General features: G+C 46.5%; 2 protein-coding genes across 6 annotated transcripts in view; one reads left to right on the forward strand and one right to left on the reverse strand.

The window, feature by feature from the left end:
- Trim45 (tripartite motif containing 45) overlaps positions 1–8,109 on the forward strand; it is a 9,850-nt gene extending 1,741 nt beyond the window's left edge. The window contains exons 2-7 of one of the 2 annotated variants that reach the window (XM_050157527.1): positions 1,478–1,970; positions 2,121–2,211; positions 3,785–3,914; positions 4,701–4,815; positions 6,572–6,698; positions 7,584–8,109. In XM_050157527.1, the coding sequence (XP_050013484.1) occupies positions 1,478–1,970; positions 2,121–2,211; positions 3,785–3,914; positions 4,701–4,815; positions 6,572–6,698; positions 7,584–7,732 (1,105 nt within the window). In that variant the 3' untranslated portion in view covers positions 7,733–8,109. Of the gene's footprint in view, positions 1–1,477; positions 2,212–3,784; positions 3,915–4,700; positions 4,816–6,571; positions 6,699–7,583 lie in introns of both variants that reach the window. The other variant, XM_050157525.1, reaches the window with a different exon arrangement.
- Positions 8,110–13,611: 5,502 nt separating this feature from the next.
- On the reverse strand, positions 13,612–45,740 carry Ttf2 (transcription termination factor 2). Of its 4 annotated transcripts, XM_050157522.1 has the most exons (23): positions 45,679–45,734; positions 45,483–45,585; positions 43,507–43,593; positions 40,215–40,281; positions 38,655–39,530; positions 37,827–37,941; positions 37,396–37,578; positions 35,350–35,477; positions 34,297–34,378; positions 32,609–32,728; positions 31,206–31,356; positions 29,111–29,216; positions 27,464–27,645; positions 26,700–26,853; positions 26,356–26,447; positions 25,558–25,640; positions 24,884–25,017; positions 23,908–24,078; positions 21,274–21,332; positions 20,002–20,152; positions 18,873–18,955; positions 17,033–17,107; positions 13,612–14,902 (listed from the first exon to the last, which is right to left on the reverse strand). In XM_050157522.1, exons 1-23 carry the CDS (start codon positions 45,704–45,706, stop codon positions 14,758–14,760), a joined length of 3,375 nt encoding a protein of 1,124 aa, XP_050013479.1. In that variant the 5' UTR covers positions 45,707–45,734; the 3' UTR covers positions 13,612–14,757. The 4 variants fall into 4 exon arrangements, 3 of the variants coding, with proteins under 3 accessions (XP_050013479.1, XP_050013481.1, XP_050013480.1); XM_050157524.1 differs by lacking the exon at positions 43,507–43,593 and having other exon boundaries at positions 38,655–39,456; positions 45,679–45,740; XM_050157523.1 differs by lacking the exon at positions 43,507–43,593.
- Between the last annotated feature and the right edge of the window lie 25,134 nt (positions 45,741–70,874).

Below are 70,874 nucleotides of genomic sequence, written 5' to 3' on the forward strand. Positions count from 1 at the left end.
AGCTTCTCTAAGTGTTCCTCTTATTGGGTCTGGCTTACCTCAGGATAGTGTTTTCTATTTCCATCCATTTGCCTGCAAACTTCAAGAAGTCCTTGTTTTTTTTTCAACCCTATTTATTAAAACAGAAACTCAGCAATATTTTGTGCTTTGCCAAGTTCCCATAGCTGGTAAGAGTGTAAGTGAACTGAGTCCTCAATTCAGACCTGGCTCTTCTGTGCTATTTTTCCCAAATGCATGCCACCTTCTAGCCATAGGTATTGACCGGCTGTGCCTTACCTCATACCTCTGTACCCAGAGAGTAGTCTGGTAGATGCTAATTGGGGTATTTTGTCGTTTATCACACGCAGTGAATTTTGCTAGGTCATTTACTTTCTGTCCCCTTTTCTCCATCCCACTCTAGTGCATCAGAATAGAAAAACAAAACAAAAACCCTAAACAGGGTTTTCAGATTAACCTAGCGCAGTTTTGTTTTCCGGCCTTACCAACACAACAGCTGTCTTTGCTCCCTATTTTGAACTTGTGCGATCATCCCCACAACTGTCGCGTTGCCAGCTCAGCAGCTGACACCTTTTCTCTGCAGCCACACTGGGACCAGAATAGGCATGGACGCTTGAAGTTGACGGGAATGTCACCAAGGAACTAGACAAGCAGTCAGTGCGCGGTCCTAGGGATTTCCCTGCGTCCCCTAGGAGGCTATAGAAAAGAGGAATTAAAGAGCGCTTTGATTTTAGTGCCCATTGATTTCACTTTCTCCTAATGCTCATGACTCTGGAGGGAACGTCTGGCCTGCCAGTGTATGTGATGTAGGCTCTGGAAGTGCTTTACTGAAATGTTACTTAAACATAAGGCAAGGCCTTGTCAGAGCCAGCTGCCTGCTTTCGTTGCGACATAGATCCATCTGGTGTGGTTGTCACTTGGTGCTAGCCTTCCACTGTGCTTTAGGAAGTGGGCTGTGGCTCTTCAGACTAAGCACCAAATTAACTTTTTTTCTTATTATTTTTTTAAATATTTATCTATTTATTATTTATTTACTTATTATGTATACAATATTCTGTCTGTGTGTATGCCTGCAGGCCAGAAGAGGGCACCAGACCTCATTACAGATGGTTGTGAGCCACCATGTGGTTGCTGGGAATTGAACTCAGGACCTCTGGAAGAGCAAGCAATGCTCTTAACCTCTGAGCCATCTCTCCAGCCCCCCGAATTAACTCGTGAGAGTTTCTCAGAACGTGGTCTCAGCATTGTACCTTTTGAATATTTATCCCAAGCTAAGTCCAAGTATGCATGTCTTGTGTTCTAAACGGCAGCCCGAAGATAGGCACGGGGCTCAGGATGAAAAAATAATGAAGCAAAGAGGATCCTATAGTTTGATATTAGACGTTCTAAGGGATATGACTCAGATCTATTTAACTCCTAGAACCTCTTTGCCAAACTGTCTCCGTCTAGAGTTATTCGCTCATGTTCCACTTCTTCCCAGGCGGCAGAAGAAGACGATGTATCATACCGTGGTGGACCTGAAAGACCTGAAAGGCTACAGTCGGGTTGGAAAGCCCATCCTGTGTCCTGCCCACCCTGCTGAGGAGCTGAGGCTGTTCTGTGAACTCTGTGACCAGCCGGTGTGTCGGGACTGTGTGGTTGGGGAGCACCGAGAGCACCCCTATGACTTCACCAGCAACGTCATCCACAAGCATGGAGATTCCGTGCGGGAGCTCCTGAGAGGCACGCAGCCCCACGTGGAGGCCCTGGAGGAAGCCCTGGCTCAGATCGAAAGCATGAACAGTGGCCTCCAGGAGCGAGTGGAGGCCGTGGCGGGCGACGTCCGAACATTCTCTGAGGGCTACATCAAAGCCATCGAGGAACACCGGGACAGACTGCTCAAGCAGCTGGATGACATACGGGTCCAGAAGGAAAACTCTTTGCAGTTGCAGAAGGCCCAGCTGGAACAGCTGCTGGCTGATATGCGGACTGGGGTAGAGTTCACCGAGCACCTGCTGACCAGCGGCTCGGACCTAGAAATCCTCATCACCAAGGGGGTGGTGGTCGAACGGCTCCGGAAGCTGAACAAAGTTGAGTACAGCACCCGCCCGGGAGTGAAAGATAAGATCTGCTTCTCTCCCCAGGAGAAGGCTGGCCAGTGCCGGGGCTATGAAGTCTACGGAGCCATTAACACCAAAGAAGTTGATCCAGCTAAATGTGTTCTTCAGGGAGAAGGTAGGGACGTGTTGCCCACTGACTTTGAGAGGACAGTGCCCAGGGATATGATCCTTAGAGGTTGGTGAAGTGTGGCTTGCTGTCTGGGGGTGTAGCTCAGATGGCAGAATGCTTGCCTGCCTGGCACACAGCCTGGGTTTGATCACCAGCACCGCATAAAACTGGGTGTGACTACACGGCCCTCTAATCCCAGCTCTCGGCAGGTGGAAGCAGGAGCGTCAGAAGGTTGAGGACATCTTTGGATGCATAGCCAGTTTGTAGCCTGCCTGGGCTGTATGAGACTATGTGTCATAAAGAAAAAACAATGAGGCTTGTTGCGCTAGAGGCACTCTGTTTCTGACCCCTGACCAAAGGGAGAGGTGTACTCATTTGAAAGGCAGCAGTTCCTGCCTTGCTTTTCCCCCTGGCTTGGTCTGGGGTGGGCTGCGGTTAATACTGGGGTGAGGTTTGAGCCTGTTTCATTCCAAAAAAGCAGAAGCTCCCAAGAACCATAAGGACCATGCTTTGGGGTGGTAGAGCCTGACCACACCCACAGGAGATAGCAGCACCGACCAGGCCAAGGAAAAATCAGCCTGGGCAGAGACACACACTGGGCGGCTCCTGGTGCCTGGGTGCAATGTTGAGGGTCACAGAGCAAGGAGGAAAACAAAATCACGCCGTCCTTTCTTCCTTACCATTTTAGATCACACAAACTTTTTAATCATTGGTATGTCAAAGAATTTGATAGGTTGAGGTCTTTTGTTTTGTTTTGTTTGTTTGAGACAGGGTGTTACTGGGTAGCTCTGACTAACAGGCTGCCTCACAGAAATCTACCTGCCTCTGAGTGCTGGCTTTAGAGGGTGCATCACTAGGCCCAGCTAGAAATGGTTCCTTTCTACCAGTGTTCTGTTCCTAAGGGAAGTGTGTTATTTAGACATATTCCACAGATCAATCCTGACGGGATATTTGTATTCAAGAGTTGCCTTTACTTTAGCAAGGAATTTCTAGCTCTTTAGAAGTCACAGATCCCCCTGAGAATGGCCTTTCCCAGAAGGACCCACTAAGAAGGCACACATACAAGTTCAGGAGTTTCCTAGACCCTCCATGGCCCCTCCACAGAGCCTGGTAGTTCACAACCTGGGACTGAGAAACCTGTTTCCTCTGCATGCCGACCTTCAGACCGTAGCCAGTGGGTGGCCCCCGACGCCTTGGCAGTAGCTTCTGAGTTGCAGGGGCTCGCACAGCAGGGAAGCAGCAAGCTAGACTGCAGCATCCTCTTCCTCTCCTAGTAGGACCTGGGGCTTGCAGAAGGTAGTTTTGAGGATACCGGTCTACAGAACTAAAGGCTTTATTTGGATTCTTAGATTAATCCTAGGTATTCGCAGTTTCCTTAGGGGTAGCGTTAAGATGCAAACTCCCGGAGTGTGACTCAAGAGTGGCTGCACGAAGCATGTACCCAGGCCTCCAGGAGGGTGCCCATCAGTATGGCCTAGAAGGTCGGAGGTAGTTACTAGGAAGCACAAGCTTTGTTGTCTGACTGGGGGCAATGGCGCCTCCATTTGCCTGAGCGGTGAGCACTGCTTGTCTTTTGCAGATCTCCACAGAGCTCGGGAGAAGCAGACAGCATCTTTTACCCTGCTTTGTAAGGATGCCATGGGAGAGAGCATGGGCCGGGGAGGAGACAACGTCCAGGTCGCGGTCGTCCCCAAAGATAAGAAAGACAGGTGAGTGTTAAACTTACCATGTGTAGTAGGCAGTGAGGAAGAAAGCAGGGCCTTTGAGTTACTGGAGATGTAACTGGGCTCCTTCATCATATGATTCGTAATGCCATGAGAAAATGATTAGCCGAATGTGTCCCCTTTGTGGGTTTTATGGCTTAGCTCAGTTTTCTCCCTCAACATAGCTGCCCACTGCCCCCAGACTGTCCTCACTCCAAACTTTGAAATGGACAGAATTTTTTTTTGATGTGTAACACAATTGTACCCTTACTTTTTCTTTTTAAAAGATTTATTTATTTATTATGTATACAGTATTCTTCGTATTCTGCATGTGTGCCTGCAGGCCAGAAGAGGGCACCAAATCTTATTACAGATGGTTTTGTGAGCCACCATGTGGTTGCTGGGAATTGAACTCAGGACCTTTGGAAGAGCAAGCAGTGCTCTTAACCACTGAGCCATCTCTCCAGCCCCTGTACCCTTTCTTAAACCTAGTATGTTCCCATTAAATTGTCCTAGGAGTGTGTTTATATTTTTCCCTCTGCATTTGGTGTAAGGAGACGGGCCACAAGGCAGGGAGTACAGCAGAGACCCGCAAAAAAGAGACAGGAGCACTCTAGGTTCTCAGGATGTCGGGCCAGGCTGGAACTGACGCTGCTTGCCTGCACCTTGAGGGGCATTTACAGTTTATAGTCGGTGTAGGAAATGTAATGCCACAGAAGTCCAGCTTCAGGTGGGGGCATCTGGAGCAGCCTCATGAGAGGGGACGCCCTTTGAACTCTTACTCTCCTTCAGCCCCGTCAGAACGGTGGTCCAGGACAACAAGGATGGATCATACAATGTTTCCTTCACCCCCAAGGAACCTGGAGTCTACACCGTGTGGGTGTGCATCAGAGAGCAGCACGTGCAGGTGAGGAAGGCCCCACGCTGCCTGTCAGCCCAGGAGCTCTCATGGATCTCTCACGGGACCAGCTGCGTGGGGGATGACATAAACTGTCCCTTGCTCGACTCTGTAGTCGAGGGTGCTCATGGCCCTACCCCCCCCCCTGTTTCGCCCGCTGGTGGTACTCTGCACTTCATTCTCCTGGTTAGTCTGTGGGGAGTCTTAATCCAGAGAAGATGTCTTGACCACAGGGGAGTCCCTTAGCAGACACACACACACACACACACACTCAATAGTTTTCAATCTTTCCACACTGTGAGTGGCCATATTAGGCAGGGTTATGGTTCCTGCTGTCGTCTGCCCAGTCATTTATCTACCGAACCATCAGTACACAGAACTTATGTGTGCCTGTACCATGACTCCAATCTCCCCACAAGTAGGTATAACACTTCTTGGTTTAGGAAGTTTTCAAATCTCTGCTGATATTGGAGCAACTGTTCCCTCAGCCAGAAAGCAGTGGTGATGGCCATTGGCATCACTGTGGCCACGTTAACCATGTGACCTGTGCAGTAGGACGACATTCAGCGCCATTACTGCTGATCTAATCGTGTCGGGAATGGGCTGGATGTTTTTGTGTACTTCACTTCAGTTTTCTCCAAAGCCTACTCAGACAGACCAGTCTTGCCCCGATAGTCAGTAGTTCTGTATCCAAAATGGGAATTTGAGCCTATTCCTTAAACTCCGGGTTGTTTTGTTTCATTTTGTTGCTGTAGAGATGGGGCACAGAATATTGTTTAATCTGCAGGCTGATCTACAATTCACTGTGTAGCCAGGCTGGCCTTGAACTCTTGACCCTCTCGCTCTCACCTCAGGAATTACAGGATGTGCCAGTCCTATTTGACACCAGGTTCTTTTTTTAGAAAAATCGTGTTTTCCAGCCTCCCATGACTGAGACAAAATACCAGAGCTATAAACTTAGCAAAAAGAAAGGTTTGTTTTGGCTCATAATTTCATAGGTTCAGGCTATGGATCTTCCCTCAGAAGAGGGCGACTTTGACATTGGGAAGTCTCCTAGGATACCAGGCTTCCACAGATGATGTGGCTCTTACATGGGTACAGGAAAATTACAACACTTAATAGGCATTTGTGTTTAACGTAAGAGAGAAATTAAAATTCAAGTTATCCTTGAAGAAAAAGAGGATAGTTCCTAACTCGAGACTCATTAGTCACACATCCTTAACCATTCTCTCTCCCATGTACTCTCGCAGTCCACCAATACCTGGCTGGACAGACAGATTTGTGGTGTCCAGGGTCTAGAGGTGGGAAGGAAGGGGCTCTGGGGGACCCGTGGCTGAGAAGGTGCAGAAAGCGCTGCGCGCGCCCTAGCTTGTGGCTGTGGGGGGGGGGTTCCCCTCCCACTTCACTCAGGACTGAAGGGAGGCAGAACCCATCCAGCTTGAGCCAGACACGAGCTAATTAAGATGTCACTGAAAATGAGGCTATGGAACTGTCTTCAGTGCCCAGAAGCTTAGGCGATGCGATCAGTGCCCTGGTGTAATGTCGTGACTCTGCGGCATGGCAGAAGGCGACACACATCCGAGTCAAGTCTCACTGCACTTGGATTTGTCCCATTCAGCCGAGAAGTCCCTCGCCAGATACCTTTCTGTCCTGCATCCTTGTCCCTCCTGTGACTCAGAGCCTGCTTGTCATGCACAGATTGGCACTCAGCGCACCCCGCTGATACCTGAGGTGCCATTCTCTGCTCTTGGCCTGCACCCTTCAGGGCTCACCCTTCACCATGACTGTGAGGAGAAAGCACCGCACGCATCCAGGGGTGTTTCACTGCTGCACCTTCTGCTCCAGCGGAGGCCAGAAAACTGCACGCTGCGCCTGCGGAGGCACCATGCCAGGTAAGCCCGCCTCCCTGTGCAGCTGCAAGGGTCCTTCCCGTCTCTGCCTCACAGCTACTGGGCAGGGTGTTCTAGAAGTCCAGCCTCACGTGTGGAGGCAGGACAAGGAGCTTGCACAGTAAGCTTCTTGCTCTGAATTGAAATGACAGGGTTCAAAGTTCTGCCATCTTTCTGGATACAGTTCACAGTACACAAGCCTTGTGACCAATCCACAGGCCTCTCGCTTCTCTGTGGGATTCTCCGATTCAGTCTGCACCTGTTCTAGCAGTCTGAGCACTGTGGAATGCAGTGGAGCACTGTGGAATGCAGACCCACCCCAAATCATGAAGAAACCTTAAATGGGGAGGGCTAGGGGAAGGGATGATTGAGCAGCTTCTGACTCTCGGGGAGGCAGGATCTCCAGGCAAGAGATCCAAATATTTTTTAAAAAGTTATTTTCTAAGCCGGGCAATGGTGGCGCACGCCTTTAATCCCAGCACTCGGGAGGCAGAGGCAGGCAGATCTCTGTGAGTTCGAGACCAGCCTGGTCTACAAGAGCTAGCTCCAGGACAGGCTCCAAAGCTACAGGGAAACCCTGTCTTGAAAAACTAAAAAAAAAAAAAAAGTTATTTTCTCCTGGAGCCGGGGCGAGACAATCATGTAGGGAAGATCCAGATAGCTCATTTAACAGTTCAAATGCAAACTAGATCATCTTCAGCCTGCACATTGGACAGTTCTGAGAGCCTGGCCAGCCACGATGCCTCGATAGTTCTTCTCCAGTGGACGAAACAGGTAGTTCCTTCGGAGAACTAGTCACTGCTTAGGTCTGAGCACTGCCAGGTTTCACCTGTGTAGCAAGAGCTGGGGCTCTACTTTCAGGTGTTTCCCTCCCTCTGTATCATGCAGGCGGATACCTCGGCTGTGGCCATGGACACAAAGGACACCCAGGTCGTCCGCACTGGTCTTGCTGTGGGAAGTTCATGGAGAAGTCTGAGTGCACATACACAGGTGGGCAGAGCGCACCGAGGAGTCTGCTTAGGACCGTGGCCCTCTGACGGCGTACTGGGTACAAGTTCAGCTCGGTAAACCTGAAGCCAGCATTACTCAGATGTGCGGAGGACCGAAGAGCTTGAGTAGTTCCAAAGAGACTGACAGAATTAAAGACAAAGTGCTTTCTCTAACCTAAGAGTTAAGTGGGTTTTTGAGTATGTGAGCTTCTCGTCTATACTGTGTGGCTGAGTGTGGGCCACCACTGCACTGCTCTTCAAGGCGGGCTGATGATCTGCTCCACAGGAGGCTCCTTTCTGTTTCATACAGGTATCAAGGTGGGAACATAACGATCCCGGAGCAGGAAGGATGTTCTCTCCTTACCTTCCATTGTATTACAACCTCTTCGGTTTATCCCTGAGCTAGAATTTAAGTGCTTCTCGCAGAGAATGAAAACCCTTTGTCCCAATCACTTGTTAGTATCTGTTCAGTGGTTTTTCCATGGTTTGTGACAATTATAACGTGATTCTGTTGTTTAGCTAAGAGCCTAGGTGCTGATCTGTAGGGCACACAGTAGCCAGTTACTAAGGAGGATGGTGTGAAAGATCTCACCCATCTGTAGAGTTCTTCTTACACCAGATGCTGGAGAGTCCTCCGTCCTCACAGCTCTGACAGTGGAGAGTTTCTGCTGTGTCTCTATATCCAGCCGAAAGCACTGACTCTGCAGGTCCACCCTAGCAGCTAAGAATTCTGGGAAAAAGACTTAGCATGGCCTTAGCCCCGCCAAGGTCTTCCATGCATACACTTTGTGTGTTCTGAGATCCTTGGCTTCTTTTACAGCAGCAAACTCGGCACATATTAAATATAATTACCGAAAGATTTCTTAGCAAGTGGTGACTCATTGGAGTGGTCACTTGGGTAATGCAAAGGAGGTGACATGTTTAGCTGACAGCTGTGAGGTCACCACACAATACATTTCCTTTTTGGAGCTGCTACACTGTAGTTACAGACATGAAGATACTAAGTTTCTTCCTTTAGCCCCTTTCTGTAAGCCAAATCTGATTTTTCCAGAAAACATGGCCGCCCATCACCTTCAAGGTTGTTGACTGTTCTTCACGCTTTATGTCTCTTGAGTGGAACCAGTGCTGCTTTGAGATACTGGTTTTGCTGCACTCCTACCTCCCCGGGGAATGCCTGGAAGAATCTTGGGGATACAGGGGCTAGTAGCACCTAGTGTGGTTACGGGTCAGACTGTTCAGTGCTTAGGACAGCTTTCCACAGCAAATGGGACATGGGACGCCTCCCGGAAGTGTCCTCTTCACGTCTGATGAGGCATCACTCCTGCCCTCTGCTCAACTTCCTTTCCCGTCTCCTCTGCTCATCCTTGCCTTTCCCTGTCCTCTGTTCCCCCAGGAGAGCTGAAGAGCAGTTCTTCCATTTCCCTCCTGTTCCCCAGACCTCATTCTGTCACTTAAACACCGTTCATACACAGTGACTCCTCGGTGCCCCTGGTCTGCTCTCTAGATAACTGTGTCCAATGTCTCACACCACATCTCCTCTGTGTGTGCGGTAAGCATCACATTTAAATGACGCCCAGTGTCTAGTCACTTCCTCCTGCCTGCCATCACCAAACTGCTTCTCCTGTGGTCCTGCCCTGCACTTCAAATGCACCACTCTGTCCTTAGGTTGGGAGGCCTGGAAACATTCTGCATGCACACACCGCATCCAAGCCACAGGAACGGCCACCAGCTTTCCCTTAACGCACCCACTGCTCTCTAAGTCCACTGCTGCTGTCCAGGTCTGAAATACCAAGGCTTCCCAACTAAAAGGTTTGTCATTGTCTTCTAACCACCCGGCTTCTGCCTTCCCCACTTCCCCCAGGAGAGAGCCTCTCAAAATGTCCCGTCATTCCGCTCAGTACCCTCCGGTGGCCTCCCATCTGACTCAGAACAAAGCCAGCATGCAATGCTTCATTCCCGTTACCATGTATGACCATCATGGTCTGATCCATGCTCTCTTTCTGGTCAGCACCTTCTGTCCCCTGTCCAGCCATGGTGACCCTGGCAGGTGTTCCTCAGACTCAGGCAGTCTTATCTTGGAGCTCTTACAGTCACTGGTCCTGTCTGACGTGCCCTTCTCAAAGATGCAAGCCTTCATGATTCACTCTGATTTCTCCAAGTTTCCGCTCTACTCTAGCGTCAGCTCCATCCTATTAGTGAGCTCGCCACCTGCCCTGTATAAAACAGCAGCACCCTACCCTGCACAGCTTCATCACTGTCTGCCATGTATAATATAACTCCTGGAGACTTTGAGCTCCCTGAGGGCAGGAACTTGACTTAGTAACTGTACTATTCCCATAAGGGGCAGATATATTGGCTCAAAGTAGAGACAATAGCTTATCAAATGAATAACAACAAAAACCTGTAGAATTTTCCGTTTGGCTCTACTTAGTATGTTTTCATGACTTAACCATATACCACTTGGGAAAATGTCTTAACCTTCTATCAAACTTGCTGGATAAATTCTGTGCACCCAAGGGACCAACCTTGAATTTTCCAATTACCTCAGACATTAGGGAGTCTTGGGCCATGAAGGCTCTCGGATTACATCATCTTTCCCAGGTGTCTCTGAGGCAGCACAGAACGTTGCAGCAAAGCTCACGAGCCTCCCTTGGCGAGGCTGCAACAACCGGACTACCTTCTGTGGTGAAGCTGCATCACTAGAGGAAATTTTGATCCCAGGGGCCCATCTAGGCCCTGGCCAATACCTAGGTCACTCAGCAGTATTGCTGGCAACAATTCTGTTAACAATATTGAAAGCTCCAGGGGTGGCAGGAGGGCGGCTCTTCCTTGGGTTGGCTTGTACACTAGGGTCTTAGCTCGATGGAATCCAACTACTCAGACAACCATGGACAGTCAGAGTGGTCTGAAAAAGCCCAAACTCCTTGGCAAGGAGAGAGGAAGTGGAGGCTCTAGGGACTGCCCTACGGTACAGTGTGCTTCAGAGCTTTGAGCTATGCTGAAACATCAAGACGCAGCTCTATGATATCAGTGATGCAGCTGCTGTTAGAGCTGAGGGCAAAGGCCGTCCTCTGGGATACTGTCATCTTGGAAAATAAACACCCCTATATGCGCCAGCCCACCATCCTCTAACCTCCCTGCAGCCACTGTTCAACATGACACCAGGGGATGTGTCCCTGCGTCAGGAGTGGCTGAAGAGTATATCAAATTAGATCAGAGGAAGAGGGGTCCCACTGTGAGCCAGTTCCTACATACTGAGAAGACATTCGTCACTTCCTCAAAGTCTCACAGGCCAGTTTCTCTGATGATCCCTTCCTGCTACAAGGTCCTCTACCACAGCTCTTGACACCAGGTGACAAGACCTTCTTAGCCTCAGGGAAGTAGGCTTCTCTTTGACTTTGCTTCCTTTTACAAATGGAGTACTTAGTAAAGCCTTGCATAGTAGGTGCTTGGTATGTATTTCAATTAATGTACAAGTAATTGTGAAACAGAAGTATTTCCCATCTGTCTCAGTTGGACTTTCTATTGCTGTGAAGAGACACCATGACCATGGCAACTCTCATAAAACAAACATTTCATTGGGGTGGCTTACCGTTTCAGAGCTTCAGCCCATTATCATGGTGGGGCACAGTGGCATCCAGGCCAATGTGGTGCTGGAGAAGTAGCTGAGAGTCCTATAGCTTACAAACTGAAGAGTGATCTCCGTGTTACACTGAGCGAAGCTTGAGCGAAGGAACCCCAATGCCTGTCCCCTCATGACACACTTCCTTTGATAAGGCCACACCTCCCACAGTGCCACTCATGAACTTACAGGGGTGGGGGCAATTACATTCAAACTGCCTCAGCATCCTTTCTTTCTTACACATCTCCATCTATACTCCCATGATTACCCTCTTGGTGTAGGAGAATCTGGCTACACCTTGGAGCCATTTCTCTGTACCGGATACTCAGGAGGAAATACCATTGTGTCTAAGGGGCCACAATAAAGCATTAGAGGAAGAGATGGTGGTATATGCCTATACTCCTGGCACTTGGGAAACAGAGGCAGCCTGGGTTGCAGGGTGTACAGCAAGACCCTGAAAAAAAAAAACTAACACATATGATCGCTAAAGAAAGAAGTCACACCCCATAAAGGTAGCATTCTGCCTATTGCTGTTCCCAATTGCATATCAAGAGGAGTCTTGGAGTTTGACAGGGCCTAGAATGTCACTCTGCTGTGGTGTGTTGCATGCTCTTTTTGATCGACATTTAAGAGAAAAGTCAAACATAAACCTCCATGAAGGAAACACCTTGTAATTGTGATGTTTGAGAACACTGTGCGTTGGTGACAACTGTTGAGACTGTTTGGCCAGCTACCACTGGGGAAGGGCAGGGCAGGTACTGAATCCGAGGCCATGGACGAGCGCTGCTTCCTCGCTTGCTCTCCAGGGCTTGCTGAACTTGCTTCTTCTAGAACCCAGGACCGCAAACTCAGGCGGCGGCACCCGCAGAAACCATTAGTCAAGGAAAGAGGCCCCACAGGCCAATCTGATGGAAGCGTTTTCCAAGATGGCCCTGGTTTCTATCAAGCTGGCAAAGTAAGCAGCGCACAGCTTCAAGCCCTAGAAAGATACAGGAAGACAAAGAAAGCCGATCTGCAAGCACAAAGAAGTTAACAGGCAATCTGAATTCTTAGGCATATAATCCATATTCAAGTGTTCTCATCAGTAAAAATGGAATTAGGGCTAATTAGGAACAATGTACCACGGAGTCCACAACTGTGAGGGGCGGGACGGAAATGCAATATGCCTGCCATTGGGAGGGAACAACCATGGGATTGTTGAATCCTTTCCGCCCAGGTTCCGTGGCTGCGCCCATGTTCTGTATGCTAGCGCTTTTAGCTCCGTCCCGGAGCGCTGCCAAGGGTTCAGTATGGCACTTCAGGATGTGGAAAGGGTTTTTACCTCCGACTGTTCACGGCCAGCTCCGAAGTGGGCCGGCATATATGAAAAGAAAACTGGAAGTTCCTGCACAGGCTTGGTGAGCCTGGCAGGGCTTAGCATGGCCCCTCAGCTGGCCACTACAATGTGAGGTGATGCCCTTGATTAGGGTGCAAAGGCACCATCTTACCAAGAAATTGGTTAGTGAACCACTCATGGTGACTAATTAAAGAATCTAGCACTCAGATGGCTGAGGCAGGAGGATTACAAGTTGAAGATCAGCCTGGGTTAAAAGAGACCTTATCTAAAAAAAAATATGAAACAATAATAGCTTGATTCATATAAACTAAAATGAACATACAGACTGAGGCACAGCCCAGTGATAACAGTGCTTGCCTAGTATGCTTGAAGCCTGGACTTGACTGTCAGTGCCCAAAATATAAACATTTAAAAACAAACAAAATGGGCTGAGAAAGTAGCCTAGCAATAAGAGTTCTCAGTAGCTAGGACCCCTAGATTCAGCCCCCCCAGACCACAGAACAACAAAGTAAATGAACCTAAAGCTGAAGTGGACACCAGAAGGCCACTTACAGAGTTAACTAGGATTTAAGAACACCATTGGCGAACCCCGTTCCATCAGGTGGTTCCACATTTCCTGCACCCACAGACATCACTAGCATCTCATTTTGGTAGGAACACTTACCTACCTCAGGCAATTCGGAAGCTTTGCTGGCTTGCCATCAGAACAGGAGAAATGAAGGGAAGTCTCTAAGATACCAGGAAAAGTCTACTTAGAGGCATTTGCTGATGGGCTTTGAATATAGCTTAGAATCTCTGTATTCTCCAAATAAAGACTCGGAAGTTTGAAGGCTAGGACTCTGTCTCAGCGGTGCTTGAAGTGGGCATTCAGTGTCCACCCCACTACTACTCAGTAATGTGGCTCCCACCTACAGCAGGCAGTCTCTGGATGCTCTGAGAAAAGATGGCTTGGGGACACAGCATTACCTCTGTGACATTGTTGAACACATTTATTAGATGATACCCATGATCATACAATGTGGTAGAATGGTATAAACCAAATAATACAATAGTAAATGCTAGCGGTAACATAAGTTGATATCAACATTAAATAATACAAATACTACATGATAGAAATCCTGATACCAACGGGAACAAATACTAAATGATTCAGCGATGGCCCTGGGTGACAGTCACACTGATGTTGATAGACTCCTAAATGAAACAATGACGCACAGGCTAAATGACAGAGGCTAGATGATACATGATAAATACTCAGCATCTGTTTATGTGCAAAATATCCTGACCCCAAGCCCGAGGAGATGACTGGCTGCAGGCTCTTCCCTCTTTCCTGCTCACAGAGAGGCTTATGAGGAGAAGCCTGCCAGCAAGAAGACAGCACAGAGCCTACATAGAGAAGGTAATGAAGATCAGGTCTCCTATCAGCTGAGATGGCAACACAGGGCTCTGGGGCTGTTTGACAGACAGGGTCTCACCATGTAATTAAGGCTGCCAAAGAACCTCAGACTCAAGAGCTGCTTGCCTTTGCCTCCAAAGTGCTGGGATTATAAGCACTTGTCACCAGGCCTGTGATGACCTGTTGAGCTTTACCAACGCGTTCGTACAGTTCTTCCAGACTTATCTTCCCAGACCAGCTAACGCCAAAGCTTTCATGGGTTTGGTTTGGTTTTTTTAGAGACTTGGTCTCACTCTGTAGCCCAGGTAGGCCTGGAATTTACCCTGTAGCATAAGCTGGCCTCGAACTCACAATCCTGCCACAGCCTCTTGAGTGCTGGAAATATTGACTAGGATTGGCTTCCACAGCACTTCTGTGCTTTGAGAGTCTCTAACTCAGGCTGGCCTGGAACTCTCCATCCGCTTGCTTCACAAGGGCTGGGATTATAGGCATATGCCAACATGCTAGGCTCAAATCTGAAATAACCAACTGGTTTCTATAGCACACGTTAAACAAGCAGAGTGATAAACATGATGGACTAACCAGCTTAACATGGTGGCCTCCCCCTCGATCTCTGGCATAGGAATATGCCTCAGTTTAGGTAAAATGAGATCTAAGGCTCCAGGACCATGAAAAAGCTCCACCCAGAGCCTAGTGCATAGCAGCACCAGCAGAGGGAGCTAGATGCCAAAGAGGATCTTGAGGTCAGCCAGTGTGAGCTTGGTGACAGATGCTCCAGATCCCGATAGGACTTGTTTGGCCAAATCTTTCTTTTTTTCTTGGAGCTGTAAGATCTTCTCTTCCACTGTGTCCTCACAGACGAACCTAAGAACAGATGATAACAGACCTGAGTCCAAGCGGCGAACCCACGCACACATTCGGAGTTCTCTCTCCTTTAGCTGTAAAGGAGATGATTTCCTGGCACTTGGTGAGAGCCGAGAATCCAAGCACCTTCAAGTGTGTCCATTTAAAGCGATGCGCCTCAGACTAACTTTCTGAAGTGAGGGTCTCTGCATTTCTATCTAAAATGTAGAGGCCTGGTTTCACTCAAACACTATTTTGACAAGGTCAGACGGGCCTCAAAGGTCAAGATCCTGACAAGTGTGTGTGTGTGTGTGTTTAAGTGCAGTGTCTAATTTCTTAGCTAGTCCATACCATAGCCAGGCCTCATTCAAGTGCCCACTAAGTATGAATTTATATATACATACACCATGTCCTATGAGAAGTGACAAAAAAGGGTGTAGGTTTTTTTTCCTTTGTAGGAGAAAACAAAGATATGAACATCCAATAATAATAATAAAAATAATAAGACAGAGGAAGTGGTACAGTGGCGATGTGTCCAGGGTACGAAAGGCAATCTGTGTAGGTCAGTCAAGAAAAGCTCCATTGGAGTTAACTCTTAATGTGTGGCATGCAGGATGACCAGGGGTTTGCTAGATGACATGGTGGCATAGGCACAGCATCCCAGGGAATGAGAACAGGGGCAAACTGTGGCTGAGCTTCAGAACACGGTATGTTTAGTTAAAGAGCATACTCTCCAGGCAAGTCTGCTGGTAGCAAAAGTTCAAGAGCTCTAGGCCAGGTCCTCAATTATCCCCATCACACCAAGACACTGAGAGTAAACGTACAGGAAGCGAGCCATTGAAGGTGTGCCGTGTCTCAACAGACATCAGTTAAAAGAGCCCTCTGCTGGCAATGCAGAGGACAGGAACCAGCGAGCTGCATAGGGAGCGGGTGGTGAGGGTGGGAAAGAAAGGATGGTTAGCAGTTTAGAAAATATAACTGAAGGCCTGGGCATGGGAAGAGGGACAGGAAGGAGTTTAGTTTCTGGCTGTACGGCTAGATAAACAAGCACCATCCATGCAGATAATGCAAATGTCTGTCCTGAGGCAGCAGGACGCAAACATTTCAGACTGGCATTTTTATCCTGGAGGGTGTAATTATACTTGTAGCATTCACTTTGGTGTCTGAACGCACAGGATGAATGCAGACAGATGAGTGCCTGCCTGCTTAGGTTCAGATGGCTCGAGGGATCTGGATACCCAGGTTGGAAGTTTGGAAGACAGTGGAACTAAAAATACAGATTTTAGACTTAGTGGAGGAAAATATGGAATGAGAATAAGACAGGAAAATTAATATTCACTGCATGTGGCAAATTTTGGAGGTCACTAGTGACCCTCAACAGGGACAACTCATATGAAATGGGTGAAAGGCACCTCATATAAGACTGAGGAAGGGTGGAGGCAGGCAGCACTGACTGTGACCTCTGAACTCTTCACTAGACCCCTCATGCAAAGAAACCAAAAGAAGGGCCATGAGAGTGGACTGCAGCAGTGGGGCGCGCTCTGATGTTCCCAAAGCCATGTGGGCCCCAAAGAGGAGCGCTCTGCAAACAGGCTGTGTGTGCCTTCAAAGGCAATGTCAAAATCAGAGAGGGGAGCATTGTGCCTGATTAAAGCATACAAAGTCACGATAACCAAATGCTACACAGGATGTGGGAAGGACAGCATTGGGAGAGATGAAACCGAATATGGATTGATCAGGCTTTAGTATTACACTGACGTTAACATTCTAATGTTGACCACCCCCCCCCTCTCTCTCTCTCTCTCTCTCTCTCACACACACACACACACACACACACACAAGCTTTCTGTATGACTGAGACTATGCCACACTGAAAGGTAAAAATGACAAGGGGCAGGGGTGGGCAGGAGCAATCCCTCCACAGCTGCCTCCTTGGTGAGCTGTGGCTTGTCACCATACTTGCTTCCTTTTTGGGCCTGACCAACAAGATTACCTCAGATTGCTTCTTCCCTTCCTGACCAGTGTCCCTGAGGTGTGCCCGCAGAACATCATTAGTGCAGGGGTTGCCATACTTCCTAGTCTATGAAAATACTCCCCAGAGAAGGCTTTCACAAAGGAAGACGCTGAGAAGGGCCTGGTGCCTCTGCTTACCTGTGTATGACGACATCTTTCTCCTGTCCTACTCTGTAGATTCGGTCACATGCTTGGTCTTCAAGTGAGGGGTTCCTGTTAGAGAGGTGTAACTCAGAAACACCAATATTGCACACAGGGCTGACAAACTACCGCCAAGGCCAAATCACAGTCCATTTCTGTACGCTTCTTTAGCTAACAATAGTCATTACGTTTTCAAAGGGGATTAAGAAGACAACATGAATATGCAATAGAACTGAGAGGTGGGGGTGCACACCTTTAACCGCAGCACTAAGGAGACAGAGGCAGGAAAATCTCTGAGTTTGGGGCCAGCCTGCTCTACAGAGCAAGTTCCAGAACAGCCAGGGCTACAAAGAGAAACCCGTCTCAAAAAACAACAAATATGCAACAGAAAACTATGTGCCTCGAGAAGCTGAAATGCTTACAGAAGTCTGTCAACGCCATTCTAGAAGGAACTGACCTAAAAGTTACCCTCTGCTGAGGAACTGGGAACAGGCTTCCAATGTTCTTAGCACTGACATGGGTCAGTCCCTGTAAGAGACGGATGTGAACAGGACTCCTATCCAGTCTTTACCAGCTGATGACCACAGACAGAGCTAACAACACCCTCAACACTTCAGAACCTACTTGGAAACAAGAGCGGGTTAATATTCCCAAATATTTCTTTCAACTTTAGTGTTCAGTGACATCAACTAAAGAGGGAGAACTTGTTCTCCGCCTTATAGATTCTCATTATCAACTCTAACTGGACCTCATCCTTCCTCTTTAGAATCTGAGTACTGTCTCTCCATCTCAAAACTGGTGTCATTCCTAGCATGTTTTTCTCACTTCTGTGTATGTGAAAAGCCCAAGTAAACCTACATACATTCTCCACAGAACAGCATCGCTTGAGGCTGAGTGGAGAATTAGACATATCCCAGAAACAGCAGCGCCTGGAAGAAAGTATGAAGGTGTAGGCCTGAAATCGGAGCTACACTAAGGCAGAAGAGCATAAATACCAGGCCTGCCTGGACTACAGACCAAGTTCAAGGCAAGTTTGCACAACTAGTGAAACCCCACTCTATCTCAAAGTGAAAAGTGAGCTGGGATCAGTATGTGCAAGGCCCCGGGCTCAGTTCCCAGCACTACAGAACAAAAACAAAGCCCGCCACAGCAACCTGGTCTGCATAAGTAGAAAGTCAAAAACTGGCAATGTGAGTCCACTTAGCAACACATGATTTCGTTTGTCTTGTGCCAAGCAGAGCACGCACCAAGGCGCTGGCACCACACACAGTGAAGCCCAAGGCTGGACATAAGTATTTCTATCAGTTAGAAAACCCCTCTTCTTCTTTCTGGTGTAACAAAAGTTGAGACTTCCTTGGCTCCTCAACTATGTCTGGAAAATAATATTCTAGGGACATCAAACTGAGCAATGTAGCTCTTAGTCATGAGAAAAACCTGTGCTCCTCTCTTGTTTTGTAAATCAAGGTTTCTCTGTGTAGCCCTGGCTGTCCTGGAACTGAAACTTGTTCTGTAGACCAGGATGGCCTTGAACTCACAGAGATCCACCAGTCTCTGCCTCCCCAAGTGCTGGAACTAATGGCATGTGCCACCATATCCGGTTTCTTATTTTTTCCTGTGTTCCTCATTTTTATGGGAAAAAAAGATGTTAGATTTTATAAGAAGTTAGTGAACAATAAAATTCATGAACTACTTGGAAGTAGTTATGAAATGCCCCAGCAGGCCTTACAGGTCACTTAGACGGCTATATAGAATGTGTCTACGACTCCCTAAAAGGACACATAACCTATGAGGTCAGACAGCATAGCAGGAAGAGCAACTCAAGGAAAACCCTGGTTACCAGTGCATGTCCAAGAGGAAGAGGTGGTTCCCTCCGGTCAGATTGAGTCCCACACCGCCAGCCAAGAGGGAGATTAGCATGACCTGCAGAAGGAAACACTCTATCAACTTCCACACACTTGGTCTTATAATCATCTGCCATCGGCTGGGTCTTCAGTGCTCCAAAAGCCAGGTGCCAAAGGCTTGGTCCCCATAATGGTGCTAGACCAGAGGCGGTGGAATTTTATGGGATTGGTACTACTCATCTTCAGGACATTGGGAACTTTCTTTGGAGGTTGACCAACCATGCACTATGAAACCTCCAAAAACACAAACCAAAAGCAGCCCCTTCCCTCTACGCCAGGTATTTGTAGGGACTGAAAGAGCTAACTAGCGTCTTTCCATCTCTAGCTCAAGAAGATCAAAACACAAGAAACACGTTCTTTTCAATTCCCCCTGTGTGATGTTTTCAAACATTAAGATGCCATTTCTTTCCTTTTTTTTTTGGTCTTTTTGAGACAGAAAGAGTTTCTCTGTAGCTTTGGAGCCTGTCCTGGAAGTAGCCCCTGCAGACCAAGCTGTCCTTGAACTCACAAAGATCTGCTGGCCTCTGCCTCCCCAGTGCTGGGATTAAAGGCGTGCGCTAAGATGCTATTTCTTACATTCATCTTTGAAAAAATGCTCACATTCCCACAGAGAGTCGACCTCACAAAGCAGTCTGCCAAAAAACATGGACACTATAATTCAGTTCCTTGGGGGGGGGGGGTCAACTTTGCATTAACCAAACTGTGACTAGTCTTAAGACCATGCCCCCCCACACACACTAAGTCACCCTTCCTTCCTTCCTCTCGACTAGTGCTTCTTGAATACCTGTTACACAGCCCTGTTCTGCATCTCAATCAAAAGCCCACAGACCCGCCAAGGCTTCCTCCTCTACAGAGATTCCCCTGATCACAACCAGGCCTGCTGACTCTTCAGTTTAGTCCTCGTAGGTTATTCCTTTTAGAGTACTCTAGTGAGGACCCCAGTAAATGTCTAATAAATGATAAACATCTGGAAGGATCAAGACAATATTTTTGAAGTTGAGTTGCTACATTACGCTGCTTTATAACCGAGACCAACTGTACGGGCCTGTGGGGCCTAGTTCATACCTGAGGCTCCTGGGAGTGGTTGAATGCCTCCACCAGGTCCATTCTCTGTTTGGGGTTGACGGAGCCGTCAATAGTGGCGTAAGTCAGTCTGTGCTTCTTGAGGTGCAGAGCTACCACTTGCAGCATGCTGGTCCACTGAGAGACAATAACACTAGGGGAAGAAAACACAAGCCACCAAGACTATGCAGTCTCCTCTGCAGGCTGTAACACCACTAGTCTCAAGGTTAGTTCCAAAAGGCACACGAGGAGAATCCCTGTTGTTAACGGGCAAGGTCATGCTGGGCTTGTTTCCCAAAGACCTGCGTGTAAAGGCTTGGTCCCGGGTGGCAGTGCTGGGGTACTGGGAATGGTTACGAGGTGGAGCCTAGGGAGGCAGTCCTCTAAGCGGACTGCAGAACTCACCTCTTCCTCCCTGCTTCCTGATTGACATGCGACTACTTGTTCTGACGTGTGCCCCTGGTAATGCCATTTGCTCCGTCACCAACAGCATAAGCCAACGGGAGCATCTACTAGTAACTAAAGCTTCCAGAGCCATACAATCTGTCCGCTTTCTAAGTGTCTCCTGTGAGACCTTTCATGGTAGTGGCATGAGCTAACATGGGCACACATTTAAGGTCACACTGTAAGGTCAGAATCCTTCCATCTATTTCTGAGCTCCACTCTCACTTGGTGTTAGTCAGAAGAACAGGACTGCCTGGGCTAAAGTGAAGATGCCTCCAGCTGACTTCTGTTTGGGGCCCGAGTGCTCATCCAAAAACCTGTTGTCCTGCAGAAAAGGGCCACGAGCTACTTGTTCTGTGGCCACCAGAACAGCTGCTAGGTTGCTCACCCCAAGCATGTCTTAACCAGAGCTTTAAATTTTCATAGAGAACTACTTCATACATGTACATGCAATCATGTAATACAGATGCATCTGTGTGTGTAAAATATACATGTGAAGGCACAGCAAATGACACATGAACCCACTTGACTGTAAGCCCAGCGTACGCAGCTCAGTAGCTGCCCACTATGCTCCTCCCTGTTGGATGTCCGAGCTCTGGCTTCCTGCTCCCCCTCCCACGCTTCTGTTCCTTTACTCTTTCAGATTCCTACCTTACCCCGATCCTCAGGGGTGCGGTAAGCCTCAATCAATGCACATCACAATATTTCAGATAGAAATTACAGGAATTCATACCATAACCTCAGTGATTTCTGCAAGGCATGACTTAAGCTAAGACTCGAGAGCATCACAAACTTAAGCCTTCCTTGTATTCTTAGTGAAATGGCGCTCACCTCTTTTGGAGCCCTGGGCCTTTTTGGATTGCCTCCAGTTCTGCCAGCAGAGAAGACACCTGGGAAAGGTCACACAACACTGCAGTTTAAGCCATTCACTTCTGTCTCTTCTCTCCTGAATTAGAGGCACTTTCCTGGGCGGCTTCTGTGCTTCTGGCCTGGCTGTCCATCACTAGGCTGCGGACAGAAGCTATTTCTAAATGTAAGCAGGCTGCCCTCCTCTCCATGACTTCCCACTGAGGATAAAGCCCAAGCCCCCTCTGACCTGCCGGGTCCATCTTCTCTGACCTCTGCTCATTCTTCACTAAGCCCTCCTCAAAGGATATGTCAATCAAACTGCAATTCTTTACTCAATAGGCCATACCTGGTTCCTCTATTTCAGAATATCATTTTCCATGCCAGCCTAAATGTCATTTTTTTTTGTATAAAAAAATTTCCTTTTTCTGACTTTAGTTAAAATATAATTACATCACCTCCCCTCAACCTTTCCCATGCATTCCCCAACTCCCTCTCAAACTGATGGCCTCTTTTTAGTTATTATTGTTATACACACACATAAATATACCAGTGTAACCTATGTGGTCCATTTAGTAGAGCTTGTGTATATGATTTTAGGGCTTGGTAGGATTCAGGCATTACGCTGGCCTGCCCTGTCATCTAGCAGGATGCACCCAGGCAGTACCTTGGTCAGTCCAGGGTCCTAGTCTATACGCAGGCACAAAAGGTCCCTTTAAGAGACAAGCTTCATCTATTCCCGCTCTTTCTTTCTGCCATTTATTTCTCTAAGGAGGCAGCTTTCTTTCCCTGTCTCTCCCTTTTCTTTCTCTTCTCTCTCTCTGCATCTCTGTCTCCCGTTCTCTCTTTCTTCCCCCATTCTCTTTATCTCAGTAAACTCTACCCTCCAGCTCTGTCTGCATGGTGTATTTGTCTCCCACCTGGGGTCCTAATCCACCAAGGTCCCAGCTCATGCAGTACTCATGACAGGGCTGACTCACAACAGGACTGGATAACTAAGTAGGGGCCGCATCGCTGGGAGAGACTGCTCCATCTCTCAGCAGCTGCCCTTGGCTGCCTATCGTTCTGTGCTGGGACAGGACCCTGCGAGACCTCTCTGCCACATTAGTATGTCTATTTGGTACTGTCACTGTTCAGGGCTTGTTTGGGTATGTGGGTGTCACCTTTTGAAAGCCTCCCCAACTTAAGCGTGGGTCAGGTGTCTACCACATATGTTCCGCTTTTGTCTCTACTGTCCTGGTTCTGATCACACATCACAGTCATTGCTTAGCCATCATCATTTGCCCCCAGTTCATCAGCTGCTCTGAGGAGCTGAACACCACACATCTGGCCCACTCTTGTGTTGTTGGCCTCTAGAACATGGCTGGAAGAGGGAAGGCTCTAGCTAAAAGACACAGAAGAAAACACAAGAGCTCTGCTGCCTTTGTGCTGCTTCCTGCCCACACGAAGCCCAACACGATTAGAATCTACCAATGGGCTCGCGTTAAGAAGCTGAGTACAGGCAAGGCCATAGCAGCTAACTCTAATGATGCCAGAATATACAATCTGGTCACATTGAGAGCTCTTACTATTCTTCAGTTATTTATGGTAAATACCTAGGTCCATGTTCTAAAATTTTAGCTAAGGGAAAGCAAGATGCCTCAGCAGGTAAGGGTGCTTGCTGCCATGCCTGACAACTTAAGTTCAATCCCTGGGCCTCACCTAATTAAAAAAAAGAGCGAGAGAGAGAGAGAGAACAGAGAGAGAGAGAGAGAGAGAGAGAGAGAGAGAGAGAGAGAGAGAGAGAGAGATCTAGCTCCCACAGGCTATCCTCTGATTGCTACAACTGACAAGGAATGCACACAAAAATAACACATGCAAACAAACAAACAAAACATTTTAGATTTTAGTTAAGAGGCAGCATTTCTCTTTTGGTATGATTCTGTTTCATCAGTGACTTCCTTTCTAGTTCACATCTTTAGAAAAGCTTTGGTAAGAGTGGCTGAAGTTGGGAAAGGAGCTTAAGGTTGGAACAGAGAAAAGCAAGCCCTACTTTAGGGTACGTGGAGAAAGCAGCCCTACTTTAGGTAGCGGGCTAATAAAACACACTGTCAGCCAACAGAGAGGCAGGCCTCTGGTTGCAGCACAGCTTTGTCTTCATGTAATAAAGCCCTTTAGCCCTAAAAATCTTTTATGAACTAGAGCTGAATGACTAACCAAGTCGGCACTCTGAGAGAACAAGACTCCCAGATGGAAGCCATCCAACAAGTCGGTGCCACTGTCGCTGGCACGCTATAGTCTCCAGGGCCATGTCTCTGCAGTTTGCCTTCCAAGCTTTCCCTACACAAACTGCTCATTCAGCCCCCCGCTCCTAGCATAAAGTAGCAGCCCTTCCCAGTATTCTGTGACAGAGACTCTTCCTTGATGAGAGCTGTCCCAAATCACTCTCCGAAAGCCCACCGTGAAGGAAGGCTTTAGAGTTCTCTGACAAGTGCAGCCTAAAGCCCAGAGCGGGCTCTAGAAGCCGAGAGGCCTCACTTCGCTCTCACCTGCTCTTCCCACGTGCGCAAGTGAGCTACTCCAACACAGGCAAGAAAGGTAATTCCATCTTTCTGGAAAGCACAGAGGTGACGAACGTACCTTGGTGCTCCTTCGTGTGTTGTCAAAAAGCTCCACCTTGAAGGATGCGCCATTAAGACACACGATGGCTGACGGCTCTGAGACCTCGACTTGGGACAGGGTCAGAGCGCTGAGCTGCTCTTCCAGGGACAGGCTGAGGCCTTCACTCTCCAGTTCTGTCGGGTCCAGGGCCTTGGAAGAACAGAGAGAGGGGTGGGAATGGGACAGAAGGTAGCAGCTTTCTTTCCAGCTGATTTCTAACACTCAAGAGCAATATATCTTTTTTATCTCTGATACTATGGAAAAGGCCTTGCCTGAAGCATGACCCTGAAGGGTTTCAACAAGCTGTCAGCCAGGTTACATAGTCATTCTGCTTTCATAGTTACTGCAGCTGACAGTCAAAGGAGTAATGCCATAGTGAGGATTCTAGATACGCTTCTGTCTAGAGTAAATAAAGCTCCCTTCTGGTTTGTGCTTGAGTTTTCATAAGCCTCGGGACTGACCAACAGTCACCACATAGGCTTATGACATTCTGAGACACCAAAGCACTCAAAAATGGATTCCTTAACACAACGTCACTCCCTGGTCTAAAACAGTGTGTTCCTAAAACAAACAAACAAAAAATGATTAAAAAAAAAAAGTAAATCTGTTGCCATGAAAATCATGAGAATTAACAAACATTTATATAAAGTATAAGAAATGAGTCTCTTCTCAACCCATTAAAGTCCTGCAGATCAGCGTTTTCCTTCACTTGAGAGCCCGGGCCCCGGTTATGGAGGACTCCAGAGGTGACAGCAGACTGGAGCAGTGGTTCTCAACTGTCCTCATACTGTGACCTTTAATATAGTGCCTCACGTTGTGGTGACCCCAATCATAAAATTATTTTCATTGCTACTTCAAAACTGAAATTTTCTACTGTTATGAGCCATAATGTAAACATCTGTATTTACTGATGACCCCTAAGTTGGAAACCACGGACCAGCGTGTGTTCTCTCACCGACTTCAGCAGAGAGAGGTGGCAGCAGCACTGGCGGAGTCGCAGAAGCTGGGACAGGACGTGCACGGTGCTGGGTCTCAGTGAGTCTGCTGGAGTGGAGCACTGGGGCACACTGGACTCAAACTCCTGCGCCACTTCCAAGAGAGACAGGGCAGGATTTAAAATAGGGAAATCTTGGAAGAATTGGGAACTGAGTGAGGCTGGTTAGCCTGTTTTTGATCTGAGATTCAATAATTTAGCTGTGATACTTTTTAAAGAAAAAGTTTTTGGGGTGCTATATGCGCCATGGTATGCACGTGGAGGTTAGAAGACAACCCCAAGGACTCAGCTCCACCCTCCTTCCACTACATGGGCCCCAGGGATTGAACTCGGGTTGTCGGGCCTGGTGCCCAGCACCTTCATCAGCTGAGCCTTAACAGCTCTGTGACATACGCTTATCGAGTCAGATGAAGTACTGGGGTTTTCTGTCGCCTTGCCTATATTTTAAATAATGCAGATTTAAAAAAGAGAAAGAAGTCCTTACGTTTTAATGTCAGTGTACTTTCTTCCGGCTTAATGAGCTTTGCTAACATGTAGTAGTCTCTCTGGTACCTGGGGCCCATAAGCTGTTTCTGCTATTTTAACGGCTAGTAGTCCCCTTTCAGTGGCTACATGTTTGAATGTCCCTGGCTTACCTCTACTGAATGGATTATCAGGGCTTCTTCCAGGGTGGCTGCCTCTTCCTTCATGTCTCTTTAGATAGGACTGCAGAGCTGACCTATCTCAGAACAAGAAAGGAAATACACATATTACGGTCACTAAAGCCAGACTGCTTACAGCGGCTGCTACTTAAATTGGAGCAGGGTCTGGGCAGGTTATAGGATGCACTGGTTAAACAATGCTCACTCAGCTCACAGCAAGCAGGAGCCACAGACAAAGCAATAATCGATTATTATCATTATTTCTAAAACAAAACTTTTGAAATTGGTAGTAAGTATAAAGTATAAGAAGACAAAAACCATTCTTGGAAACGGAAAGTACCACGCAGAAGGGAGCAAACGGAGACTCCGGGAATGACAAGAGTTCTGGAGAAAGTGCAGAGAACAAACAATAACAAAGATTACAAAGCTGCTTTTGATTTGAGCTCCAGTGAGATGCTGGGTGGTAGGTTAAAGGTCAAAGAGAGTCATTATCCAAAACAGCCCCAAAAGAGCGAAGATTCTGCAGCTTGATTTCTATGTAAACAAGCCAATTAAAAGTCGGGTCAAGAATCTGCCTTCAGTGTGTATGAGAGACAGAGAAAAATCAAGGAGAAGGGAGGGAGGAGAAAAGGCAGTAAGAAAAAATGCAGAGCTTGGAGGCTTTCTGGAATATAAAGATGTAACATGTTAGGATCATACATGAAACTGAAGGAAACCTAAGTCCAGACTTCTCCCTAAGCCAAGAAAGGGAAAACCAAAGCACCAGAGAAAGTGCTTCTTTACGGCACCCACCTGGACCTTGCAAGAAAGACGTCATAAACATCCCGTTCGTCCTCAGAAAGCTTTAAACGGTGCAGCTGAAATCTACGCTGGGGCAGCGGCACCTGCAATGGGAGGAGGAAGCTCTGTAAGCCAACGGAATCTTCAGAGCAGACGCCTAGCACACTGGCCCTCTCATGCCAACCTCTGGACAGCAGCTCCCTTCCCTGGAAAGGACTGTGCCAACACAGCATCGGGGACTGCTCTAAGGACGGTCTCCTTAGAAGGGACAGGCTCCTGACACAAAGCTGGTCTACCTGAGGTCCTGGTCACCTTCCTTCCCTGGCCTCACTGGGGATAGGCAGAAATCTGTTTACCAAAGGTTTACCGGTGGAGTCCAGTTGGTCTTTTGTTCTCCTTAGCAAAAGGCTCCTGGTTAAAATGCTTAACCGTTCTCCTCCTTTCACTGAACCATTGTCAACCTGACTCTTCCAAAGACTGAACTCATCAAACGGGGAACAGCGGAGAAACCTTTTGTAGAGCCAGGAAGAGCAGGGAGAAGATGGAATTGGTGTTCAAAGTAAGGCACAATGAAAACAAACCAGAACTGCTACCCCTGCCACCCCATCCCACCTGAAAATGAATTCCATAGCAATGTCTAAGGCCAAACGGACACATGCCAATCAGGAGGACATTGTAAAGATGTGCATTCGACATGCACACTGCAAACAGTCACCACAGGACATACACGGCTAGAATTTATTGCTAAAGCATCAGTGTTAGCAAAGAAATGCCAAAGCCTTTTATGGGCACATTTGAAAAGATAAGCATTTTGAAATCGGCATTCTTTTCTGTTTGCAATCCTGCCCTTACTCCAAGTATTTTAAAGCAAAGTAGCCTAAAACAGTCACTAGACTGAAGAACGGTAGCTCAAGCTGCTCTGTACTTTTACATAAATATAAAATACTGGTATCAGCCTGCGAATTGACAATACTTTCTCATGCGTACCCATCCTTTCCCTTTAAAGCTTGCTACCTGCTACACAAGACAACCTGGACACACACACTACACGTGAAATAATGACGAAGGGTTGCAGGCTAGGGATGGGGTTCACATTAATGACCCCCAAGAGGTCACTCACTTCAATAGTGAATACATATCCAACAGGTTGTTCTGAATAGGGGTTCCCGTGACAGCCCACCGGGCTTGAGCTTGTAGCTTACACACAGCAATGGATGTCTGGACTCGAGGGTTCTTCACGTTATGAGCTTCATCCAATATGATTCGAGCCCAGACTACTTGAAGCAAAGGTGCTGAGATGCCCTGGAAGAGACAAAGCAATAGCCAACACCAGTATGGGGACACGCATGTTCCTCAAGGAGATGAGGGGGCACGACCAGTAAGCACTGAGCTCCCTTGCAGACCCTCTAATTTGCTTAGACCCTCCCACTGAACTAAGTTCAGAAACCAAGGGCGAACTTCTCAAAAAGTTCAAATAAATGGCCACTTAAGAGTCTGTCTCTGAACTTAAAATCCCAAGGGTAAAATGCTTTGTAGTTTGAGTTTTCATTTATTCTTTCAACCCAGATTCAGCAGTATTAGCAATGTTTGGCCAGGAACACACTAGGTAGAAGGCTGAAAATTCACTCGCTTATTAAAATATATCCACGAAATTGACTACAAGCCTATTTTGAGTTGTAAGATGCTAAGCCAAAAATATAAAGGCCAGCTCACACACTCAGGGAACTCAAACTCCAGCAACAGGGAAAGATGCAGGCAGAGCATGAAGTCTATACAGAAGTCACTCACTACAGGGCGGAGGAAGTCTGCTGCACCAGGACTTCCTCTCCTCCCCACACGGCAGAGCTCCCCATCCCCCCCCCCCACCACCAAGCTGAACAGCCACAACCGAGTGAGCACCAGAAGCCAGGAAGACTCATCCAAACGATGAACAGAACAGTGCAGAAAGGCTTCCTGAAAGAGCTTAGGGAAGATGTACCCGAGGAAAGGGGGGTGGCTAAGCACTATCTAGAGAGAACCAGACGGTGGCAGGTGTGATGGTGTGCAGAGTGTGCAGTGCCACGGGGAGGGAGCAGGTGAGGAGAGATGAAGGCCAGAGAGAGGGCAAGACTGGAAGGTACCTGACATTAGGTAATAGAATTTGGGGTTTATCTCAAGAGCCATGGAAAGGCACTGAGGTTGGTTGTGAGCTGGGGAAATACTCTATAAATCACCCAAAATAGAGAAATCCTTACAAAATTATACAATAAAGCCTGCACATCAGCCAAGAGTCCCTGAATCTGCCTACGAACTAAGAACTTTTCAAGGTCATCCTTCAGTCTCCACCCTGCAGCCCTATTATTTACAAGGCCCTTTCTGGAGGCAGAGGAAAGGCAGGCAATACAGGGTAACACACACTCACATACACTAAACTAAAATACAAGAGAGTATACCCCCACAGAGCTGAAAACAGCGAATGAGACTCTTCTGCATCCATGTGTGATTATCACTACCACAACTACAGGGCATGTTCCTTTAGTCCTAAAAACAGCTGAACTCTGTGCCAAGTACTAATTTATCACTGGGTGCTTGGCCAGGTTAAGAGCAGTGGGAAGAAAGACTCGTGTCCACAGGTGGAATATCTGGAAGATTCTTCTCCTTGCAGGAAAATACCTTTGCTATCTCTCCCATTAGACTACGTGTGCCCCCACCTCCACTTCCCTGGCATCCCCAAGCCTCATCCTGCTGGCATCCTAAGCCTCTCCTCCCTGGCATCCCCAAGCCTCACCTCCACACTGAGGTTTGAACCTGGGACCTCTCCCTCTTGCTTCGTTGTGGGAATCTCCTTGGCCAGAAGGCTGTAAGTAGTAATCACGATGTCGTATGTAGAGAGGCTGCATGGATACAATACAAAGCAAACAGTAAACAATTCCTCCTGGAGCCTGCCACAGGCAGAGTTGACTTCTTTATAAAAAGGCCCAGAGAACTGGAGAGGAAGAATACCTCAATGGTAGGGTGCTTGCCTAGTATGCTCAAGGCTCTGGGTTCAACTCCCAGTACTGCAGAAACAAAACATAGGGCAGGAAGAAACGGAAGCAGCACTGACACTGAGTAATCATGTCCTTGGTACACACATGCACTCTCCCTGTCCCTCTGTGTGTATGAACATATGAACTATGAGGCAGGTTTTTCTGCCAGTTTGCTACCTCTTACCAACGTGACCATTTTTACTACAGTATGTTCACTGTAGCCAGAACTCTTCCCACCCAGTGAGTTAGAAAAGAAAATCTCTAGCTGCAGTCACAGGAAGTCTGCAATGGCCTGGTCAGAACAGAGTAGGGCAGGGTTGGAAACTGGTACCTAATGATCTGAGGTGGGCGATGCCAACGGTCCCTTCTCACTACCACTTTACAACAGGTCTGTGAAAACCCATTAACTCGGGCTGGGTTTCTGAGCTTCACTTAGTAAGCGATCAGCTCACCTCCTACATTATTTACAGACAAAGGCTCCAAGGAAAGGCAGGAATCGTATTTGAATAGATTTAATATCATGTACCTCAGAGACAGCAATAAACTCTTTAGGTGTAAAATGATACACCTAATTCCAAATGGCAGTACTGTCTATGAATCCTCAGCATAAAATATAAGTGACTGATGTCTCTAAGTACAAGCCCGTTGTGCTCAAAGTGCAAATCAAGTGAGCTCCAATTGTTTCTAAGGCTCCAGGGCAGAAGCAGGCGACAGCAAAGGCTGCATCCTGCCAGGAGTGCACTGACCATGACAACAGGTGTGTTTTCAGATTAAGGTCAGACTTTCAAGATGGCTCAGGTTAGGAGCACTTGCTGCTATCCAGCACACTGTGTGGCTAGTAACTATCGGTAACTCCAGTTTCAGAGACTCTGATGCCCTCTTCTGGTCTCTACAGGTACCTGCATGCATGTGGTGCACATATATAACACTCATAAACATTAAATAAACACATCTTTAAAAATTAAAAAATAAATAAACCTTTAAAATTAAAAAAACATTTAAAAATAAAAGTCACCAATCTGGTACTTGACCCTGGATGACAACTGTACAGTCTTGGAGGACACAAAATATCCAGTAGCAAAGGCTGGAGAGCGCCCACATGGGAGGAGGAACAGCAATGCTCTCATCCTTGGTTAAACAGCAAGTATTTGCCTCAGATTTACACATCCCAGTTAAAAACAGAAAACAGTTCCTTTCCATTAACAGGCAGGTCTAGATGTAGTTCAGTGGTAGGTGCTTACCCAGAATGCTCCAAGTATTCAATCCCCCCTCCCCCCTGTATTGGAAAGAAAATTGAAGCCAACACCCTCCAGAAAAATAAGATACAGATTAACATCTGGGGTGATCTTTTCTCCTGCCCATCCATCCCCTTTCAAAAATTTTTACTTAAGTCTAACAATTCTGCTCCTAAAACTCTCAAGTCTAAACTTTTGGACTCGTTTATGTATGAAAATGCAGCATAAACACTCACACATGCACACGGCCTACAGTAGGCGGATGACAGATGCCACGAGACAGCGTGCAAGACTAGGTGCTTCCTTTCACACTCAGGGAAATGGAAAATGAGTTCTAGAATTAGACCTCAGCTCTCCATTCCCCAGGGTTTAGCAGGGGATGCGGCAGCCACCTGGAGGCAGCTCAGGCACTGCAAGCCACTCACACTGCAGCTTTGGCAAGGGAGTGACCAGTAGGCAGCAAAGTAAAACCACTGAAAGGAATCTGAGCGCAGGCTGTCTGACAAGGAGACTGAAAATTTCACACATCATTAGCCTGACAAAGAGAAGACACGGGCAAGCAGAAAGGCAAAAGGACTCTTAGAAGGGTTGCAGATGCGTCCAAGCACTCCTGACTTACACTCTGGCTTGCCGACTTCTGTTTGGCCCATGGTAGAGACAGATTCTGAGTTTGTTGCTGTGCACACGTTTCTTTACTTCTTTCTCCCAGTGATGGATCAGGGAAGCGGGGCAGACAATTAGTGTTCCGTTGGAGGTAAAAACAGAGGAGTCTTGAGTGGGGGAGAGCAATAACTAGTTATATTTATTGAACAGCCTTGAGCAGTAACTTCTTCTTGACTGACTTTATCCCTTCAATCAATATTTTTAACTACTGTTTTATTTCTACACAAAGCAAATGGAATAGGAAGTGGAAGCAAATTTAAACCAAAGCACTTAATTATTTATTTTCTCCTATAAAAATGTAGATTCTGAGTGTAAAGACAGGGAGAAAAGTGGGCAGCGTGCGGCCGTCTAAAGAGTAATGCTTTTTCACAGTGGCCAGAAGTGGGAGCCGGCCTTTTCCTAAGGCCTCCTGAGATGATTAACTACAGGGAATTATTGGTGTTTTTCCAATGAAAATCTTAATTTAATGGACTTCCATATTAAAATGTAAATACAAGGTCAGGCGGTTATGGCGCACACCTTTAATCCCAGAACTCAGGAGGCAGAGGCAGGTAGATCTCTGTGAGTTAGAGTCCAGTCTGGTCTACAAAGTGAGTTCCAGAACCGCCAAAGAGCTGTTACACAGAGAAACCCTGTCTCAAAAAAAAAAAAAAAAAAAAAAAAAAAAAAAAAAAACCAAAAAAAAAATNATAATTAAAAAATACACACATATATATACACACACACACACACCAAAAACTACGTGAAAATAGAGCCCATATGTAAGTAGGAAAAGCCTCTTCCAAGTCAAGTCAATGCTATTTGGAATCATCTAGTGATACACACTGCTCCTCATCTCCACGTGTGCTGTGTGCTGCACAGCAAGGGTGGAGGCCCAGCTGCAACAGTGTTTACCATGGGCCCCGAGAGCAGAACACATCCTTCTGCCCACACAGCAAAGCAGGACCTGTATTCGTGTTCACAGTAATTTACAGCATTAACAGATAATATATAGCATCTTCATGAAGATATGTTCTATTCAATGATATATATTCAATTGTTGAACAACTGAGCATTTTGAATATTCACCCTTTAAAAAGCACATTAATTTGGATCTACCTGAGAGTTTATTCCCACCATCAACAGAAGACAGTAATTACTGTTTTTGAACTAACCCTTTTACCTCCAGAAAACTTTTTCTAAGTTTAAATAAATGGTGGGGGGAGTCATTAGCTGGCATATTCAGCATTAAAAAAAAAACACAGGAAAGTAGCCAACGCGGTTTTCTAACAGATTAATTAGATGTTTCTCTAGTGGCTTGAAAATCTCCCTCTGTTGGTTCAAATAAGGTTGGAAACAGCAGAAGGTGCTTAGATTTACCATTCTTGGAAAGCCACGTCACAGTCATGCTTCTGTCCTCTTCCTTGCTTTTCTCCTGATTCTTCTTGGTTAGGATGAGTGCAATCATTGTCAGGGTTTTTCCTAAGCCCATATCATCCGCTGGAAAATAAGACACAGAGAGTCAACACAACTTCAGAAGACTCCTCTGGCAGAAACTGACCCACTCTCTATTCCTACCAGCTTCCTGACCCAGTGGGGTCTTTGCTTTTGCAAAAATGATCTGCTATTTTATATGGAGAGCTAGGTTAGACACTCAGAAGGCAATAGTTAGATCTTGCTCTACCCCAGTTTCTCTGTTACAGTGGATTGAGTGACTCTTAGTTCCATGTCGTTTGGTCTTGCTGTTACTTCCAAAAGCAGCAATGTCGAGATAACATACCCTATCACCTACTCTACTGATGCTGCTACGGCTCCAACAGTCTGCCATGCACTTCTTTTATCTACCAAAGGCCAGAACTGAACACATTATATACATACGTGTGCGTGTGCATATATGCATGCATTGTGTGTGTGCGTGTGTGCACATGAGCGCATCACATACCAAGACACATGTGTGGAATCAGTTTTCTCATTCCACTTTTTACATGAATTCCAAAAATCAAGCTCAGGTCAGCAGACTTTTACACGTGTTGGTTGCTGAGCCAACTCACTAGTCCTGACATTGTCTGTGTCATGCACTGTCCCTGTACCAGTCACTGAGTTTACCTAACTTATTCTTCACACCACATGTGACACACAGGCTCACTCAGGTTGCTAGGTTCATTCAAAATAATCACTGTGCTCAAGCAGAAGTAAAATGTGAGCACATGGGCTAGGATTCAAGCTCTGCTTCTGCCACAGCCCAGGAGTCAGTGTGGGCAGCCTGTCTACCGACCTGAGAGGCCTGCTCCCAACGTTAGGTTAGGCTGCCCTTAGCCTCTGGAGGGAACATGTAAGGAAGACTCTCACATCTCAGAATGAAGGAGGGACTCACTCTGCCCATACCATTTGTATATGATGTGGTTCTGTGACAAACAGCGCCTTTCCTTCCGAAGGATGGAACCTTGGTGTCTACTGGGATGAAACGGCCTATGTAACGAGCTCCTAGAAAACTCCCGTGGGCACTGAGGTTCCAGAATGCTTTGATGACTGGAAACATTCTCCAACCTACTACTTGGATGTAAGTGTGACCCAAAGACTGCTCCCAGGATTTTGTCCCGTGAGCCTTCTGCTGATTTGTGGAAGTTATAATCTTGGGATGGACTAGATGTTATGGGTTCTACTACAGATCTCTGAACCCAGGGCACACAGACCTGACACTGGGTGGCCTTAGCTTCCTTCAACACTCACAGCAAAGTCATGACCAGTTTGATATTTGTGGCAATGGCCTGTGTTCCTGGAATGCAGGCCCCCAGTCTCATGTTCCACAGCTTCTAGAGACTGTGGAGCCAGCAAGGAATAAACCCTCTGCTTGGTCAGAGGCAGCTAACGTTGGCTGCCAAGACTTCCTCTAGTAGGCTTTGTATTTTCAACCAAGTTCTTAACGTTTCTACACTTTAGCTTCCCATCTGAAAACAGTGGACACACCTTCCTCACAGTGTTGTGACATTCAATGAAACAATGCAGCCAGGCTAACCGAGTGCTTAAGAATCCCGCAACTGTTGGCTCTCATCAGAATACATACTTACCCAGAATCCCTCCTTGTGGTTTCTGACTTTCCCGCCACAGTAACCATGCTAATGCCTGCTTCTGGTGGAGAAGCAAAGGGACCTGACAAAAACAAGTCAAACGTCAGACTGAATTCCTACGAAGGCTATGGCGGACCCTGGCTTCATTCCACTCTTCCTTCACACAGGGGAGCCCTCTGTAGTCTAGCTGTTGCCACAAGTCACCGTTTCTCCCATTTGCTACACTGACGCCTTGGCTACAGCTAATGATTGGCACCTCTAGTCAGACGGACGCTCCTGTCCGTGTCTCCACACCCACTAAAAGCCCATGTTTGTCCTCTCAATTAGAAGTCAGGTTTTTTTTTTTTTTTTTTTTTTTTTTGCAACCAAACCTCTGATGGCCACTCGGCTTTTACTAGCCTTTCTGTCTTTTTCATGATCCTTATACTTGACTCTTCTCTCTGCCTAACAGCCCAGTATGGAACGCTGGTCACAGGTTGTTGTAGCCCTTGAGCTAGTGACTTCCCCCCAGTCCTTCTGTGTTCCCGTTTCCCTTGCACTCTGGGAGAGTATGAACTTCACAAAGCATCCGCTCTTCTTCACAAAGTGGCCACAAGTGCAGAGTGCATCTTGAGCATTCACACCTAAGTTCACTTGCCAACGCCAGGCTCCACTGCAAGGGCTTCTCCTGACTCAGGGGCATCACCTGCTCCCCCAGTTCGGGGAGGATGACAGCCATTCATCATTCGTGCATACCACTCCCTCACCACCACCTCACTGTCCTGGGTTGTTCCTATCCTCTTTGCTCTCTAAATAGCTGCAATTTTTTTAAGGCATAAAAGTACTTACTGACCCAGATGATGTTTCTCTTATTCCGAGTTCCTTTTGGACTTTATATATGTGGCCTATGACACACTGCAGGGTGCTCTTTATCTGTCTAGGGTCACATTTGTTTTGTGTACCTCCATCCCCAGCAGAACATGACAAATAACAACCGGCAACTACAGGAGAAGCCACTAAGGCATTTATCTGCAGGACGCTGGACACTCTACACTGCTAGTCTTCCTGGCTCACCTTCAAGCCAGCTGGGTCTTCTGCCACTGCTGTTTCATCAGGACAAGACTCCAGTGACCGATGCAGTTCATCAATGGCTTCACTTGTGATCTTCCATACATTATAAAGGCGATGTTGGTTCATATTGCCTGTGAACAGACAAGCGTTATCCAAAGATGTCAAGTGCCATGACCCGAGGGATGAGGATGTAGTGCAGTTGTGTGTATAGTAGAGTATAATGCCTGCCTTGTATACATGCATTTGATCCGCTGCACCATACAATATAAGATACATGAGACCCTGACTCTCAAAAAAAAAAAAAGCAAGTCAAGTATCATATTCTGGATAGAGCCTCAAAAATGTAATTATTTGCCAAATGATGGATCTGTATTGAGTGAAAATTCCTACCCCAAGACTCTACTAACCTCCCAAGCTTCTCCACTCCCATTCTGTTTGCTTAACCACATGAACTATAATTTCTAATCCTTGTCTAGAGCTGAAGATCGTACTCGAGGCCTTGGACAGGACAGGCAAGCACTACCACTGAGTTACATCTTCAGCCAGGTCTCTGGGACTTTTGATATCTGTTTTTCAGTTCTGAAAAGGAGTGGACAAAAAGGTCATGCTGGAAGCAAAGGTCTCTGGGTTCAAAGCTGAAAAGCCAGTGAGAGTAAAAGCGATGCACGAAGTCCTCTGTGCAGACAGAAAGTTGACCCCTGAGGTGCAGGTCACCAGCTGACTGTGTATCCTAATATACTGTTTGCCCTCTCATCCCACAAGGATAAGCTACCCAAGCTGTTCGCACTTCTGGGGGGAAAGCATTCTGGTACAAGGTTTCTAGATAACAGGAAACTTTAAGTTCTAAACTGCCTTAAAACTGTCTTATTAGAATTCTTTCCAAGACTTATCACATGCTCTTTTACCTCAATAACCTGCAATAATTTAATGTTTCTCTAGGTGGCTTCGTCACTGTCATGGAACGGAATAACAAGCAGCCAAGACTGTTATGCTATGTGAGCATGTGCTGTCTCAATGCCCCTAAGTTCAAACACCACTCCATCTATCAGACACTCCCTAGCAACGCTGCCCTTCAAGGTTTTAGGGCTCTAGTGGTTCTCACTGGGAGAGAACTGCCTTTGCTGTTCTAATTTCTGCCAGGCAGCTTCCACTCCCAGCTCCTGACTGGTAAACCAAGTCTTCAGATAGCACAGTGAAGACTGGGAACTGGGTGTGGAGGCGCACACCTTTAGTCCCAGCACTCGGGAGGCAGAGGCAGGAGGATCTCCTTGAACATGAGGCCAACCTAGTCCTCACAGCAAGTCCCAGGCCAGTCAGGGATACACAGTGAGACCCTGTATCAAAAAAATAAAAAAACAGGGCTGGAGAGATGGCTCAGCGGTTAAGAGCACTGACTGCTCTTCCAAAGGTTCTGAGTTCAATTCCCAGCAACCACATGGTGGCTCACAACCATCTGTAATGAGGTCTGGTGCCCTCTTCTGGCCTGCAGGCATACAAGCAAAACAGAATATGGTATACATAATAAATAAGTAAATAAATAAATATTAAAACAAACAAACAAAAAAAAAAAAAAAAAGCCAAGACTGCTTCGGAGCTGCAGAGTTGTCTGCAAAGTTCGCAATGGGAACTTAGCTAACCAGGGAATTATTGCTTTCTGTGTGTCTGTAAATCATTGGCTGCCACTCACACCATTCTGTTCTGCTTCAGTGCAAGCCCCACCTCTCATATGGGGACAGATTAAAAACCACAGCTGCTGCTCCACCTTCCTCATAATAAGTTAGTTTTCACACACATCATTATCCTGTGTGCCGACCTCTGGGTCGGTGGATGGGCACATGGTATACGGCAGTAAGCAGTCCCTAGCCTCAGAGACCTAAAACAGCTGTTCCAGGCTCTATAGAAAAATCAAGGAAAATCAAGGTCTCCAACACATGTGCAACTTTCTATTCAAAAATGGCTGCCCCTTCTAGTGGGCACAAAGACACCTGCTAGGTAGCACATAACTACAGCATCAGCTCGTCACAGTAGGGTTGAATCCTCGACTCTCACCTCTTGAGTACTGGCTTGATCCTTCAGGAGTGCCCTGGCAGCCTGCCTTTAGTCCTAGAGAGCCTGCAAGCTGGCCATCCTGAGTGGGAAGGGGCTGGGGAGGCACAGAGCGTGGAGGCTCAGCAACAGTTTTGGTGCGGTCACTCTGCTGTGGTTCCCGAGAGCTACAGTTCTCCTTAGCTCCTGCTCGACAGACAAGGGAAGAGCAGATTAAAGCGAGAGAAACAAGCAGGGGCAATGCAGACGCAGTCAGGAGAGGCTTCACTTCAACTGTGCTCAGGCCACAGGAAGTAGGAATGCTTTTATAAACAATAGGATCATTAGAAGAAAGATCAGAAGCAAACACTAAAACAGGAAAAAAAGAGAACAACCTTTATCAAAATGTCTCTATCAAGTTCACAAGCACGGAGTTCTGGGGCAAACCGTCTTACCTTGATCTGGGGAGAGAGCCAGGGCACTGAGGTCATCCTCCAATGCCTGGATTTGCTTCAGCAACTTCTCACCCTTGTCAGGGAGAGCCTGGATATTCACTGCAGCCAGCGTGCCCTAAAAAAAACAGATACTATCAAACGGAACTGGCCTCTCAAGTTAATAAAGGACAACTTCAGATTCAAATGGCTTAGCATGCTGAAATTCTAAAAATATCTTGTAATTATGAATGTAAAAACCAGGATTAAAAAGCTAAACAAAACCCCAACTAGCTGCCTAAGCCTAAACATAGGAAAGGCAAGTATTAAACGGCCACCTATAAAGCCCTCTCAGGAAGCTACTCAGTTCTGTGAGGGTCTACCAGCTGCACACACCCTAACCTCAGGGCAGTGCTTCTCAACCTTCCTAATGCTGTGGTGACCCCAACCGTAAAATTATTTTCATCTCTACTTCATAAGTGTAATTTTGCTACTGTCATGAATCCTAATGTAAATATCCAATGGTCTTAGATGACCAAGGTAAAAGGGTCCTTCCATCCACACCAGGGCCGTGACTCACAGGCAAAGAACCACTGCTTCAGAGACAAAGCACAAGTCAAGACTGGCCTGCCTTCATTTTTTTTAAAATTTTGTTTGTTTTTAATTATATGTATTTGTACGTGTCTGTGTGTGAGTATGCACATGTAGATGCAGGTACCCAAGGAGGCAAGAAAAAGGCATGAGATCCCCTGGAGCTGAGGTTACAGGCAGTTTTGAGTCACCTGATGTGGGTGCTGGGAACCGCACCGGGGTCTTCTGCAAAAGCAGTATAACTGTAGACCCAACACTCACCTTCTTTTGCCTCAGCTGTGTTATAAGGTTTGCACGCTGGGCTGCTGGGTCAGAAGACTCGCCCTTCTTGGAGACACCTGAGGCAGCAGGTATCTGCCTTTGCACACACTGATCAGAAAGGTAAAGGTTCCCCCTCTTCTGTGAGTCCACAGGCAAGTCAAAGAGAAGTGGGGACTCAGGCCTACTGGATACACCATCTTCTTCCTCACTGTCATCGCTGCTGGAGACAGCATAGCGGACCTTCCCCAAGCAAAGCCCAGGAGCTCCTTCCCGGGAGGCCTGTGCTCTGGAGGTATCTGTCCCTGTTCTGCTTTGGGCCTCCCCATTCCTGAACTGCTCCCTGCTGAAGTGTCCTTCTTTCTGGGCCTTGCTTTTTGGGTTCTGACCAGGAACGCTCTGAGGCAAAGGCTGGGTTTCCTTTCCTCTCAGAGGTTCTGGCATGTCTGGGACATCTCGACTCTCACTCGCTGACATCTGAGGAACCACGCATGTTTGTTGAAGGGCATCTCCATGGCCTTGCTTGGAAGCCATTCCTTCAGTCTTCTTAGTTTGGGACTGAAGTTTCTCCTCTTGTTCTTTCCTGACACCGCCAGACTGTCTTTCTGTCACCAGGTCAGGGGAGGGGACTTTCCCCACGCTGCAGTTAGACTTGGGTTTCTGTTCTTTCTTTTGATCACAGGGCTGGTCTTCGTTTTCTGTCAGCTTCTTGTTACCTGTCTTTCTCTCACCTTCTCCTGTGACCAACTGCTTCCAGGGAGCTGCTTTTTGATTATTAAGCACCTTGAATGGGTTTCTTGGCTGGCTGGGAGAATGAGAAAATAAAACAGATGCCTGCGGAGGCTTGCTGGTTCCATGATGTTCTCTAGGATTAGGATCCTACAGACAATGAAAACAGTACACTGTAAAGGAAAACAAGGCCACCCTTCTGTCTAAAATGCCTTTTTGGAGGAAATGGAGACACAGCAAACACAATCCATGCCTAGTATAACTTCTGCAGGTAAGAAAGATGTCAAATTCACAACAAATCTGTTTCTCTCGGTGCCTTGTTCCTTCTCTGTACAGGGTCACTTCTTTCCAGGGCCCAAAGGAAAGCGAGGCCCAAGCCAAGCACCTTTACAGCCACACGTGTACCTCTCCCTCCCTCACAGACATCACACTTCCCAGGTCTAGTCCCCCGGCTCTGCATATGAGCAGGGCCTCTCCTACTCCTCCTCTCATAGTCTAGGAACCTTAGAGTTACATTTAGGTTATGTCAAAATCAAGTAAATACTGATCTGTAAAAAGATGGGGACGTTAACCTCTTTTTCCTAAGTAGGAGGATTCTGACTACTTTGAGGACACTGGAAAACCCTTGTGTGAAATGGGGCGGTGGGGGGCGAATGATGAAACTTGGCCCACTGCAGTGGCTCTCGGAATGAGCAGTCACACAGCTCTTCAGGGCTTTCTCAGAGGCAGTAAGATAGACACCAGCAGTTCCTCAGGGCTTGGGGGTGCTCTCTGTCAAAGCAGCTCACTACCCTGTCTTAACACAACACAAAGAAAGCAGATGGGTGATCCTACCTGCCACGGGACGTCCCCACACCAGCGCTTCCCCTTCGCCTTGCTTCTAGTGCACCGGAAGAACAACCTAGTGGAGCATAAAACACAAATGGTTAAGGCTACAAAAAGTCTTTAAGAGTTTTTTTTTTTTTAATTTTTACAAAGGGGTTTTAATTTTCTTTTTATGTGTATGAGTATTTTGCCTGCATGTGTATATATGTGTACCACATTCATGCAGTGCCTGTAGAGGCCAGAAGATGGCACCGAATTCTCTGGAAGTAGTTACAGGCCTGTAAGTGTTGTGGGTTGCCTATTATGAGTACCGGGAATGGAATCCATGTCTTCTGCAAGAGCGGTAAGTGCTCTTAACCACTGAGCATCTCTCCAACCCCCATAATTTAAAGAGAGAGAGAGAGACAAGGTCTCACCGCAGTCCGGGTTGACCACATCCAGAAATCTGGATTCAGGTCTTCATGCTTGCACAGCCAGCGGTTTACCTACTGAGCTATCCCCCCAGTCTTTGCAGAAGACATTTTTTAAGGGCTGGAAGGTCAAGAACAAAAATGATACAATAACCAGAGAGTATGAACAGGTTTGTTCTTTTTATTCTGTATGAAGAACAAATGAAATGGAGAAAGTAATCAGCAATGGCTGCTATATTTAGAAACAAACAAACAAACAAACAGACAGACAAGCAAACAAAAGAACTAACCAGATATTGTGTGTGCCAGAAGGGAGGTCACAAAGCTGTCTAAAAAAGGAAGTTGCCAAACAAGAAGATACCAGCAAGCTAGACACTGCATCACACAGCTGATTCTTCACAACCTGGGGCTCAAGACCATCATCACCACCCTTCCAGACAGAAGGCGGGGAGGGACACACTGAGATGCATGACCAGCAGAGCCTGGCCGCTCCAGCTCTCTTCAGGCAGTTTTTCTCAGTGTAACTGCACTCAACCTCACCATCTCAGCTCAAGCTTCCCATCAGTGAATGTGGTGTTTGGAAGTAGCTGGAGCTGGGTTTGAACCCCTGCAATCCCACTTCACAACTGTGGGAACTCAGATTCCCTTCCTAACCTCTCTCATAGCAGCCTTGCAGCTACCTTGTAAAACAGTTACTTACAATCAATCACAGCAGGTGGGCACAGAAGACGAGGGATAACAAGGTGCCACACAGCTGCCATTCTGCGGTAGCTATTATCTCAGCTGCCCCTTTCCTCCACTGTGTTAAGTTTAGAATCCCCAAGGTTCTTTTTTTTTTTATTTTTTATTTTGGATTTTTTGAGACAGGGTTTCTCCGTAGCTTTTGGTTCCTGTCCTGGAACTAGCTCTTGTAGACCAGGCTGGCCTCGAACTCACAGAGATCCACCTGCCTCTGCCTCCCGAGTGCTGGGATTAAAGGCATGCGCCACCACTGCCCGGCCCCAAGGTTCTTTTAATGCAAATTAGAAACCCATGGATTGTCTTCTACCACCTGGAGGGGTGGGTGTTTCTGTGTCAAGGGGTAGGAGATCTTAAGTGTCAGGAGGACAAGACTGCACCAAATAAAGATCTACCAGCCCCACTCTACTAACAGAAAACAATGTAATATATATATAGGCTAGGGAGATGGCTCAGTGAATGAAATGCTTCCTTGCAAATGTGAAAACTAAAGTTCTGAGCCCCAGCACCCACATAAAATCCAAGTGAGTATGGCAACCTTACTTACAGACCCCGCACTCGTGAGGCGGAGACAGAGGGTCCCCAAGACAAACTATCTAGCTAGGTTTGCAGAACCGGTGAGCTCCAGGATCAGTGAGGACCCTGCCTCAGTAAGTAAAGTGGAGAGTGACCAAGAGAGTCACTCAACATCAACCTCTGGCCTTTACACACATTTACGTACACACACCCACATACATACAGACATACATATACACATATCCCCCACATACATATAAACAACAACATTCCATTTACAACAGGATTAAGAACATAACCAGAGGAACACATTCAGTAAAATAAGTATGAGAACTTTATAATGGAAATTATCTAAAAACACTGAGAGGAAAATTTAAAGTCATACTACACCACGCTCACAGACTAGCAATGTCAATATTGATGTCTGCTCTCTCAAAACTGATCTCTGTAAATTATGCAACCTCAACAGTGTTGTTGTTGTCTGTAGAAACTTAAGAATTTGAATCTATATTTGATATGCAAATACAAGGATCCCACAAAGCCAGCACAATCTTGAAGTTGCAAGACATACTTGTTTACATAATTAACCATGCAAGAATATGTAAATGAAGCAATGGACAAAAATTAGCCACCTTAGACATTGACCCAAACTTAGGGTCAATTGATTTTTTTTTTTTTTTAAACAAGGATGCCAAGTATTTCAATGTACTTGGGTTGGGGACAGAGACTTAGAATACATAAATTCTAAATTACACAGGCTATTACACAAAAACTACCATGTATGTATGACCCATGCCTTCTCGGCCAACCTTCTGTCTTCAAGTCTCCACTGAAGCGAGGGCCAGGGGTATAGTGCAGGGGCAGAGTATGCCTTAGGTTTGATTCCAACCAGATGAATAAAGAACCACCAAACTGAACATCTGCAGTTCTCTGCAGTGGTCACGCTACTTCATGCCTTGGTACCCCAGTGCAATACATGGAATGCCTGGGAAGTTTCTACTTACTTTTTAAATCTCACGGCAAATAGCATCTCTCATTAATATGGACTTTCCCACCCTTCCCAAGGGAAACCACACTTTATTGAGTACTCAGCATGGTAGATCTCTGCCCTCTTTCTATTAGCAGAATTGAAGGTTGACAGGCTAGTGGGTTGATGTTATTAGCGAGGAAACAGTTATGGAAGAAGAATAACAACACAGCCAGTAAACCAGAAATCAACCATCGACTTCTAGGAATAGCTAGCTGCTGAGCATTTAGCACAGTGGTTCTCAACCTTCTTAACACGGTGACCCTTGAATACAGTTCCTCAAGCTGTGGTGACCTCCAACCAGAAAATTATTTTCATTGCTACTTCATAACTGTAAGTTTGCTACTGTTATTATTCCTAATGTAAATATCTGATATGTGACCCCTGTGAGAGGGTCATTTGACACCCCCCCCCCCCCCGTGCCAGGGTTGGGTTGAGAACCCTGACTTAGGGAGCAACAAGGTAAATGACGCTCAATATGTGCAAAAATAGCTTGTCTTTCAGTAATGATTTTAAAGAACAATCAAAAACATATCTAGCTGCAACTCTTTCAGATTAAAAAGAAAAAAAATAAAGGAAATGCTTCTAGATGCTCCTTTCGGACACTCACCTCCATTCTTTCTTGTTCTGTGACAGAAACAAGCCCTGAAGCTCTACCGCGAAGTCCTCATGCAATAAACAATGAGAAACAGGAATACTAGAAGGGCAAAAACATTGTTAGGAGACAAGGAATAGAAGCCAGCCGTCTGAAGTCAGATCCAAACTTGAATTCTTATTCTTATTGATTTATTTGGAGACAAGGTCGCACTATGTAGCCCTGGCTGGCCTGGAACTCACAACCGAGACCAGTCTGGCCTCAAACTTGCAGCAATCCTTCCTCTGCCTCTCGAGTCCTGGCTCACAAACATGTACCACCACAGCCACCCAGCTACAGATTTTTACACTAAGGATTTACATGTGGCTTGTAAATCTCACACATCATTATCCTTGTAGGTCCTAAGGAAAGGATCCAGAGACTCTCTTTCCCTTCTTCCTAAAGCAAAGCATAATAGTAACTGTTTTCCTTCACGGCTCAGGAGTTTAAAACTGCCTAGTACATGCAGTCTACACTGCAACACTCCCAGGAATGACTTGTAGTCTAAGGCTGGCCATAAGGTAGACTCACTGGGAATTCTCCTTAGGTTCTCCCACTGCCCTTTACCCATCAATACCCTATTAAGTGTCCCCGACTGCTACTCACTTACCTACTTTTAACAATAATCTACTAATTTACTTCTTGCCTGGCATAATTTTTTAAATGTCCTCCTAGCTTCCATCAGAAACACATGAACCACACTCAGAGGGAGCAGGTTTTAGTGAAGGTCATGTATGAATATTAATTCCCACAGGGTAACAGGGAATGCCTTTGATCCCAGCACTTGGGAGGCAGAATCTCTGTGAGTTTGAGGTCAGTCTGGTCTACAAAGCAAGTTCCAGGATAGTCAAGGCTACAGAGAGAAACCCTGTCTCAAACAAAACAAAACAAAACAAATGTTAGCTTTGTTTTTAGAGGTCTTATTCCTTATTTTCTGTTTAGGGGTATTTTGTCTGCATGTCTATACACCAAGTACACATTGTGCCTGCAGAAGCCAGAAGAAGGCATCAGATCCCCTGGAACTGGAGTTACAGACATTTGTTAGTCCCTGTGTGGGTGCTGGAAATCCAACCTTGGGGTCTCTGGTAGAGCAGTCAGTGCTCTTAAATGCTGACCCATCTCTCCACTCCCCAAGAATATTTCCCTTAATTTTGAGCCAAACATGTTAAGTACCCTTGATGCTTAATCTCTATAAACACGAGAATGCTTGTGTCTCACAAACCTCAATATACTTAGAAACTAGAAACTAGAAACTCTCATGCAAAACGGAGACATCATACAACTCATTCTAGCACTCATACCCATTATAAAGTTATGATACTGAAGAAAATCACTTTGATCTACCAACTTCTGCAGACAAGAGAGCGGGAAGAAATGTCAAAAGATGCCTCAGTTTAATTCCTTAGAGAACGCAGACACCCGGCATATGCGATTGTCACGCTTGAGGGCAGTATTAACTTTCCTAGCTTTGGAGAAGCCTGACATTTCCAGGTCTCAGCCTCCGCATCCATAGAACCCGAGCTGCGCATCGATCTTTGATGGTTCTTTCAGCGCTGCTCCCTAAAGAAACGGGATCTCCCTGGAGAACTACTCCCTAAAGACACTGGATTATTAACCTCACACCACTTCGATGCAGAAAAAAAAAAAAAAAAAGCAGGTATCTAACTCCTATCGTTTTTAACCTCAAAGATTAAAAAGGGAGCCCTAAAACGGGTGCAAAATTAGCGAATTAATTCCCACGTCCACTGTTTGGCTACGCTTTCTAGAGAGCGCAAAGGATGCTGGGACAGAGGGGACCAGCTAAGTAAAGCTAAGCAAGGCTAAGTAAGGTCCGACAGGGAACTAGAAACTTAAGCTTAGTCTGGGAGGATCCTAATATAGGAGGAATCCGCTACCCAAAGACGTAAGCTGACCAGGCTGGGTCACTCGGTGCAATCGGGCTCCAGACTTACTCGGTGGCCCGCACGAAGCCGCACGTGTTCGTCTGGCACACATAGAAGCTCTTTCCCTTATTCGGGCCATCGCGGACGCCGGTCTTTAAGAAGCAGCCGGTCCCTGAGGAGATAAGAAGGTCAGCAACGGCCACTCCAAGGCAGGGCCACAAGCCCGTGAGGGAAATCCTCAGACTCGGAAGACTCGGAGCCTTACCGTGCTCCGGACACTTCACCACTTCCATGACGCCAACTGCCCCGGACTCGCCGGGTTTCCGCCCTTGACTACTCCCTCAGAACGCTCCGCCCAGCGTTCGAGCCCCGAATCCGGAGAACCAATCAAATGAGAGATCCGCTCACCTTCCACCAATTACAGCCGCCCTCAGGCTTGGCGCACGCCGAAATCAAACTTGGAGTGAGGGGGCGTGGCCGAGGTCGATGGAGGACGCCAGATGGCTCCCGGGCCTGGAAAAAAAGCAAGATCTAGAGAGGCTGAAACGGGGCGACTCCCGAGTAACCCGTGAGACCTTGACGCAGCCGAGAGAGCCTGAGCCGCTCTCTTGCTCGGGAAGCAGCGGCTGTGGGCGGAGACACTTAAGTTTGAGGCGATTTAGAGACGGGAGAGTCCCTTAAAACTGCGGAAATGTATTGTCTGTAATAGAGCAGTGGGGCCCCTGACAACCTTTAAGTAAGTGTAGCATCGTCCCCTCGAAGTCCCCCAAGATCGAAGAGGCCTGAGGGCTCGACCTCAGAACAGCTGCCGGGATCTCAGTTCCAGGCTCTGCTCCCTTTGGACCTCAAGAGCTGCCTCTGATTGTTGGTGAGGTTCTTAGGGCTACCTGGTGTGCAAGCCCGGTGTCTGAGAGAAGAACCGGAGGAAAAACGACCCTCTCGCGCAGGCTAATTTTATTTTGTGTGTTTTGTATTGTCAACCCTTTTGAACTTACTTTGCATTTGTAGTTTAAAACTCGGGAGTGACGTTAAAAGAATATTGCATTTGAAATTGTAATCAAGAAACTAGGGACATGGCTCAGAAGCTGAGTGTTTGCTGGCCAGCCTGGTTTACAGAATGAGTTCCAGGACAGGCTCCAAAGCTACATGAGTTCCAGGACAGGCTCCAAAGCTACAGAAAAACCCTATCTTGAAAAACCGGGGTGACGGGTGGGGTGGGAGTTGGGAAGGATTGCCGATCATTCTTGCAGAGTTTGCTTCCTAGCTGCTCACAACCAGGCCTCCACGGATTCCGACACTTGTTCACACACACAGACACAAACACGGAATTAAAAAATAAAACAAATCTTTAGAAATTGTAGTAATTTTGTTGGTGAACAGAAGGACAGGAGTGACTATCGGCGTTTGGTTGCAATAGAGATGGCTTCATATTTATGTCTCAGCCCTGCAGAGTGCCACACACAATGAGGACAGAAAAGCTGCGGTGTCTAAGATATCTGGGCTATATGAAGAATGTAAAATTTTAGGAGTCCAGAGGAGGGGAGACAGACCCAGTTAGCTTTTTTGGTGCCCCAAGAGGAGTAGGTGTTTGAGAAATACAAAGTTCATTTAAACGCACATAGTTAAAACAACTGTTCTAACCACAGGGGCTTACTGAATGGAGAAGACTGAACCAGCCTATACCCAGTGCTTAAATAAATATAAAATAATATTTAAATGTCAAGATGAATGGAGTCAACAGCAAACTCTGGAGAGCTGGAGGAAGATGTGAATTTCCAAGTACATTCAGTCTGCCCACAGTTCTCCGGTGAAATTTTGCAAATAGGTGAGCGAGCGTTCTCTTTATTCCCAGATTGCAGTTCAAAGATCTGTCTGTGCATATGAAATAGATACTGCTTGAGGAGATGGGGGCCGCAAATGCTGGGCTTCTCTCCTGGTGAGTCTCTCCTGCATAATCTGATTTTGAAACAAGGCAAAGTGGAGGCCTCAGACATGGCATTCCAGAGAAATCTTTTCCTCTGCCGCTGCCCCTCCACAAAGGTCCAACTCAGCAGACATGGGCACAGAAAACTTCCAGAAAGGGACACTGTGTCTTCTGGAAATTTAGGATCTGCGAAATCAAAATGTTTAGACCCCCGGTCATATTAATAAGGGTGGGGGTGGGGCAGTGAGACAGCTAAGCGGATACAGGTTTGGTGTATATATATTTCACATATATTCTTAGCCTGAAAGCCTCTGGAGAGACCTTGGAGAATGAGCCTTATAAATATCTCTTCTGAATTGAGAGTGTAAGTTTTGGTTCTCCTGATAGCTTGTTGTACTCAGAATGAACGCTTAGAGTAGCCCCTAAATCTAGATGTTTTAAATGCACAGGTGAACAAGCCAATACATTATTTGAGTGTGGGGCTGACTCAAACTCACAAGCTTATGTTGAAATTATTCTGTAACTGGACTGTGCCAAAAACTACACTAAAACTTAAAAAAAAGCTATTTTTTAAATTTATTTTGAGATAAGAGTCTTAGAATTGTAACCGTCAAATAAGTGAATTCTATGAGATCTAAATTAGGCCTCAAGAAAAATGTTTTTAAACATGTGTAAGTGGTGCCAGAACCTTCCATGTGGAAAGCGAATGGTAGATATTTCACATCCTTAGGAAATAGCCTAGGGGTTGAAGAACTGGGTGGTGGAACCCCTTTCCTTTCAGATGGCATTGATCTGTTTCTCTAACCTGTGAAATAAAATCCAGGGCAGTACATGCATTTTCATTCCTGAGGAGAAGAAAACAGATCTGCCTAGCACTATGCTGCCTAACATATGTGAAACTTATTGGGCCCTCACTAGATTCTGGAGGTTAGAGGACCAGCCAAAACAGGAACCCCTTGACATCCCTGCCAGCATCGGTTTAAAAATATCCAGCAATTTAAAATTTCAAGTCATTTGTCAGATTCTCGTTGTTCTGTGAGTCTTGTTTGTTACATAGGTGTTCAAATGTGATTCTCCAGGCAGCTGTCAGTTCTAAGTTTCCTGTTTTGTGGGGTGGGAGTTGAGGAAGCAGTGCGGGGGGAGGGGGGGGGGCCGCCTTGAGCATGATAAGTACTGAGTCACTAACTACCACCCTGCCCAACACCCGATTTTATGAATCTCTCAGGCATTTGGATTGTTGTAGGCAACAAGCTGAGTACCTCTTTCTAACTGCCAGGGAACAGATCTTTGGTTGTCAAATCTCAGCTCTCTCTGAGGAATGTTTCCTAAGATAAGGAAGGGCTTTTACCGAATCACTACATTTAGTACTCACTACTACCTTAGCAACACGTGTTCTTTACTGCCCGATTTAAAGACCTATGGTAGCCAGGTCTGGTGGCTCGCCTCTAATCCCAGCATAAACAAAGAGGGCTGGTTGCCTTGCAATCCTGGACTAAACAGAGAGTACCAGCCTAGCCTAAATTATACAGCAAGACCTTGTCTCAAAATGAGTGATTAGGGTCTTGCTACAGCTCTGGAGGGAAAGGAATCCCTCCAGGTACCCGGGAGTCGGGCTATACCTGAAGTTGGGGTGGAGGGGGATAGTCTCCCTGCAAGATGTAGCAATCCCGCTTCTCTCCTGTGACAGCGGAGCTCTGCTCTCTTCCACTAAGGGGGTGTCCTGGCAGAAGCTGTTTCTGCTGACGCTCTGCTTCCGGCTGCTAACGGGAAATCCCTGCAGAAATGTAGCAATCTCAGGCTCTGTCAACAAGTTACTTCTTCTCTACCCCTAAGGGAGTTTTCCACCAGATATAACTTTTTTTTTCTGTTTTTTCTGTTCAGCCCCCCTAAGGGAACTTCTCAGCAAAGTTTTCTTCTGCTCCATGAAGCTGGCAAAAGGAGGTCTTCACCCAAAACTTGTTTAAGGAAGAGATTTATCACCTTTAATCCCAGCACTCAGGAGGCAGAGGCAGGCGGATCTCTGTGAGTTCGAGGCCAGCCTGGTCTAGAAGAGCTAGTTCCAGGACAGGAACCAAAAGCTACAGAGAAACCCTGTCTCGAAAATCCAAAAAAAAAAAAAAAAAANAAGGAAGAGATTTATTTGGAAAGGGGAACTCCAGGAGAGTGGTGCCCCTGCCAGCATGGGAAAGTACAGCCAGCAAATACGGCTTCTTAGGGGTGGAGTTTTCCCAAGGAAATTTTCTCCTCAGGGATTGGTCAATTTTCCTGCTCAGGGATTGGTTGGTTTAGTTGTTTAGGAGCAAGTTGGCTCTGGTTTCAGGGCCAAACTGTGTCTCTTTTCTTTTTACTTTTTGGCTCTATTTTCAGGGCTAAGACATATTTCTTTCACTGTCTCAGGTTCTAGGGCTAAAGTGTGTTTTTTTGGTTCTGGGTTCAGGACTACAGTGTTTCTTTTCACTAGCTCTGGCTTCAAGGCCAGCGTAGTTTTCTTTGGTTGTCCCTTTTATGGTACAGGTCTTGTCTCTGTTTGTCTGTCTATCTGTCTGTCTGTCTGTCTGTCTGTCTCCCTCACATGATTAGTGTGCTAAACTAAAGTTTAAACATTTTAAATTTTAAAGGCATTCAGTGACTAAGATATTTCACCCGCATTTCATCAAACATTTGGGTGTTTACTATGGCGTACAAATCTAAGAACAAAACAAAGGTCCTGCCATTTTATAAATCGTCACTAGGTGGCAGCATATTAACGTGAAAGCCATGCAAAAGGCCAACCCTCCTGTGTTTCTTTTTTCTTTTTCTCTTTCTTTCTTTCTTTTTTTTCTGCTTAAAAACATGTACTGCTCACTGAGTTTCATTTTGTTTGGTGCCTTCCCGATACATGAGCGTTTTTAACTTGTCCTCTGACAAAGGCACAGTCAAGAGGATACGGTGAGCAAAGATCTTCATCATTGGAACTGTCAATCAGTTTGACAAATGCTTTGGTTGTACCAAAATTTTGCAGTATTAGATTCCAAATTTCACTGTTGTTAAAATAGGATGCCAAGAGTTGCTCAAAGCCATTTTTCTTTTCCTTGTAGTGTTGTTTTTTTTTTTTTTTTATGTATAGAGTTGCATTGCCAACTGGTTTTGGAACATTTTTTTGTGTGTGTATAGTATAATGTGTATGTGCAGATACACATGTGCAAACGTGTGTGTGTGTGTGTGCACGTAGAGGCCAGAGATTGGCATCAGATATCATCTAGTTGTTCTCCACGTGGCTTATTGAGGTAGAGTCTCACTGAACCTGCATCTCACTGGCTGAACAACAAGCTCCAGGGATCCACCTGTCTTCTAAGGGTGCTGGGGATCCAAACTCGGGTCCTCATGCTTACAGGACAGGGATTTTACCAACTGTGTCCTCTCCACAGTCCCTCCCCACAGTTTTAGAACTTTTTTTATCATCCTGAAAATTCCATTAACCTAGTGGTCTCTGTCTCTAAATTTTTGCCTTCTGAACATCTTATAGAAATGGAGCCAGGGAGCTTGTCAACCGTACCTCTTCTTCCACGATGCCTTGGAGGTTCATCCATGCATTTGGTGTAGCAGCGTCCTGCTCCTCTTTATGGATGAATACCATTCCTTTGTACTCATTTGCCAGTGGACAGACTTGTGCATGCCTGTCCCTTTGGGGTCACGGGAATAATGTGGCCATGAACGTTGACATACAAGTCTCCACATGGGCTTTGTTCTTATTCTTCCTGGGTAGATAATTGGGAGTGAAGCTTGGTCAAATGGTGAATTCTTAACAAATTGCCGAATCACTTCCCAGGCTGGCTGCGCCATATTGTTTTCCTATCAACCGTACCTGAGGTTTCCCCCTCACCACATCCTCACTGGCCCTTGGTATTAGCTGTCCTTTTTAAATTATTGTCATTCTAACAGGCATAAAATGGTATCTCACTTTCCTTTTTATTTGTATTCCCCTAATGACTAATTGATGTTAAATTCTTTATCATGTTCTTTGGGGGCCACGTCTCCCGTTTCCAATGGTCTTGAGAAGGCTTTTTCCATTAAAGGTTTATATGGAAGTTAAACCAAAACCAAAGCAAAAGTGGCATTAATCCAAGGGCATCAGAGAAACAATAATGATTTGTATAATGTTACACATCAAAATTGTTTGTGTACTCTGACTTAAATCATGCCAATATTTGGAGACACCAAACTATAAACTTTTAAAGCTCCGTATTACATGGCTCTGTTCCTCTCCCTCTGGGAAGTTGGCATGGCAGATCTGTGCTGTTTTACTCTCTTTAACTAACATGCATTGCTCTTATGATTTAAAAAAAAAAATCCAATAACACCAATAAAAGCAAGCACACAGGGAGATATGACAAAGAGAATGTACCAGACTAATAACAATCATGATTGTGTACGATGGCAGAATTTGAGACGACCTCCCCATTTTTCATTCCCGTGTAATGTCATTACACAGCCATGGAGTGGCCTTGGGATAAGATCTCTGTGTCTCCCCCATAATCCTTTATGCCTGCTTACTTCTCAGCCTGGCTATTGAACCCCATCCTGTAATCAACCCCTTCTTTCCCGATTCTCTTCATTTCCTCCTACCCTCTTCTCGGTATCTAATTTCATCCTTTGAACCAAGTCCCTTCTCCCTTTTGCTCAACTCCAGACTAGTTATTTTGCTTAATTCACTATATTCCCAACCCTAATTTCCAGCATTCCTGAGAAGCAGGAACGCTCCTCACTGCTTCCCTAAAGCCCCAACCATGCTACACAGAGACGACCAGGACGAGAAGGCTGCTGTGACTGTATACAGTTGCCCTGCGTTACCTTTCCTCTGGGTGGTGACACGCTGCACTTAGACACAGGCTCTCCTGTCGGGAAGGAACATGCTACCCCATGTTCTGAAGATTCACCACCTCTGAGTCTCTCCGCACGCTGGGATCTCAGTGGCCGAGACAACCTCCACAGAGCTGGTGATGGCTCCCCGCACCTCCTTCCCGGGTTCACGTAGGCGCTGGAAAGAGCAGCCTCTGCCTTGCGCTACTATATTTCAGAGCAGAATGCTGTTAAGTGGTCCACCCACAGCTGAGCACTTAGCGTTATGGATACTCAGCTCTTGGACCAGTTATGAGTCTCTGCATTAGTGGCTGCCCACTGCAGAGAGAAGCTTGAGAGCAGCATGGATCTATGGGTAGACACAAGCATTTGCAGTACGGTGTGACAACGTGACCATTTGGCAAGACAACAGCAGTAGGTTCTCCCCTAGGGCATATGATCCGCCCCCCCCCCCCCCCCCCCCCCCCCCCCCCCCCCCCCCCCCCCCCCCCCCACCCCCCCCCCCCCCCCCCCCCCCCCCCGGCCATGGACTTTGGCCCAGGTTTACAGTACCAGACATGAAGTCTTCCCTGTGGATCAGGCCTCATAGCCGATCAGAAAGCATGCTACACTATGTCACCAGTGGGCACATTGTTCCAGGGTGGTTGGTATTGTAGCATGTAGGATCCAGTGCTGGGCAAGATCATTGAGGTATTTCTTCCCCAGCAGCCAACATAGCACCTGCTGGCACTGTTGTAAGCTAGTCAGCAGGGAAAACCTTTCCTGGTTAGTCTGAGATTGATTTCTCTATGTCCAAAGCGAGTGTTATCTTCAGCAATGGGATCTTACCACTCAGGTATGATGAACAACCAAGAGCAATGGATTTTTTTACTTGGGTTGGAAGATCATAGGTTTCCATATGGTTTTTCATGCACTGTTCATGTTGGTTAGTCCTTCTGCCAACACCTCATTTCCCCACCACCCTCCTCCTGCTGAACTGTTTGTTCCCTCTCTCTACTTTCGTTTTTCCTGTTCTCCCCTTACTTACTATTCCCCCTCTCTTAAAGTGTCCACCCTTCAGTGGCCTGTTTCTAGTTTCCTGGCTTCCACATGTACCCCAGGTTAAAAATATAAAAGATTAAAGCTAGACTCCATACATGAGAGATGACATGCAATGTTTGTCTTTCTGGGCCTGGCAAGCCTCAAAAATTTTCCAGTTCCATACATTTACCTGCAAATATCATGATTTCATTTTTCTTTACAACTGAATAATACTCCACTGTCTATATGTACCACATTTTTCTTACCTACTTGTCAATTGATTGACATCTTGATCGATTCAAATGCCTCAATCGTGACTATAAGGAGCTAGCTCTAAGGAGCATGAATATCTAGTCATCTCTGTAGTAAGATGTAAGTCCTTTGGGTATATGCCCAGGTTCAGGGAACTTCAAGGAAGAGGCAACAAAGGGGAGAAGAACTGTGACATGCAGACTGGCTGGTATATGCGTTCATGCACAGCAGCTGTGCTTCCTGCACAAGACTGAGCCAGTCAAAAGTCTAACATAGACTGGGGGAGGAGGCTGAGGTCCCACTGCTGTCGGATGAGCGACTGGCAGTTGATAGCTGCGGGAGGGAAAGCCACTGTTCTTTGAGGACTCGGCCACTGGTAGGTTGCTCCTTGCCCCGGTTTATAATCTCACACCTGTGTGCGTATGAGCAGGACAAGTTGCCCGTGGGGGATTAATCACAATTTCTCACAGATGGTGCGATGTGGGAGGCATTGGAGGGAGGTGGTGGTGAACGGGTGTGATCGATATGCGTTATAGAAATGTATGAAACTTTCAAAGAACGCAAAGAAGCTATTCCAAAACTAAAGTATTCCTCAATACACTGTAACTTTTAAAATGCGTGGTTGATCCTGCTATTTCTCTGAGTAAAACTCCCCAGTGGCTCACTATTAAATTGGAGAAAGATTTAAATCTTCCTCTGGGTTCATAGGATCGGGCCCAGCCCACTTTTCCCTCCTACCCACTGCAATCCTGCCACCTGCTTGCCACATGCTTACCCCATCCGCCTTCACTTCCTCTACCACCAAGCTTCCCTTTGCCCTTAGGCCTCTGCTCATCCACTACCATCAGCCCCCACTGCTTTTCCCAGTTCCTTAAAGGCCCCGTCTCTCGCCCCTGAGGCCTTGACATAAGCAGACCTCCACAACAGTCGCCCTGTGGACATCTCCACAGAGCCCCTTGGGCTGCTGTTCTATCCAAGAGAGTCCACTTGTTTCCCACATAGCACTACGCACATAGGCGTCTGTCTGTCTGTTCGCTGTCTGTCTCTTCCATTGACTATACATAAGTGCCAAGATCAGATACTAGTCATGTTCAGGACTCTAAATACAGGTCATAGAAATTCAATACATGTCTGTTACATGGGTGGGTGAAAGCAGAGTGGAAGGACCCTTAAGCTCACTTAGTGTGCCCTCTGGTCCTTTCCACAGTATCCCTTCATGGATGTGGCACAGAAACTGGTCACAACCAGTTCTCCATTATCACATGCCGGTGACCCCTAATGCCTGCTGAGAAGGACACATTCTGTCTGCAGTGTCCATCTTTGTCATTTGCAGTTACACGAGGTAACTCCGTCTAGTCTTCTCTTGTGTCACTTGGAAATAGTCTCGTGTGACTGTTTTCATCCTCTTCCCAAAGCTTCCGCACCTTTTTCCTCCAGAGAGACCATTCCGGCTGCCACAATTCTCTCCCCTGCAAGCCCCCTCAGCAATCTTTTCCAAGTGATATTTGCTTCATTTCAGGCATCTCAGATGAGACGACTGTGGGATAGTTATAGCCTTTATTTTGGCTCGGACCAGTTTATTAGATGGCTCCTCCTCCCCCGTTTCTTTATAGCAAATATGTCACGCTAGTAATTTATATCGAGTATGCAATCAACCCAGACCACGGCTTTCATCTTTCACACACGGACTCAAGATACCCAATGCATCTAATTTGCTTGAAGTTAACCATGGGTCCTATATTGCATCTTGTTAGTTTGATCTGTCCTTCCCAGCTTGTCCAGATCTCTCTGAATCTTGTTTCTCAGGGCTGACTTATTAGAGCTACCTCCTGACTGAGCACTTGACAGGCCTAGCCTCTTTGCCTTCAGCCTAGTTGTCTGTAAAAATGCAGAGCCAGGCAGAACATTCCTCCTGGTAAACATGACGCTATAGTTGTCCAGTGTAGAATGGACTTATACAGTGTTCACTCTATTGCTCTTGGTCATGGATGCTGCTCTCTTATCCCCTTATTGATCAGAATTCTAGCATGGAAGAAAAGGAAGTGAGGCAAATCTGGCCTGGCTCTTTTCTTTTCTTTTCTTTTCTTTTCTTTTCTTTTCTTTTCTTTTCTTTTTGGTGCGTAGCACAGGAAAAGGTCCGAGGCCACGGCGGGATATGGCTCTTCAGGACACAGCTCTCGCCTTTTTCTAGGCTGGTGGTTCGTCCTGCCACATTATCTCCTGTTTTGTTGCTTTGCCTCACAACATCTCTCAGTTCCTGCTCCTGACCCGTCGGCCTCCTCCTTCCTCTCCTTTCAGGTCTTCTCTCAGGGTTCCTGGACATTTGGATGAAGGCTAGGAAGAGCTAAGTAAGGGGTTTGCTACATGGGCTCGCAGTGGGAAGAGCTGATTGTGGTGAGACCTGAGGCGAGCTCCTTACTGACCACAGTGCAGAAGTCCTGCTGAACCCCACGGCCCAGCTCGCCTCACCCGTCAGTTCCTCTTTAACACTTCCTCACCCTGTTTCCTGGACTGACCTTATGTCATTTTAACTGGAAGCCAACAGTCTTGCGTCCATACACAACAGACACTGTCTCCTGTCCCCCGCGAGGGGGGCAGTAAGGCCACCTGAGCTCTGTGAACACTCGCTGCCTCTGCCTCTCCGGAGATCTGAAGGACTTCTTAATAAAAGCTTGCGGTCAGCTTCTCACCACTGGGCCCATCCAGAGCTCCCCGTGCTGCTGGGCGGGAAGTGTGGTTCTTCCCCTGTGGGCTGCTGGCTGTTGTTTCTGCTTTCTCGCCCCGATGAGCTACTGCCTTTGCATCTTCCCTTCTGTTCCCTCTTCCATTCCTGCTTGCTTCACTCTTCCCTCCCTCACCCACGACAATTCTCCTTCAGTGCAGGGCAGATGAAAGCAGCTTTGCTGAGGGCTGTGGTGGGAGCCGTGGCGTCCTGGTTCTCAGTGTCCCTGCCCAGAGTTTTGCATGCATCCTTAAGCAATCCCTCTGCATCCCTAAACTTTTTCGTGATGACACCATTCCTGCCACTCCAGTAATTGCTTATTTCTCAGGGAAGAGCTGGAGCATGGCTAAGTGGCAGGTGGGGACATTTTTCTCACTTCACTTGACTGATTTTGCTTTTAGGTTGTACATGCTATGCATGTGTGCCTGCGTGTGTGTGCGTGTGTGCATGTATATACTTATACAATAAAACATACCAAACCTATAGCGCTGAAGTAATTTACTTGCACTGAAAAATGTTACCAGACTTGAAGAACATTCACCTAGGGTAAATACAGGGCAATCAGCTCATTGATTATCCTGACAATTCTGCTATGGCGTTGTGTTCCCCGCGGTTCACACACTGAAGCCAATATATCGGTATTGGGAGATGGGGCTTTAGGGAGGCAGTTAGATTTCGATGAGCTTCTAAAGATGAGGCTCTGTGGTGATTATTGATGCCCTCCCCAGAACTCGCAATAGGGCTGGGGAGAGGGCCCAGTGGGTAGAGCATTTATCACGCAAGGGTGAACCCCCAGAACCTAGGTAAAAACAAGATGCAGTAGCACACTGTATTACTGCATCTGTAACACCAGCACTCCTCCAGTGAAAGGGGAAACTGAGGCAGGAGAATTCCTGGAAGCTTGTGGACCAGCTGGTCTGGCATATGTGACCTGCTCAAGCATGGTGCGGAATCCAACACCCAATGCTGCAAATAAAACACCCTGCTCAAGCAAGATGCAGAATCCAGCACCCATGCGCCAAATAAAACACCCTGCTCAAGCATGATGTGGAATCCAACACCCGATGCTGTTCTCTGATGTGGCATACATGTGCCTGCGCGCACGTGTGCCTGTGTGTGTGTGTGTGTGTGTGAGGGAGAGAGAGAGAGAGAGAGAGAGAGAGAGAGAGAGAGAGAGAAGGGTGTTCTGTTTGTCTAGAGAGCATACCGAAGAAGAAGGTAGCTCAGCTTGTCTGCAGGTCAGGAAGAGCCCTCAGCTGACAGTGGCTCAGCCTCCTGATCTAGGATTCAGGCTTGAGATCTGGGAGGAAATACATTCTGTTGTGTCAGTCAAAAGGCCTCCGGTGTTTTGCTCTGGGCCCAAGCACACCAGTACAAATCTCCAGACTAATTGTTTACTGTCTTCCACAGCATATATTTCCACGTACGATGTTTTCCAAATGTGCCATTTGCACTCAAATCTACATGTAAATTGAATTAGCTAATTAAGGCAGGTATAACGTATCCCAGGATAGGAGTCTCCCGTGACTCCATTTCTTATTATTTTCCATGCATTTATACATCTTTGCTTTGAACTCCTGGGCCAAATCACACTGGCTTCTCAAAGCGCCCAAACCACACTATCTCGATGTCCCTCCATCCCTTTGCCTGGTAGGCAGATTCTTCCCTGAATCCTTCCTTTCATTCGCCTCCATGACTGAGAACAGCGATCCTGCTCAGTCCTGTTCTGTGCCTGAGTCTACGCGTGTGTTCAGATCCCACATCTTGATCTCTGAGGAAGTGCGCTGAGAACTAAAACACAGGTAGCTAGCGTTTCCTCTTCAGGCGCAGAAAGCAATCAAACAGGAGCCGCTCAGGGATGCCAACAATGCCTAAAGACGTGACTGCGACTCCCTCACTTCCGGCTCATTTCAGCCTCACATCGAACCCTGTCAAGTCAGGGGCATTAGCTTCATTCCCTGGATCCTAAAGGGGCAAAAGATCAAAGTGGTTGCTGAGAAGTAGTTAGTAGCTTCAACCTGCCTCACTGAAGCTTGCCTCTTTGGTGTGGGCTCCTGTGTTTATCAAGTCTTTTGCGAGGAAGAACAAACTACTAAATGGGGCGGGTGCCACCTAGACCTGATGCATAGCCGAGAAGCATGGTGATGGGTGGCGCTCATTTCATGCTTCGCTGAATGCCTGTCCTCGCTCACGCACCACAGGTAAATGTATAAGCACCTATGCGCCAGGACCCGACGCTGGGCGGAGCGGGAGACCCTCGCTCTCATCGGAAGCTGAGCCCCGCCGCTTCAGTCAGTTTTAGGGCTTAGAAGGCCTTTGAACCAGGCTTTTATTGAGCAGGTGGCATCTTGAGCAATGACAACCAGAAGACCCTCAATTTTCTGCAGCCAGCGGGGTGGTACGAATGGCTGTCGGCGGACGGGCCGTTAAACAAGGCAAGGACTCCCTAAAGACAGGCTTGAGAACTTGTAGCGCCTTCCTTCAGTGACAGACGACCATACCAAAACTCGCTCTCCGGTATCTGTTTCAATTGCTTCCTAAGGCAGCGCTGAGTGGCCATGTACTCAACATGGGCTGAAAGGAACGATGTGGAAATCAGGCCCGAGTACAATGGGCTCCCCTGATCCCCGAGGCGAAATTCATCTCTCTCCTACGAGCTAGCTGGCACTAACAGGGTCCTGAGACCGATCATTGCTGTTCTGCCGGTGTTCCTCGCCTTCCTCTTGTGTTACTTAAGTCTCTCTCTGTTCGTGAGCGGGTGGACTCTCTGTAGCCCGCCAAAGCACACCGTGATGGAGAATACTGCTTTTGGAGTCATAATCCTTAGTGATCATAAAACGGAAGTGTGTTTCCCTGCTTTATGCTTGTGATGGATAACTCCATGTGTCAACTTGACTGGGCTCAAGAACGCCCGGATAATAATACAGTGCTGTTCCTGGGCACGCCTGGGAGGGTGGCGCAGGAAGAAGTGGGCAGGTAAGCCACAGAAAGATCGGCCCTGTGGGCTGGAGAGTTGGGTCAGTGATTAGCACCTGATGCTTTTGCAGAGGACCCAGGTTCAATTCCCAGTACTCACAGGGTGGCTCACAACCATCTGCAACTCCAGTTCCAGGGGTTGTGACACCCTCTTTGGGCCTCCATGATCACCATGCACACCTCGGGTACACATAAATACACGAAGGCAAAACATTCAATGCTCATACAATAAAATAAAACAACCTAATTTTTTTTTAAATAAAAAGATCAGCCTCCTTGTTGGTAGCTACAAACTATTACCAGCACAGATAGAGCAAGAAGCCTGAGAAAGAGCAAAACCTCTCTTCTTGATGTGGAATATCAATCCTCTGTCCTCGAACATCCAACCATTTGGTCCATGGGGCTGCAAGGACTACACGTCTTTGCCCTTCAGTTCTCAGGCCTGGGGCCTCAGGGTGGGAATCAGCTATCAGCTCCCCTCTTTACTCAGGCCCCTGGATTCTGATTAAATCACACCATTTGCCTCACTGGAGCTCTGGCCCCCATGACTGTGTGAAACAAGTCCCGGAATAAAATTCTTCTTCCATCTCTGTCCGGCTCCTGTCGTGTCTGTTTCTCTGGGGAACCCTGACTGAGGCCATGTTCTTCCCAGTGTTTCACAGAGAGTCAGTCCTTCTAAGCCATGACAGCTTCTAGGGAGTAAATGCTTCCTCCACTTCCCTCTTTGCAGAGAGAAGGAACCTTGCTAGCAATTTCTGCATGCCTGGCTCGTAGTGCAAGCTCTGTCACAGAGTCAGGGCCACAGGATGCTTAGTAAATACGCGTATCTCATCATTTCTCTTTTATACTAGAATTCTACAGTGTTGGCCATCTATTTGATTCTCAATTTTCAATGTTCATGATATTTTAATTTGTCATCTTATTGTATTAAATGTGAGGTGATTTTTTTAAACATATTATTTCTAATTCCCTAAGCGTAATTTACTAGGAGAAGCATCCTCTCCTCAGTACAGCAGCAATAGTAGAAATTAGGTAAATGCATATGTGTAGACTTATTTCTGGTCTCCGGTTCTGCTCTGTTGGGTTCTTTCTTTATATGAACACATTTCAGATGGTCTTTTTTTTTTTTTATTAAAGATTTCTGCCTCCTCCCCGCCACCGCCTCCCATTTCCCTCCCCCTTCCCCAATCAAGTCCCCCTCCCTCGTCAGCCCAAAGAGCAATCAGGGTTCCCTGCCCTATGGGAAGTCCAAGGACCACCCACCTCCATCCAGGTCTAGTAAGGTGAGCATCCAAACTGCCTAGGCTCCCACAAAGCCAGTATGTGCAGTAGGATCAAAAACCCATTGCTATTGTTCTTGAGTTCTCAGTAGTCCTCATTGTCCACTATGTTCAGCGAGTCCGGTTTTATCCCATGCTTTTTCAGACCCAGGCCAGCTGGCCTTGGTGAGTTCCCGATAGAACATCCCCATTGTCTCAGTGTGTGGGTGCACCCCTCGAGGTCCTGAGTTCCTTGCTCGTGCTCTCTCTCCTTCTGCTCCTGAATTATTGTTTTTTACAGAATTTCCTGGAATCTGATTTTGCAGTTCCTTCAACTTCTTATTTTTAAACAAGGTCTTCTTGACCCCGAATAATGTGTATTTTTTATTTCATACTAAAATGAGCGTGTTGATGCCTAAAATTAACCTGGGATTTGAGTCAGGACTCCACTAAGTGTGACACTAATGCAGTTTAGAGCTTGACGCATATTTATTATGGGGGGGGGCTGCTCTGTGCCTTGCAGGGTGTTCAGAGAATACCTGGGCTCTTACTCACTGGCACTTCCCCAAGCCGTGACACCAAAAATGTCTCCATGTACCACCAAATCTTCACCAGGGAGCAAATTTGCCCCCTTCCTACACTGCTAGCAGCTGCTTTACATGAGCAGATCAACTCAGAGATAATTGACGTGTTAATGATGCCGAACCTTTAACCATGAAAATAGACTCTCTAGTAGGTCTTTTTCAGCTCAGCAACGTCGTACTTCGAGTTTTAAATGTAGAATTCTTCTACATATGTCCCTGAATTTGTTCCAAGGCATTTGAGACTTTATTTTATTATGAATGTGATTTCCCAAATGACTTGACATCAAACTACAGTTCATTTTTTTTTTTGTACCGATCTAGACCCCTGATTGGAGTTTCCTGCAAATGTAATCAAGTCACCTGAAAATAAAGGCAGATTTATTTCTGTTTCCATCGGTTTGCTTTTGATTTCTCTGTCCTAGTGTGTTGTGAGGTAAGCCCACCGGAGACCCCCTTATGGAAATCTTTGAGAGGAAAGGAAAGTCTTTACTGCCTGTCGCAACTGCGTGAGTAACTTGCCCAAACCGTGCAGCCCCAGGCCTTACAGCTCTTTGTCTTTTGCGCACAAAACCTACATCCTGATGCCAGGCGGTGGTGGCGCACGCCTTTAATCCCAGCACTCGGGAGGCAGAGGCAGGCGGATCTCTGTGAGTTTGAGACCAGCCTGGTCTACAGAGCTAGTGCCAGGACAGGCTCCAAAGCCACAGAGAAACCCTGTCTCAAAAAACAACAACAACAACAACAACAACAAAAAAAACCAAACCTACATCCTGGTTGGCACACTTCAGGTATCAGAAAGCAGAACTTGGGAAACCAAAAATCAAGACTAGTTTAGTACATTAAGGGACTTTTTGCTGGGGGACTTTCTTGGAACTATGGACTAGGTCTGATTTTGCCAGGGGCTGGGGTCTACATGACGGGTTTTATCTGTGGGGCATCAGTAGTGTTAATGTCTGGGGGCCTGTCACAGTATGGAATTCTGAGAGCTCTCAGTCTGGTATTCAAGAAACATAGTGCTCGTTGGCATCCCCACTCACTCCTCACAGGCAAGAAGCACTCAGGATTCCTTAAGTGAATGTGACACCCTTTGTTAATTTGAGGACGTTCCCCTCATTGTCTGTGTTCTGAGAAATGTGTTGGACATGAGCCCTAGAAACCACTAAATCTTTCCTTGCACCTACCGAGATGATGAAGAATTTCCTCTAAATTCTGTTAACACAATGATTTACATAAATTGAATTTTTCATGGTAAGCCAGTTTTGCATTTCTTAATAAAACAGGCCCAGTGGTAAATCGCGATTAGATCGTGGTTGATTGTGATATGATGTGTCATTGACGTCTACAGAGCATAGACAAAGTGCTTTTTATGCTCTGCTTTGCTTTGTCTTTGAGGCAAGGCCCTAATATGATCTTCTTAGAGTCTAAGCTGCGCTCAAACCTGCAATCTTCCCGCCTCCACCTGGAATTAGAGGCATGTACTACCATGCTTGCCTTTTTTGCTTTCTTTCCTCGAAACAGGGTCTCCCTGTGTAGCTGAGACTGGCCTCGAACTCATGGTCCTCCTTCCTCCGTCTCCCAAGAACTGAAATGACCAGCATGTACCTTGACGCCTGGCCTAAGCAATGATTTCCTGGATAGCACGTAAAATATAGCATTCCTGTCATTCTTGTTCTCAAAGCTACTGCACAAGCAAAGAGATACCCTTCAGGAGTACAACCCCAGAGTAACAGGATAATCGAGGAAAAGAGTCAACTTTGGTGTTTTATCCTTTCCAGTGTGTGTGCGCGCGTGCGTGCGTGCTTGTCTGTGTGTGTGTGTGTGTGTGTGTGTGCGCGTGTGTTCACGCACAAGCCAGAGGTCAAGCTCAGATGTCTTTCATCAGGAGTGGTCCACCTGGGCTTTTGAGACTGGGTCTCATGTTGGCCTGGGGCTCACTGATTCAGCTAGTCTGGATGACCAGTGCGTGCCAGGGATCCACCTGTTTCTGCTCCCCAGTTCTGGGATTACAGGCACATGCCACCAAACCAGACCAGGCCTTTTTTGTTTCTTTATGTGGGTTATAAGGCTGGAACTCATGTCTTCAAGGTGAAACCTTTACCATCTTAGCTATCTTTCAACCTCCCCACCATGCTTTTTAATGTACTAAAATATATATATAAAAAGATTGCTATTCTTCCTGTGTAAGCGCACCTCCTAGTGATCTTAAGTTCAAGCATATTGTGCAATCACCACCATTCAGCTCCAGTGAGTCTTTCATCTTCCTAAATCAAAGCCCTCTAATCAATCAAACAAACATCCCATATTACTTAGCCCTAGAAAGCACTATTCTGCTTTATGTGTCTATAAATTTGATTATTCCAGGTACTTCTTATGACTGAATGAATCATATACCATTTATCCATTTATGATTGGGGTGCTTCACTTACAATATCTCTAAGGTTCATTCATGTTGTAGTATGTGTCATAATGTCCTTTCCTTTAAAGGATGGTTGATATGGGGTTCCCCTCTGTATGCTGTGAATACCATTAGTTAATAAAGAATCTGCTTTGGATCTATTGAAGTGCAGAATAGGGCAAGGCGGGAGTTCCAAGCAGATAGAGGAGGAGAGAGTAGGTGGAGTCAGAGAGAAGCAATGTAGCTGGACAGAACCTTACCAGTAGGCCATAACCATGTGGCAATACACAGTTTGATAGAACTGTATATATATATATGTGTGTGTGTGTGTGTGTGTGTGTGTATACATATATATATTTCTGTTAATTTATTCATATATCCATGGACATTGGATTGCCTTAGACTTTAGGCTATCATGAATGCTGCTGCTATGAACATGGGTGCACAAAATCTCTTCATGTCCCTGCTTTCAGTAAGTTGGGTATACAGTCAGAAGCAAAGTTACTGGATTATATAGTAAATCCATGCCAACTTCTGCAGTAGGATAACGTAAATAGGGTAAGGAAAGGAAAGGAAAGGCAGTGCCCTATGCTGTTTTACATTCCCAACAATGGCACCCAAGCTTTCAAGCTTTCCACCTCATGTTATACAAAACCTCATCTGTGATGTGTGATAGACCTACTTTTGAATAATAAGAAAGCAAAGGAGCTGGGCATGTAGCTGTGATCAGTGAACATAGTCATAACCTTGAGACGCCGCTTTGATGGTGGAGTTTTGCTATCTGCTGATGGCCTCGGGATGTTGGGATGCGATGCAAGACTGCAAAAGGCTGAATCCGTCCTCTGAAGCCTTTTAATTCTTTGCACAATTATCTCATATATTACCTTGGCTCTGAGTGCCTTTAAATAGAAATGCATGTTCCAAATTCCTCTGTCTGCATTACTCCCTAAAGACTCTCCTCAGACAAATTGTTTTTCTTTTAATTTACCTGCTTAAATCTAAGTTGATGATCCTTGGTCTATAGTATTATCGTACCAAGAGCTATTAATGGTATGTGTTTCAATTAGGGACTCATAGCACACACACGTGTACGTGCTATCAAAGGACACACACTGCTCTTGTCATAGTATATCTATCTGTTCTATGTGCCCAGGACTTTTATTTTGTCTTGTTTTGTTTTTCAAGGCAAGGTTTCTCTGTGAATAGTCCTAGCTGTCCTGGAATTCACTTTTGTAGACTGGACTGGCCTCAAACTCAAAGAAATGAGACCTCTGCCTCTCAAGTGCTGGGAATAAAGTTGTGCACCACTACCACCTGGCATGACCAGGACTTTCAATGATTATTTTATGTTTGTTGAATTTCATGAAGTACAAACCAATTGTCCTTGACCTCTTCCTGCAGCTGAGGAACTCCTGTGCCTCCTGCCTCCACCTTCCAGTTGCTGGGACTACAGCGTGAGCCCCTGATCCTCCTGCCTCTACCTCCCATGTGCTGGGACTAGTGTGAGTCTCAATGCTCCGTGTTTGCAGTGATTAGTGTTATAACTAATAACTAAAGTATTGAAAGTCCCTCATATTGAAGAATGGCTTACTCTGCTCATGGTCAAAGGGAAGGCTGTCAGCTGCAGACTCACACCAGTGATAAGGAGCAGGTTCCATGTTATAGGGTCTTCCCATGTAGTGTTATGCATGACATCAGAACATATAAAAATGTTCCCTGGTCACGGTCCCAGGTGGAGAGATGACTCAGGAGAAGAGCTGGGGCATTCACAGTCTCAGTTTCCAAAGATTTTGCAGGGGGAGTAGGGAGCTCTTTGAGATTCTGTCTTGTATCACATATAACTCTCTCTCTCTCTGAATATCATCCAGTCTAGAACATACAAACTGGCAGTTTGAAAGAAAACGCCCCCCAAAGGGAGTGGCACTATTAGGAGGTGTGGCATTGTTGGAGGAAGTGTGCCTTTGTGGAGGCAAGCTGTGAGGTCTCATATATGCTCAGGATACTGCCCAGTGTCTCTGATCACTTCCTGTTGCCGGAAAGATGTAGGACTCTGAGCTACTTCTCTAGCACCATGTCTGCCTGCATGCCACCATGCCTCACAGTGATGATAATGGGACTGAACCTCTGAAAATGCAAGCCATCCCAATTCAATGTTTTCCTTTATAAGAACTGCTGTGGTCATGGTGTCTCTTCACAGCAACAGAAACCCTAACAAAGACACAAGCAAAAGAATAAAGAGCACAGCTTTCTCCTTAGATGTTGTGTGGGCCTTAAAAATATCAAGGTCAATTGGTCGGGATGACAGGAAAGGAAAGGGTTTTCACAGTGAAAGGCATGCAACCAGAAACACAGATGGGCCTCGGTGAGTAATTTGTTGTTGCTGGAACACAGGTTACGGAGAACGGACCAGAATGAGATGAGTTATCCAAGGATCCTGTTACTGGATGTAAGAGCCGAGTGGAAACGCTCCACCTTCTGCACTCAGAAAGAACAGCCTTGGGCTTTCGCACACTGGTGATAACAGCACATAAGCTTAGGAATCACGGGCTTTTCTGATCTTCAGGCAAGCTTTATTTATTAAAACACAAATGAAATGTCACTTCATAGACGTGAATATAATAAGATAAATGGAGACAGGCGTGATGGCAGATACCTATAATCCCAGCATTCAGGAGGCTCCGGCAAGAGGATTATAGTGCTGGGCTAGCCTGACCTACATAGAAAGATCCTATCTCAAATGAAAAGATGAATGAAAAACCAGTTGAGATAGCAAACGTAATTGTCTGCTATTTCTGTACATACTAAGAGAAAATTAGGTTAACATATATGCATGAAACTAAGAAGAATCTCTGGATGTGCCATTGTATTCAACAAATAAATATTAATTAGCTACTTTATAACCTTCACTTAAAATTTCTTTTCTTTCCTTCCTCTTTATTTATTTAATTTTATCTATCTATCTATCTATCATCTATCTATCTATCTATCTATCTATCATCTATCTATTTATTTATTTTTAGTATCTGAGTCTTGCTATGTGGCCCAGGTTTGCCTAAAACTTGAAATTTTCTGATTATTTTGTTCTACACTCAAGACATTCACAAACTTGATGCTGTAGAACTCGAAAATAACTCTGAGGCCTCTCAGCCTTAGTGTTTCCCCCCTCCCCTGGGAACCAGGAATCTAGCAATTACCCACACACGTACTGAAATGTTGAAAACTTTCCATCTCCCTGAGTCCTTGTGAATGTTCTCTAGATAGAACTCAGTTATTGGAACAGGGACAAGATAACCCTTAGGTGTTGACTCAGTTCCTGATGATTTGACTCAGTCCCTGGGAAAGGGTCAAAGTGACCCACAGATGTTTCCCCTTACCCTACCTGATCTGGCAACCGCTCTCCCGCCCTGGCTCAGACCAATCATTGCTAGTAACCCTTTGAATCAGCCAATCCTAAAAGTTGAAGAACAACTCCAAGACACCCCCCCCCTTGTTTCTGTGGCTTTTTACTTTAAAAGTAGCCTGTACCAGCTATTCAGGGTCTTTCTGGCTTCTCGAATGCTGAAAGACCCTGTCGCGACAGAATTAATTAAATCCCCATGCTTTTACATCAACTGCGGTGTGAGAGTGTTTTCTCGGGGCAACTCCTCCTCAGTAATTGAACTCCACAGTCCAACAGATGCCATCTCCGTTATTCATGGTAGGAAAAATGAAGGTTGCTTTCCAGTCAGCTGCCCTGTTTCATTTTGGTGCCACCGCCATCCCAGCTCAACTTCAGCCAAACTCTTCCCTGGTCATTTTCACTCCCTGAGCACTTACTGTCCCTTCCCTGCTAAGCAGTGCTCACTGGCTGGACAGTGGTCACCATAAAAGCATCTGTGGTCACCTGAGCATCTCTGCACACTCGCGACCCCCTCCCCAGCCATCTCCGTGGGGTGTGATGCTTGAAGCATCCCAGAGCTACTGTATACATCGTGTTTCTCTTGGGAGTCCCCTCTGCCTGGAGTGCTCTCCTCAGCTCAACTTTTTATTTAAAGTACGCCGTTACTTTGAATGCTCAGTCAGACAGCATTTCCCTTATGGTACTTCTCTCATTTCTAAGTGGTCACAGCACTTTAGTGCATTGAGGGTAAAATGAATACCAGGACTGCCATCAAAGGGAACACAGACAGACACCTTGGAGCCTGTCTGGTGATGGTGTAGTATCCCCTCAAGCAGGCTTGCACGACCTTCCTGCAGGAAGCAAAGGGAAAGAGATGGTCAAGAGGTCAAGTACACAGTATTTGAGGTCATAGGACAGGAAGTGGAGGGATGAACAGGATGGTCCAGGCTGATTAGTGTTTAGGTGTTACAAAGGAGATATTGGGCAAATGGTAATAGAGTTGTTTTCACAAGAGAATAACTAGAGAGCATAAAGTCACAAGGACCTTTATTTGTCCCCTTAGAGCTGAATGTGATGTAGACAGAAAGATGGTCACTGCTGCCTGCCCATCTCTCATGCTCCATCAGCATCCCAAGCTTCAGGGAGTCCATGGTACCCAACTGAACAACAAGAAATCATAGGGGAGAGACTTTGCTTGTGAGTGTGCATAAATCCTCAGCATCCTGCAGCAGCCTCAGATATATTTGAAGGACATTATTGATGGCTAAGACCCTGTTGTAAGCAAGCCATGACAAAAGCCTGTAAAATCTGAATTACTACTATTGATTTCATTTCATATGAGCTCAGGTATGGCCTGAAAAAAATCGAGATACAGTGACATTCATTTATGATTCGAAGGCATTTAAAACCTAGTTATAAGTTGGCTACTGAGACGTGAACAAGCTGCTTCCTTAGCTCAACTATTTTGGACAGGAGCTGTTTCTACCACTGAGGACCTGCTTATGGAAAAGAAAATAAACAAGCCCCCTGTGTCTATATAAGCACCCACTTTGAATCACTGAAGTGGGTATTATTATCATCCAAATTTCACCTCCTAAAATAGTGTACAGTGTTGGTGGTAAGAGAGTCTAGAACAGTGGTTCTCAACCTATAGGTCGCGGCTCCTTGGGAGTGGCCAAACAATCCCTTCACAGGGGTCACGTATCAGATATCCTGTGCATCAGATATTTCCATTATGATCCCTAACAGCAGCAAAATTACAATTATGAAGTAGCAATGAAAATAATTTTATGGCTGGGGGTCACCACAAAGTGAGGAACTGTATTACAGGGCTGTAGTGTTAGGCAGGTTGAAAACCATTGGAGTAGGATATCTCAGTGAACCTAAAGTTTGGTTCTTGCTCTTCTTCACAGTGCTAGTTGATCCTGAATAAATCCTAACCTCTCTGAGCATCAGTTCCTTCCTTGTAACTTCCTTGTAAAGAAGGAAACAGTCTCTTCTGTGTAGGATGCCAAGGAACTCTGATGTAAATAAATTCTGGACAGTCATGAGGAATTAGCGTGGCTTGCCTCTTTTCGCCACTGCATCCATCTTTAAAAATGATGAGAGGAGCAGCCGTGCCTTATTCATCTCTGCGTCAGCTTGTCCCGCTGGGAGAAGGGTCTCAGGATAATGGCCGAGTTCCTCAGGGTGGCGAGCTTCCCACCCTCACTGCTAGCCTGCTCGGGAGGACCCTAACTGCAGAATGGCAGGGCCAAGATGCCAGTCCTGAGAGCCTAAGCCTGTTTATTAAGTCAACCAAATACACAACAAAGGAAGATAAACTAGGTCAAACCAAGTGTTTTGGGAACATAATACACGGCTACCATGGGCAGAACACTAACCCGAAGAGACAGAGGCTGGGAAACCGGCCCTGGAAAGGGTCAGAAAGAAATTATTTTAGACTCTGTAGGTCACATAATGTTCTAGCTTTTTTTTTTCCTGTTCTGTGATAAAGCATTCTGATCAAAAGCAACCTGGGAGGAAGGGTTTGTTTGCCTTATACATCCAGGTCCCAACCCATCACCGAGGGAAGCCAGGGCAGGAGCTCGAAGCAGAAACTATGGAGAAATGCTGCCTATTAGCTCAGTATCTGTTTCGTTTCAGGAGCTTCCTTACACAGCCCAGGCCCACCTGCCTAGAGATGGCACTGCCCACAGTGGGTTGGGCCATCCTATATCAACTAACAATCAAGAACACTCTCCCCCCCATAAACATGCCTACAGTTCAATCTGATCTAGGCAAGTCCTCAGTTGAGGTTGATTCTTCCCAGGTGACCCTAAGTTTATGTGAAATTGATGATAAAAATTGAACCAGCACACGGGGTCTCCTTAACGACCTCCCATTGTGGTCACTTCCTCACAAGGGCAGCCATGCATAGGATGCAAGGGAATGAGAGTGACTGTATCCCCGTAAATTGTACTTAAAGCGCACGTGTAAGGCTGCATCAGGGCCTTGGGCTGTGGTCTGCCAATCCTGGAGATACAGGCTTCTCTCATTTCCAAAGATTTACAACAAAGCTGAAAAGGAAGCCAGGTGAGGGCGCAGAGGAGGAAAGTCACAGTCACAGAGCACAGGAAAGGTCCTGGAGGTCAAATGCTAACACAAACAAGGGCCCAACCGGGGAGAAGTGTCCCGGAAAACACATGCTATACTGGATCAAAGCCAATTTTAGTCAAGACGCTCCAAGGCTGGGTTGGGGAGATGGCTCGATGGGGGAAGCATCAGCTGCACAGGTGAGAGTTCAGATCCCCCGGCCCCCCCCCCCCCCCCCGCAAAATCAGAGGATGGTAGTAGCACATGTCTGTAAACCCAGCTCTGGGCTGGTGTGAGTGGGGCCAGGGCACAAGACCAGAACATTCCGGTGGTTCACTGGGCAGCCAGTCTAGCCCAGAACAGGTGCGCTTCGGGTTCTGTGAGAGATCCTGCCTGGAGAAAAAAATGGCAGAGTAGAGATTGAGGAAGACACCCCAGTGTCTACCTGTGGTCTACAAATGCACTCATAGGTGCATATATCTGTACACTCACACCACACACACACACACACACACACACACACACACACACGAAGGTTTGGGATTGTTGGACCAACAGTGCGATGTAGCTCTAAAGCACTCCGAGGTGCTGTCAAACCCACATACGAAAGGGAGCATCCAGAATGGGCCGGGCAATGCTGCTATGGGGGTGGGCAAACTTGAGTCACCACCTTTTAGCCTGCCACAGTGATTGACAAGCAAGGGGTGTTTCAGGGACATACTTCCCCCGGCTGCACTCTGGCTGGAAAAGTTTGGTTGCCCTGTCTCCTCTAAGAAGGTCTGTCCTGGGTTCAGTGGAAAAGAAGTAATACCTGAGCTTCAACTTGAAAGGTAAAGAGGTAGGGGAGGCTATGTTAAGGGGAGTACTCCAGGCAGACAAGATGGGAAGTACCACACTGTAGACCATGAAGGATTCTCTGGCCACAGTTCAATTCAAATACAGGTTTCTTCCAGGCATGATGGTGTATGCCTTTACAGAGACAGACAGATGTCTGTAAGTATAGGCTAGCCTAGTCTACATTGTGAATTCCAGGTCA

The sequence above is a fragment of the Alexandromys fortis genome, unplaced genomic scaffold, assembly GCF_014885135.2.
Source record: "Alexandromys fortis isolate MF-2015 unplaced genomic scaffold, M_Fortis_MF-2015_v1.1 scaffold_78, whole genome shotgun sequence".
Taxonomy (NCBI): Eukaryota; Metazoa; Chordata; class Mammalia; order Rodentia; family Cricetidae; genus Alexandromys; species Alexandromys fortis.

Coding starts and splice junctions, on each gene's coding strand:
- Ttf2 (XM_050157522.1), bottom strand. CDS start 45,706: ATGGAAGTGGTGAAGTGTCCGGAGCACG. Junction 32,729..34,296: donor ACCACAAGGAGGGATTCTGG/GTAAGTATGTAT, acceptor CTTATTTTCCAG/CGGATGATATGGGCTTAGGA. Junction 25,018..25,557: donor TGATAATCCATTCAGTAGAG/GTAAGCCAGGGA, acceptor CTCTCTTGGAAG/TGGCGCAGGAGTTTGAGTCC.